We start from the raw sequence: 60,948 nt of genomic DNA, 5'->3' as shown, positions 1-60,948 counted from the left end.
TGGCGCATGCGTCTGGAGTTCATTTGCAGTGGCTGAAGACCCTGGTGTGCTCTTCTCACTCTCAAATAACTTTTTTTTTTTTTAAATGTGTCTTTTGGGGGGGGTTAGAGGTAGGGTCTCACTCTGGTCCAGGCTGAATTCACTATGTAGTCTCAAACTCACAGCCATCCACCTACCTCTGCCTCCCCAGTGCTGGGATTAAAGGCGTGTGTCACCACGCCCGGCTGAAAGGTGCCTTAAAAAAAGGAGTCAACACAAACTATGAAAAAGCCTTTGAGAAGGGGGAGGGGAATAAAACAACCCCCAAAACAAAGGTGCATTAATTAGCGTTGAAAACCGAGGACAGAAACGGTGTTCTACGCTCCGCTTCCGTCCGTGCATTTGTGCAGCAAACTTTAAATCGGAAAAGAGTGTTGTTTTCACCGATGAGATAATGCCTTTAGAAGTGCTTAGCCTAGTGTCTGGCCTGGATAGTAAGCCCTCAACAAATTACGGTTATTACTTTGACCTCAGACTTCCCTCAACCTCCTGGGACTCAGGTTTCTCATATTCAAGGGAAGAAGCAGACCACAGATGGGTCTCTGGGGCTCCCGCCAGCTCGGAGCATCTCGCATTTCAAGTAGGAAGCATTACTCGGAAGGTAATCTGCTCTACAGATGAAGTCAACTCTTCCTTCTCGGAGGCCCGGCTGAGCCGCCCAAACGCGGCCAGCGCTCCGCCAGCGGCGTCGTGGGCCTGGAGGGGTGGGAAGAGTGAAGAACACACCCCGGCGCCCCTCATCCCCAACCCACAGCAGGGCCACAGGATTCCGGCGAGCTTCGGCACTCTCCGCCCCCTCGCAGGGTACCTGCCCTCCTTCTCCTCCTCCTCCTCAGTGGGCGGCGCCGGCATCCCGAGCGCCTCTCCACCACCAGCTTGGCCGGTACCACCTCCTCCACCGCCCTTTCCGGTGCTAGCCACACCCCCTAGGCCTCAGCCCCCGCCCCGCCGGGTACCAGCCCATCTTCTCCTCCCTGGGAGACGCCAGCATCCACAGCGGTCTTCGCCGCCAAGCCCCTTCCGGCTCTGGCCACGCCCCCAGCCTCCTTCCCGGGCGGGGCCGGCAAACACAGCGGCTCTTCATCGCCACGCCCCTTCCGGTCCCCTCGCGCAACCTCATTGGTCGCCGAAGCCACGCCCCCGCCCCCTCCGCCCCTCCGCGAGTTGCGCGCCCGCGGGCGTCCACGTCCTCCCTCCGTCCCTCCCTCCCTCCCTCGACGCTCTGAGGTCACCGACGGGGTTGGCCGGCAGGGGGCGGAGGGACGGAGGGAAGATGGCGGCCGAGGCCGGATATTGGCGCCGCCTCCCCCAATCGCGGAGCCGGCGCAGATGAGGCGGCTGGGCCGGAGGCCAGCGGCGCTTCGGAACCGGAGCTGGGGTGGCGGCGGCGGCGGCGGTGGTGGTGGCGGCGGCGGTGGTGAGGGAGACCCCGGCGGTGGAGCCCGGCCCTCGCTCTATGCCGGCGCCTCGGCTAGAGTGAGCGGAGGCGGAGGTAACGCCTCTTCGGCTCTTCGGCTCTTTCCGTGTGGGTTGTTGAGACCGGGCCGAAGCCGGGCGACGGGGCCGGGATGGAGGACGTGAACTCCAACGTGAACGCCGACCAGGAGGTGCGGAAGCTGCAGGAGCTGGTGAAGAAGCTGGAGAAGCAGAACGAGCAGCTGCGGAGCCGCTCGGGAGCCGTGCAGAGCAGCGCCGCCGCCGCCGCCGCCTCCCTCGCCTCCCTGGGGCCCGGCAGCCCGCTGAGGACCGCTGGGTCCACTCCGTGCGCCTCGGGCGCGGCGTCCCCTCGGGGCCTCCCCTTGGGCCTCGGCGTCAAGGCGTGCGCGGGGGTCGGCGGTGGCGGCGGAGCGGGCCCGCGGAGGACCAGTAGCGACGACCTACGGGACGCCGCCTCCTTGCTGGCGGCGGGCGAGGGCGGCTTGCTGGACGAGGTGGAGCCGCTGCGGCCCGACGAGCTGGAGCGACTGTCAGGCTGGGAGGAGGAGGAGGAGAGCTGGTGAGCCCGGGCTCTCTGGGGGGAGTGGGGTGATGGTGGTGGTCTTGGGGGTGGGGTCCCTCCTTGCAAGGACGAGGCGCTTTGTATATGTAGCGGAGTGGCCATCTGGCGTTTGGGGGACGACTCCTGCTTGGGGTTGCTCTGGCTGCGGGGAGGTGAGCTTGGAGTGGGTGTTGCAAGGAGACCGACGTGTGCCTAGTTCTCGTGGGTGGTGCACTCTCCGGGTGCTGGACCCGATTGTGTGTGGGGGGTGGGAAGGTGGTGCACAGCCTTGGAGAAGAGGGTCTGCTCGCTCGGAGCAGTCGGGAGATGCAAAGCTGCTTTGTAGGAAGGACTCTTTTTTTTTTTTTTTTTTTGCGCTTTTGTGCGAGATGCCAGCTTCCCGATGGTAGTGGCCTGGGCAGTTTTGGATGTCGGGAGGGTGTTGATGGAGGTGCGGGGAGGACGCGCCTACCTACCTGCCTCTGCGGAGGTCAGGGACCTGGACCAGAGTGACATGGATGGGTATGTGTCTGGTTGGGAAGGGGCAGGCCGCCGTGGGCACTGAGCACTCCCCGTTGGGTATGGTGGGGGGGGGGAGCTTGCTTTGTGTGAAGAGGGCAGAGGATGGTGTCGCTTTGTGTTAAGAGTCGACGTGCAACGGGAGCCTTGAATCTTAACTTATTTTTTTTAAGGCAAGAATTGGGTCTTGGCATTTTTTTAGAGCCGTGAAAGGACAGTTAGCACACCTGTATATCATTTCCGTGTCGTCTTGGGGTGGGTGTGGTGGGGGGGCCGCCGAGAAAGTCCTATTTAAATCTCCGAACTAAAGCCATCAGGATGAACTTCTGACCCCCGCAGCAGAAAATTGCACTTTAATTAATAGAAACGACAGGAGAAGCTTTGTCCTTTTTATGCTATTGCAACTTAATAAAAAATACCTGTGGGAAATGGTCCTCTTCTCTTGGCTAAAAACTTTCAGCTAAAATGTTTCTAGTCTGTTGACATTGAAACTTCAGAAATCCTTCGTGGTGTCGCAGGCCTGGAAATTGGAAGTGTTCTCTTTGCTTTGCCTGATTCAGGCCCTTGGTTTGCCACTTACAGCTGGTGACCTTGGGCAAATTACTCCGAGCTTCATTTTTCTCCCGTTATTCGATGAGGGAAATGATAGTTCTCCTCTGAAGTTGTGAAAATTAAGTCTGGTACCTCATGTACAGTTCCCACAATGAACTTGGCATAAATTCTGTAGAACTAACTAACCCTATCCTTAACCCTAGTTACATAAATGAAGAATGTCTGAGTTCCTTTGTGGTGCTTCGGGAGATTTTAAAGATTCTTGAGTGTCGTGCCTGTTCATAAGTGTTTCCAGTAAGGTGGAGAGCGAGGTTTTATGCAATTAAACAAGGTAGAACGCATTCATAGACTGGCTGCATGGAACAGAAACTTTGTACAAGTGCTCAGAAGCTGGGAAGAACGTATTGGGCCAAATAGTGGGTTTGGAGTCCTGGGGCGGGGAACTGCGGACTGCATTTTATGCTCTTGATAACTCCAAAGAGGTATTTATAACTCCTACTTCGGAAGATATGAATGAGAGGTGCTCTTCAGTAACCGATGCCAGTACTTTCTGTTATTAACAAATGATACCAAGTATTCTTAGGACTGACTGGCAGTTACAGTTTTTCATATAAGTGTGAAATCACGTCCTCCCAAAGGAATCCTGGGGGGGTGTGCACTTTTAAAGCCCTCAGAATCATCTAGTGTCATCCTGTCTCTTCTGAGCAACCATGGCCTCCCTGCTCGTAATAATGAGGATTAGCCGCGCTCACCAGCCCATTTTAGATTATGTATTATTAGAACACATTGACTCCACTTAGAGAGGCTGGTGAAGTAAGACCTTGGCTTCTTTGGTTTCTAAACGTAGGATTTGTTCAGATAAAGCAGCCAGTATTTTTAGATATGTCAGAAGTTGCTTTTGGCCACCTGATTCCTGCTTACTGCTTTCATCTGGTTTTATGTCTTGGTGCTGTAGATACCTTAATGCTTTTCCTGAAAAGATTTGTATGAATTAGAAGTTGAAGGGTAGGTAGTGGGTGTGGGTCAGTGGTGAGCCACCTTGTGTGAAGTCCGGGTTAGATCCCTATAGGGTGTGAGGAGTTGGGGGAGGGGTGGAATTGGAGAAGTCATAGTTAAGCTGCCTTGAGATGTGTTAGGATGTGTGTTTGTGGTGCAAACTGGAGGGTGTGGCTGTCAGTAGCAGTAAGATTGATAGTTTTCTTTCTTAGCAAGTCAAAAGTCCACTTTCCATAGCGTATACACGTCACATTTCTTCCTTTTCTTTGTTGCAGTGCCTAGGATTATAGTTTTAAATTTTTTATTGCATATATATGTGGAGTGTGTATGCATGTGGTGCGTGTGTATGCAGGTGCACATGTGTGTGAGTGCACATGGAGGTCAGAGGACAGCCTCAGGAGGTGCCTTAACCACTGAGCCATCTCTCCAGCCCTGAGGACTGTCTTGTCTTCCTCAGGAACGATGTCCACCTCCTCACATGGCATTTCTTTTTTTAGAAAAATTTTATTTATTTATTTATTTGAGAGCGACAGACACAGAGAGAAAGACAGATAGAGGAAGAGAGAGAGAATGGGCGCGCCACGGCTTCCAGCCTCTGCTAACGAGCTCCAGATGCTTGCGCCCCCTTGTGCATCTGGCTAACGTGGGACCTGGGGAACCGAGCCTCGAACCGGGGTCCTTAGGCTTCACAGGCAAGCGCTTAACCGCTAAGCCATCTCTCCAGCCCGCACATGGCATTTCTTTAAAGGAATGTTTTGCTTCAACCATTTGTACCACAAAACGCTTAAAGCTATCTGGAGGAATAATTGTAGTTTGTGGGAAAGATGAATGTAAGGGAATTTGGGGTCAACAAAAATAAACAGCTTTCTTTAATTCTGGACATGCTTGAGATACAAATGTGCACTAAAGTCAATAGGGGCTAGGGTTGCTCTCAGGGAAGTAGTTCTGTGGGAACACACTTCACAGCCCTGCTGACAGCCGCGCCTCTCTCGGGCTCCTGTGGTGGAGAGGAGGCCAGCTCTGCGATAAACGCATTTACTTCATAACCTCGAACGCGCATGTATGTGAATAACTGAAGCCCAGGTTGTACAGAACTCTGGGTACTTTTTCTATGAGTGGTGCATGCTAATGTTTCCTATTCTGTTCCTATTCAGGAGGGCACATGTTAGTGAGTACGTCCTGGAGCCAACTTCAAGATCCACTCAGGGGTTGAAACTTTAAGCTTGAAAAAAACTGTTCTAGAATAATTCAAAGACTTTGGAAGAGAATTAACATTATTGCCTATCACAGTGTGTTAGGCAGTGCCGGAAACTTACAAACATTTTTGCATTTAATTATGTTTTGTTTATTTATTTTTTTTTTTATTGTCTCTGCCCCTAGTAGGGCCTCCCTCTAGCCCATGCTAATCTGGAACTCGTTCTGTAGCCCCAGGCTGGCCTCAAACTCTTGGTGTTCCTTGACCTTGGCGTCCTGAGTGGCGAGATTGCAGACCTGCACACCTAGCACTTCATTAGTTTGTACGCAGAAAGGGAGAACGAGAGTGAACATGAACAGGCGCACCAGCACCTTTAGCCACTGCCGACAAACTCCAGAGGCACGCGCCACCTTACGGGTATTGAGGGATTGAATAACCTGGTTTGTTAGGCTTTGCAGGGAAGTTCCTTAACTGCTAAGCCACCTTTCCAGTCCAGCATTTAATTTCTACACATTTATATATATATATTATATACATATGTATGCATATATGTATAATGTATGTGTACATATTATATATATATGTACGTTAATAAGGTAGGTGTCAGTTTCTTCATAAAGAAACTTACTCTGTCTCAGCCTCTGCTTAACACACAGTAAATAATGGAATGAAGATTAGAAGTCAGCTCTTTATCAAAGTTTATGGCATTCCCACTATATTTTGCATTTTCCAAATAGAATGTTACCTTTTCCACATGAATGGCTCTTTTGTTTTTACTCATTTATTTGCAAACAGAGAGAGAGATAGAAGAAAGACACAGAGAATGGGCGTGCCAGGCTTCCAGCTGCTGCAAACGAACTTCAGATACATGTGCCATTTTGTGCATCTGGCTTTACATGGATACTGGGGAATCAAACTCAGGTTGTTAGGCTTTGCGGTAAGCACCTTACCCACTAAAACATCTTTCCAGCCTTAAATGGCCCTTTTAAATATTTGAGGGATACTTTCATGTCCCTAGTGACCTCTTCTGCCCACCATACATTCTGCACATTCTTTTTTACTAAATCTTAGTGTACTTAATAGTTTCAGTATTTTATTTTTATTTGAAAGAGAGGGAATATGGGTGCACCAGGGCATCTAGCTACTGCACGTGAACTCCAGATGCATGCATCTGGCTTACGTGGGTACTAGGGAATTGAACCTGGGTCCTTTGCCTTAACTGCTAAGCCATCCCTCTAGCCCCCCAACCTTATTTTTGTGAGGTAAACTTTAAAAAAAAATTATTTACGTAGAAAGAGGCAGATGGAGAAAGGGAGAGAATGGGTGCACCAGGGCCTCCAGTCACCGCAAACGAACTCCAGATGCATGCACCACCTTGTGCCTCTGGCTTACATAAATACTGGGGAATTGAACCTGGGTCCTTAGGTTTTGCAGGCAAATGCCTTGAGTGCTAAGCCATCTCTGTGTGATAAATTTTTTGAGCTTAGGTACAAGGCATTTAAGTTATACTTTTTAGTCTTTATGTAGGCACTTAATACTGTCTTTCTGATTTTTTTTTTTTGTATATTCATATTTGGTAGGTATGTCTGCTGTTCATTCATTTCATTCAGTTGTGCACACAAATATTTAAGTGACAGAATAAATTACCCTGAGGTATGCAACTCACTTTGACACCCTGTCCAGAGCACCCATCTGTTAACAGACATTATGGTCCTTTAGTGGCTGTTCATTCCCCCTATTGTTGTCACAACCATGTGACATTTTTGTTTGTGTGACTATTCTGAAAGATTTTGTCAAATGCTGTAATGTGATTAAGCTATAATGTGCCTGCAGGTTTTTTACCTGCAACAACATAATCTGTTAAAGTAGAAATTGCAGTAAATTTGGTTTGACTTGTTCATGATGAATCTTCTGACTTTCATGGAATCACTTTTTGTTGTTGCTTTGTTTTTCCAAGGTAGGGTCTCACTTTAGCCCAGGCTGACCTGGAATTCACTTTCAATCTCTGGCTGATTTCTAACTCACAGTGATCCTCCTACCTCTGCCTCCTGAGTGCTGGGATTTAAGGTGCACATCACTGCACACAGCTGCACTTTCTTCTTTCTTTAAAATACTTTTATTGGTTAGAGGGGGAGTGTGTGTGAATATGGCCACCCCAGGGTCTCTTGTCACTGCACACGGAGTCTGGATAATGTGCCGCTTTGTACCTCTGGCTTTACATGGGTACTGGGGAATCACACCTAACTAGAGACCGTCAGGCTTTGCAAGCAAGTGCCTATAACTAATGAGCCATCTCTCCAGTCCCGCTTTTTCATTAGTTTTTTTATTATTATATATTTTTGAGAGAGAAAACAAGAAAGAGGTAGACAGAATGGGCACACCAGGGCCTTTCAGCCACTGTGGACGAACTCCTGACGCATGCGCCCTCTTGTGTGCATGTGTGACATTGCACGTTTGCATCAGTGTGTGTCTGGGTATGTGGGATCTGGTGATTGGAACATGTTCTTAGGCTTCACAGGCAAGCGTCTTAACCACCAAGCCCTCTTTCTAGTCCCCACTTTTTCCTTTCTTAATTCACAGACATTCTGTTTATTTTGAATTTTGTAACGGAATTGGATTGTTATGAAATTTCTAGACATTGGTTATCTTTCTCTTTAAAAATAAAATTTCAGGTTCTGGAGAGATGACTCAGTGGTTGAAGATGCTTGCTTGAAAAGCCTGCTGGCCCAGATTCAGTTTCTTGGTATCCACATAAAGCCAAAGTGAAGCATGTGTGAATGTGTCTGGAGTTTCCTATGGCAAGAGGTTGTTTTCTCTCAAGTTAAAAAAAAAAAGTTTATTTTTGTCTCTTTTTTTGTTTATTTCTTTATTTGAAAGTGACAGAGAAAGAGGGTGATTGAGAGAGAAAGAATGGGCAGGGCTTTCAGCCAGTGCAAACCAACTCTAGACGCATGCACCCCCTTGTGCATCTGGCTAACGTGGGTCCTGGGGTGAGCGTGAAAGAATTGGTGCATCTGGGCCTCTAGCCACCGCAGTCGAACTCCACAAGCTTGCAGCAGCTTGTGCACATGTGCAGCCTTGTGCTTGCATCACCTTGTGCCTCTGGCTTACATGGAATCTGGAGAGAGATCGAACACAGATTCTTAGGCTTCACAGGCAAGTTTCTTAACTGCTAAGCCATCTCTTTAGCCCTAAAAATATTTTAGTTGTATTTAAGTGTGTGGGTGGGGGGGAGGGAGGGAGAATGGGCACACCATTGCTTGCAGCCACTGCAAAGAAATTCAAGACACATGTGTCACCTTGTGTATCTGGCTTATGTGGGTCTTGGGTAATTGATCCTGGTCCTTTGGCTTTGCAAGCAAGTGCCTTAACTGCTAAGCCATTACTCCAGCCCAGGCTGACCTGGAATTCACTCTGTATTCTCAGAGTGACCTCAAACTCATGGTGATCCTCCTACCTCTGCTTCCTGAGGGTTGGGATTAAAGGTGTGCGCCACCACGCCCAGCTTCCTCCACAGTATTTCTGATGCACAGTGATTTTTATGATAATTTTTTTTCAGTTGTTTAAAGACTTAATATCTAACTTTTTGTTTTGTTTTGTTTTTGTTTTCGAGGTAGGGTTTCACTGTAGCTCAGGCTGACCTGGAATTCACTATGTAGTTTCAAGGTGGCCCCGAACTCATGGTGATCCTACCTCTGCCTCCCCGAGTGCTGGGATTAAAGGCGTGCGCCACCACACCCAGCATAATTTTCTTTAATTTGAACATTAATTTCCTTTGAAGAATGTTCTTTCCTGTCTCTGAGCAAGCTAGTGTCAAGAAATTCACAGAAACCCTAGGAGATGTTTTGTTTCTTCCTGGTCATTAAGCATCCTTGCGTTTCATCAGTATTGTACTGAAACTATTTTTTTTTTAAATTATTTATTTATTTATTTGAGAGCGACAGACACAGACAGATAGAGGAAGAGAGAGAGAATGGGCGCACCAGGGCTTCCAGCCTCTGCAAACGAACTCCAGACGCGTGCGCCCCCTTGTGCATCTGGCTAACGTGGGACCTGGAGAACCGAGCCTCCAACCGGGGTCCTTAGGCTTCACAGGCAAGCGCTTAACTGCTACGCCATCTCTCCAGCCCTTGTACTGAAACTATTGATGTGGTTTTTCTATTGTAAGTTTTTCGTAACTGAGATACAACTTCATACCATTTCAAACATATAACGCTGTAACTTCGGACATTCACAGAGTTATCCAGTTGCCGCCTCTATGTAATTCCAGAACGTTCTCATCATTGGTAAAGGAAGCTCTAATCTCTTAGCAGCTACTCTGTTTTCCCATCTTCCTCTCCTTTGTCTACTTTGTGTCATTCAAATTGCCTGTTCTGGTCACTTTATGTATGTGAAGTTACAGTGTGTGACTCACATGTTTTCAAGGACTATGTTGTAGCATGTATGAGAATATTACCTTATCTTTTCATTCCTTTGTGTGTGAACAATATCCCATTGTGTGGGTTTTCCACATTTGTCTATTCATTCATCAGTCGGTTTCCTTTGAAGAATGTTCTTCCTGGTCCATCTGAACAAACTAGTATCAGGAGACCACAGAAACTGAAAGGGATGTTTTTGTCTTCTTTGGTCAGTGCATTTTCAGTATTGACGGGCATTTAGATTGTTCTTGTGTTGTGACTATTAGGAATAATGCTTCCATGAACATTATTTACAAGTGTTTGGATGCACATGTGTTTTCATTTTTTCTTGGATATATGCCTAGGAGTGGAATTACTCCAGATGGTATTGATGCAGGATTTGGGGGCTCAGGAGTTGTCTCCCAGAATTTCTGAACCTTGTTGTTGGTTCTTTCCTATCTTAATAAGGTGGGCTAAAGCAAGACAAGTTATGAATTATTAAATTTATTTAGGGAGAAATCACAACTTATGGGGTTTATTTAAGAGCTCAGGAGTCATAAACACATGGGAAGTAGGAAACATGGAAACTGCATAATTTATAAGGTTCATTTAAGAGAAACTGAGGTTTGGGGGAAACTGGAGTAGAGGCAGAAGCACATGAAAGGGGAATCTACTAGGTAGAGAGACTTAGGCACTGCCCTGGCATTCATCATGTTTCTCCTTGTAGGGTAGTTAATAGGGCAAATGGTGAGGCTAAGGGAAAATGAGAGGGCAGATAGCAAAGCAGACACCGGGAGATTCAGAGGAGAAATTAATAATGAAGAAAATGACACACTATTAGTTACCTAAAGTTAGTGAAAACACCCACGTGGTAGATCTGGGCTGTAAGGGAAATAATGTACCTGGTAGATTAGGAGACAGGGAAATCATGCATGTAATCAAAGTGAGAAGTTACCTCAAACCATAAAGCAGAGGCAAGCAGAAGAGTTCTCCCAGGCCAGGAAACAGTTTTATGTTCTTCCTCTCCCACCCCCAGCCAGGCTTGGTGAGGAGGAAGCTGGACTCACTCCTATCCCTGTGGTTGGTAGGTTTGGAGGGCAGATTCCAGAGCCAGCGCACCTGGGCAGTCTACTGTCTGGGTAGTGCTAGACTGTGGGCAGCAGAGGGCGCTGTAGATGAGTGTTGATCAGATTCGAGTTCCAGTTCTGCCAAGAGTCCTTTGTTGTTGTTGTTGTTGTTTTGAGGTAATTTGGTCTCTAGCCCAGGCTAGTCTGGAATTCACTATGTACTTTCAGCTTGGCCTTGAACTCAAGGCGGTTCTCCTACCTCTGCCTCCTGAGTGCTGGGATTAAAGGTGTGCGCCATCACACCCAGCTAGGAGTTCTCACTTTGGGGTGAGATGGCATGTGAGGTAGCATCTTCTGGTTCACTCTTTGGGCCTCAATCTCTAATTAACATTGCCTTTAAAAAAAAAAAAAAGCTTGGTGGCGCGCGCGATTTAATCCCAGCACTCGGGAGGCAGAGGTAGGAGGATCGCAGTGAGTTCAAGGCCACCCTGAGACTACAGAGTTAATTCCAGGTCAGCCTGGACCAGAGTGAGACCCTACCTCGAAAAACCAAAAAAAAAAAAAAAAAAAGCCAACTTTCTCCTATCTTCCTTCAGTATCACCAGGTTTAACTTTTTGGGAAACTACTAGATTGTTTTTCATCGTGACTGTACTGTTTTTTATTTCTATAAGCAATGTATGAGGAGGATTCTAATTTTCCCCCATTTTTGGCACTACTTGCTTGTCTTTTTTATTATAACCATTTGTTGGTATCTCATTTTGGTTCTCATTCCCTTTTCTCTAAGGACTGATGATGTTTGGCATCTTTATTTTGTATTTCTGCATGTGTTTGGCCATGTTTGTATCCGTTTTAGAGAAATCTCTTCACCCCTTGGCACATCTCCCTCTCTCATTAAACTCAGTGCCTTGTGCATGCTAGGCAAGTGGTTTGCCTCTGAGCTTTGTCCCCTCCCCTCTTCTACTTCCTAATGAGGCCATTGGCCTTCATATTGTAGTTGTCAGTTCTTTGTAGATTCTAGATACAAGTTCTGTTTTTTCTTGGGGGGGGGGGCTCGAGGTAGAGTTCCACTCTAGTCCAGGCTGACCTGGAACTCACTGTGTAGTCTCAGGGTGGCCTCAAACTCATGGTGATCCACCTACCTCTGCCTCCTGAGTGCTGGGGTTAAAGGCGTGCGCGGCTCTAGATACACATTCTATATGACGTGATTTACAAGTGTTGCCAGGTGTGGTGGTGCACATGCTTAATCTTAACCCCAGCACTTGGTAGGCAGAGTTAAGTGAATCTCTCAGTTAGAGGTCAGCCTGGGGGGCTACAGAGTGAGCTCCAGGTCAGCCTGGTCTAGACCCTGCCTTGAAAAAAACCTAAATAAATAAATAAACAGTAAAATTAAAAAATGTTCTCCATACTGTGTTGTATTTTAATTTTCTTTTTTTAAATTTATTTTTACATTTTAGAGGGAAAGATACAGAATTGGCATATCAGGGCCTCAGCCACTGCAGTCCAACTCCAGGTCCTTGTGGCACCTAGTGGGCCTGTGCAACATTTGTGCCTCTGGCTAACATGGGATCTGGAGAGTAAAACATGGGTCCTTAGCCTTTGCAGGCAAGCACCTTGACCGCTAAGCCATGTCTTCAACCCTAAAACTTATTTATTTGAAAGAGAAAGAAAGAGGGAGATAATGAGAGAAAGCAAATGGACAGGTCAGGGCCTTTAGCCACTGCAGACAAACTCTGTAAGCATGTGCCACCTGTGCATCTGGCTTACATGGGTCCTGTGGAATATTGCCCATAATGTTATTTGAGAAGGCCAAGCAATAAAGCTATCTAATTTGTATAATTATCACTGCTTATTTGAATAGTCTAATAGTCATTCACTGATTATGTCTTTGGAAGATTTGTTTTCTAAATGGAGATGCTAAAATAATAAGGAAGCAGGGTGTGGTGGAACATTCTTGTAGTCCCATGTACTTAGAAAGTTGAGCTGGGTGGATTACTTAGTGAGCTCAGGAGACCAGTCTCAAAAAAAGTAAATAAATACAAATTAAAAACTCAGCCAAGAAGGGCGCCAGACCTGGTAAAATACTACAAGTCACTGTTGTTCAGGCATGTTTTATATACTAAGGCGTTTAGTCATTTATTTTGAGTAATTTTGAGTTAGTATTACGTCTATTTTGTTATTATGGTAAAATATATGTAACAAAGTCCTGTGTTGTTTAAACTTTTTTTTTTCATTTTACTTTATTTACATATATGTGTAACCTAGGGTCTCTTGTCACTGCAAATGAATACCTGGTTAGCTTTGTGGGTGACTTGGGAATTGAACCCAGGTTGGCAAACTTGGCAGTCAAGCAACTGTAAGACTGAGCTATCTCCCTAGTCCTCAGTGCTAGTCATTTTTACAAGTATAGCTCGTTAGCATTAAGTATACTCAAATTGTGTGGATATTGCCACCATTCACCTTGAGCAGTTGCTCTCCAGCTGGGGGACTGTGGGGGGGGGGGCTTCAGGAGGTGCCGCCTCGCTGGCCCAAGTAGGTCTGCTGCCTATGAACAGCTGCTCACGCACGCTCCTGCTGCCGGGAACCGTGCTGCTCTCTCTTGTCTGCCTTCTGTGTGGGGATGGACTGAGACCCTTGAACCTGTGAGCCAAAATGATTCTTTCCTCCCGGAAATTACTGCTGCCAGATAGTTCATCAGTGAAAAAGTAACTGACGTTACTTTTGTATGGATGGGACCATGATATTAGACCTTTTGTGTGGTTTACTTCATTAGCATATGTCTTCAAAGTTTATCCATTTAAAATTACTTATTTAAACATTTTTTTCTTTACTTGAGACAGAAAAGCAGAGAGATTGGGAAGGAGGGAGGGAAGAAAGAGAGAAAGAGAGAATGGACACACCAGGGTCTCCAGCCACTGCATGTGAACTCCAGATGCATGTACCCTCAAGTAAAGGTAGGCAAATTTTGATATAATGTAAGGAAGATTTTTGTTTGTTTGTTTTTCGAAGGTAGGGTCTTGCTCTAGCCCAAGCTGACCTGGAATTCATTATGTATTCTCAAAGTGGTCTCGAACTCATGGCGATCCTACCTTAGCCTTGAGTGCTGGGACTAAAGGCATATGCCACCATGCCCAGTTTAAGGAAAAAATTTTTTTGTTTTGTTTTGTTTTGTTTTTTGAGGTAGGGTCTCACTCTAGCCCAGGCTGACCTGGAATTCATTATGTAGTCTCAGGGTGGCCTCTAACTCAGGGCAGCTTCCTACTCTGAGATTTAAGGTGTGTGCCACCATGCCTGGCTATTTTTTTAATTTTATATTTTATTTATTTGAGGGGGTAGGGAGGGAGGGAGGGAGGGAGAGAATGGGTGTGCCAGGGCCTTTAGCCACTGCAAGCAAACTCCACAGCCATGTGCCATCTTGTGCATCTGTCTTACATGAGTCCTAGAGAATCAAGCCTGGGTCCTTAGGCTTCACAGGCAAGTACCTTAACCACTAAGCTATTAATCCATCTCTCCAGCCCATCTTTGAGTTTTTTTTTTTTTTTTTGTACTTGGCATGCATTTTATTTTATTTTTAATTAATTAGTTAATTTTTTGGTTTTCGAGGCAGGGTCTCACTCTAGCTCAGGCTGACCTGGAATTCACTATGTAGTCGGAGGGTGGCCTCGATATCATGGCAATTCTCCTGCCTCGGCCTCCTGAGTGCTGGGATTAAAGGCATGCACCACCACGTCCGGCTTAATTTTATTTTTATTTATTTTTTGTTTTTTCTAATTTTATTTTATTTTTTATTGACAACTTCCATCATTGTAGACAGTAACGCATCATAATTACCTCCCTCTCCCCACTTTCCCCTTTGAAACTCCACACTCCATCATACCTCTTCCCCCTCTCAATCAGTCTCTTTTGTTTTGATGTTATGATCTTTTCCTCCTGTTATGATGGTCTTATGTAGGTAGTGTCAGGCACTGTGAGGTCATGGATGTCCAGGCTATTTTGTGTCTGGAGGAGCACTCTGTAAGGAGTCCTACCCTTCCTTTGGCTCTTACATTCTTTCTGCCACCTCTTCCGCAATGGACCCTGAGCCTTGGAAGGTGCGATAGAGATATTGCAGTGCTGAGCACTCCTCTGTCACAGTAATGTATGTAGTCTCAGGCTGGCCTTGCATTCACAGTGATCCTTTGACCTCTGCCTCCCAAATGCCAGGATTAAAGGCGTGTACCTGATATCATTTTTCTTTTGGCCCTCCACCATCCATGGTAAATGTTGTGTGGGTAATAATAGCCTCTGTAAGGTCATGAATGTACTGACCATTTAATGTCCAGAAGACAGCATTCCAAAGCACTCCTCCCCATCCTCTGGCTCTAAGGTTCTTTCTGCCACTTCTGCAATGGTCCTGAGCCTCAGAGGGTGTGATGGAGATGTCTCATTTATTGTTAAACACTCTGTCACTTCTTTTCAGCACAATGATGAGCTTTGAGTCTCCCTAGTAAGTAGTCACTACTATCTGAAAAGAGAATCTTCTCTAACCAGAAGTTAAGAGCACCACTATGGGCATTTTGGCGTGCATATTTTAAGATTCAGGGGGAAGTAAAAAAAAGGTTTCTTTGGAGTTGGGGCCACATGGAAGGCTATTGCTATCTATCTCTATCAGTCAAAAGACACAGGAAAAAGAGCAAGTAGGTTAGCAGAAAGGCGTGTGAACAAACTGGAATGAAGGTTGTTAGAGAACTGTGAAATAGAGTTGAAAATGTTTTTATATTTAAATTTTTTGTTTGTTTTTCAATGTAGGGTTTTACTCTAGCTCAGGCTGACGTGGAATTCACTATGTAGTCTCTGGGTGGCCTCAAACTCAAGGTGATCCTCCTACCGCTACCTCCTGACTGCTGGGATTAAAGGCGTGCACCGCCACACCTGGCTTCATATTTTAATTTTAAACTGTAAAAAAATTGCAAGCAGAGAGAGAATGAGAATATATGTGGGTGCACCAGAGCCTCTAGGCACTGCAGACAAAACTCCAGATTCGTGCGCTACTTCATCAGCTGCCTTTATCTGGGTCCCAGGACTTGGACCCAGGCTTTGCACTGAGTCATCACTCCAGCCCAACTTTTTTTTTTTTTTCAGCCCAACTTTTTAACTTTTGTTTTTTGAGGTAGGGTTTCACTCTAGCTCAGGCTGACCAGGAACTCACTCTGTAGTCTCAGGGTGGCCACGAACACACAGCGGTCCACCTACCTCTGCCTCCCAAGTGCTGGGATTAAATGCATGTGCCACCACGCCTGGCTGGCCCAGCCCAATTTTGAGACTTTTTCTTGACCATTTTCAAGCATGCACATGGTGTATTTTCACGACAGTCCCTTCTTCCTATTACCATAGTCTTGTTTCCCTTTCCTCTGTCCTCCTTCCACTGAACTTCTTTCAAGTTGTCCCCCGTCTATTTCAGCGTCTTCTTGTTGTCCTCCTCCCTCGTCCTTGGTGGAATGGTGACGGCCTGGTGCCGTCCAGGTCTTGTACAGGTAATAGCAGCCGCTGGGAACCCACAAGTGCAGCAGCCACGTCCTGTCTGAAAGAGGTCTCAGGGCACTCCTCCTGTCTGGCTCTGGCTTTTCTTTTTTTCTTCTTTTTTGTTTTTTCGAGGTAGAATCTCACTCTAGCCCAGGCTGACTTGGAATTCACTCTTTATTTTCAGGGTGGGCAAGCACCTTAACCACTGATCCATCTCTCCAGCCCTTCAGTTTATTCTTAAAGTTCATTCCACAGTATATGTTCAAATAAATAATGCCCTTTAGTCAGGAAGTTGGCCAAATCTAACAGTAAAATGCACTTAATCAGTGCACTAAAAGTTCAGAAAGAAGGCCAGGCATGGTGGCACACACCTTTAATCCCAGCACTTGGGAGGCAGAGGTAGGAGTATCGCCATGAGTCGAGGCCACCCTGAGACTACAGAGTGAGTTCCTGGTCAGCCTGAGCTAGAGTGAAAACCTACCTCGAAAAACCAAAAAAAAAAAAAAGAAAGAAAAAGTTCAGAAAGACTATGTATATATACATATGCTATTATCTTAATTGAATTAGGATTATTTTAAAAATTTTTTTATTTGAGAGACATGTATGTAGTAATAGTTACTGTTGTTATATTGACTAAGAAAGTTTGTTAATTTTTGTTTTGTTTTGTTTTTTGAGGTAGGGTCTCACTCTGGGCAGGCTGAACTGGAATTCACTATGTAGTCTCAGGGTGGCTTTGAACTCACTGTGTTCCTCCTACCTCTGCCTCCTGAGTGATGGGATTAAAGGCATGCACCACCATGCCTGGCTCTGTTAATTATTTTATTTTATTTATTTTTTGGTTTTGTTTGCCTTGTTTTTTTTTTTTTTTTTTTTTCTCAAGGTAGGGTCTCACTCTAGTCCAGGCTGGCCTAGAATTCACTAAACAGTTTCAGGGTGGCCTTGAACTCACTGTTATCCTCCTACCTCTACCTCCCAATTGCTGGGATTAAAGGCATGTACCACCATGCCCAGCTTCTATTAATTCTTTATAAAGCAATATATCCTAACAGTTTAAAGTGTCTTAGGTGTCGGTAAAGCAATAGACACCTTTATTAATGAAGATGTTCTTAACTATAATGTTACAAAGGCTGGAGAGGTGGCTTAGCGGTTAAGGCACTTGCCTTCAAAGCCTCAGGACCTAGGTTCATTCGAACCCCAGGACCCACGTAAACCAAATGCACAAGGTGGCACATGCATCTGAAGTTTGTTTGCAGTGGCTGGAGGCCTTGATGCACCCATTATCTCTCTCTGCCTCTCTAGTAAATAAATAAAATAAATTATAAAAGCATAACTTTGATCTTTGATGTTTCCTTCATACTGCCACTTCAACATTGTCATCCTGTCTTATATTTCGGGCATGCACATATTTGAACACCTGTAAAAGTCGACATAAATCACTCTGTTGTGTTTTTTTTGGTATTATTCTGTGTTTTTATTTGTTTGGCCAGGATGACCTCAAATTCACTATGTAGTCTCAGGGTGGCCTTGAACTCATACTGATCCTCCTGCCTCAGCCTCCCTAGTGCTGGGATTAAAGGTGCATGCGCCACCACAGCAGGCTTACATAAGGTATTCTGCATTGAACTTTGAAGATCAAGGCTGTAGGCCGGATGTGCACACATCTCAGGACAGCTTTTAGGTCAGTTCTTTCTATCTTTCCATGAGCTTCTATTTTTCCTGTCTGATTCCTGTGTCTTGATAGTTAGTGTGTTGGGTTTATAAAAGCTCTCCACAGCTGGCTTTTTACGTAGGGTCTGAGGATCAAACTTGTACTGTGTCTTGAGCAGTGAGCAATTTACCTACTGAGCCATCCCCCAAGCCCAACGCTCTATTCTTTTTTTGTTTGTTCATTTGTTTTGTTTTTGTTTTTTCAAGGTAGGGGTTTCACTCTAGCCCAGTCTGACCTGGAATTCACTCTGTAATCTCAGGGTGGTTTTGCATTTAATATGCCATACTTATTGAACTAGGCAGAAAGCTGTTATGTTGAGATGTTAAAGCGTGATTATTTTTTGGTCTTTAAAAAATTTTCTGGTCTGTCTGGGTGTGGTGGCACACACCTTTAATCCCAGCACTTGGGAGGCAGAGGTAGGAGGATCACTGTGAGTTTGAGGCCACCCTGAGAATACATAGTGAATTCCAGGTCAGTCTGGGCTAGAGTGAAAACCCCTACCTTGGAAAACCAAAAAAACAAAAACAACAAAAAAATTTTGGGCCTGGGGAGATGGCTCATTGGTAAATTTGTTTGCTTACAAAGCTTGCCAGCCTGAGTTCGGTTTCCCAGTACCCATGTAAAGCCAGATGCAATACATCTGGAGTTGTTTCCAGTGGCAAGAGGCCCTGACAAGCCTATTCTTTCTCTGTTCTCTCTCTGATTATAAACAAATAAAAATAATTTTTAAGTTTGTAACCATCTCAAGACATTTATTTCAATAACAGTTTTAGTAGTTTTTATTATTTCTGAGAGAGAGAGAGAGAGAGAGAGGCAGGTGGAGATATCTCTTAGCAGTTAAGGTACTTGCCTGTGAAGCCTAACGACCCATGTTCGACTATCCAGGTCCCACGTAAGTCAGACGCACAAGGTGGCCCACACATCTGGAGTTTGATTGCAGTGGCTGGAGGCCTTGGTGCATCAATTCTCTCCCTCCCTCTCTGTCTCTGATTAAAATTAAGAGACAGAGAGAGGGAGAGAATAGTCATGTCAGGGCCTCCAACTACTACAAACATATTCCATGTGCATCCATCACCTTGTGGTCTGATGTTACATGGGTACTGGGGAATCAAACTTGGGTCCTTGGGCTTTGCGTGCAAGGGCTTTAACTGCTGAGCCAGATATCTCTCCAATCACCCTAGTTGTTATTTTACCATAAATGAAGCTTCTTATTTTTTCTTTAGTAGCTTCAGTAGCATGTTCTTAGCTGACTACGTTGTGAGACGTGATTACTGTAGTTACCAAAAATTCAGCCAAGTAACTACAATCTTCTTTCCTGTTTCTGCTAACTGATAACGTGCCTGCATATGTATAGAACACTCAGGAGACACAGTACGTAACTAGGGACTTGTTTCAGCAAAGGGAGAGGTTGCTATTACCTTTTATATTTGTTAACATCTGTTACTAAGAGTTACAACACTTAAAATAGTTATATTCTTAATTATTTCTATCCTTACTATACATGTGGCATGATCCAAAATGTGACTTATATTGTTGACTTCATATCGTCCCTGTTCTCTGGTGTGTCAGTGGGAACTGCATATGCGTTCCAGGATTCGTGTGCCACAGTGCCATGTGGAGGTCAGAGGACAGCCTCAGGGTATTGGGCCTCCTACCGCACCATAGCTTTTTTATTTGAGAGAATAGAAGGAAGCAGAGAGAGGAAAAGAGAGGAGAGAGAGGAAATGAGCATGCCAGGACCTCCAGCCACTGCAAATGAACTCCAGAAACATGCGCCCCCTTGTGCTTGTGCATCTGTCTTTCATGGGTCCTGGCGAATTGAACCTGGGTCCTTAGGTTTTGCAGGCAAGCTCCTTAACCACTAAGCCACTTCTTCAGCCCCACACTCCAGATTTGAGATAGGGTCTCTTGTTGTATTGCTGCTGGAAAGGTGAGACTAGCCAGCCCACAAGCTTCAGGATTCTCCCCAATTCACCTCCCATTGCCATAGGCCGTTGGGATTGCAGTCATGTGTGTCAATTTGTGGATGGTGGGGATAGAAGTTTGGTGTCCAGGCTTCTGGAGCAAACGCCTTTTACCACCGAGCCATTTTCCTGTAAGAAATGGAATATTACTATTATTATTATTAATACTATTATTTTGGTTTTTCAAGGTAGAGTCTCACTGTTGCCCAAGCTGACCTGGAATTTACTATGTAGTCTCAGGGTGGCCTCTAAGTCACAGTGATCCTCCTACCTCTGTCTCCCTAGTGTTTGGATTTTAAAGGCATATACAACCACGCCTGGCCTAGAAATGGAATGTTCTTAATTACATTTCTAGTAGTTCTTTCCATATTTAACCATGTGTATAAGTTATATTTGGAAGTATTTGATTCCTTTGTAACATTCTAAGGGAAATAATGATATCTATAAGAACCAATTTATTTTATACAGTTTTAATGAGATATAATTTATATACCATGTTAGTGTTCATTGATTACCAGTATCATTTATACAATTGTTAAACCATTACTATGACATAGTTTTAGGACATTCCCAACACTCAAGGGAAACCTGGTGCTCATAAGTAGTCACCCATTTTTGTTCTCTCCCTCTCTTCTCCCATCACTAGGCAACACTAATCTTTGTTTTTTTTTTTTAATAGATTTGCTATTCCAGACTTTCCATATAAATGGTATTATACAGCATGTGGTGTTTTGTTACTGACTTCTTTTACTTAGCATAATGTTTCTGAGGTTCACCCATGTTGTAGCAATTTTTTTTTTTTTTTTCCTTTGGTTTTTCAAGGTAGGATCTCACTCTAGCCCAGGTTGTGTTGTAGCATTTTTATTCTCTTAACACATTTTTTAAATGATCTCTTTTTGAATTATAACTACCAACTTGAAAAAATCAAACAGATAAAAATGAATAGTGAGAATGGGGATTAGGAATGACATTTCCTTTTTTATAAGCTGTGATGAATCTAAACATTTATAAAAGTACTTGTTTAAATACCTCACTTCAGAATGTTAACCTAATTGGGCACCTAATGTATTGTTTTGTTAAAGACATTCAATGTTTTCCTGAAGAATTGGTGTTTTTAAGCTGACACCCATGAGAAAGTAGGAATGCCCTGAATGAAATTGGGCAGGTGTCTCAGTTACCTTGCTGCTAGGACAAAGTTCCACAGAGCAGCTTATGGAAGAAAAGGGTTGATGTGGGTTCAGTTTCCAGGGGAAGTCTGCCATGCAGAGAAAGTACGGCAGGAGCAGACAGCCGTGTTCATACTTTCACATCAGCATAGAGGAAGTAGAGTGTAAAAGCACCAGCTGGGACTGGACCGTAATACCCCGGGGCCTGCCCTCAGTAGCACACACCTCCATCAAGGCTGTGCCTCATAAAGGCTCCACAAACTTGCCAAACATGGCCTCCAGCTGGAGCTGATGTGTTCATACAGATGAGTCTGAGGGACATTTCATATTCCCACCACCCAGCTGTGGGGCCGAGGTGAATAAGGGAACCACGCTTGTTCTAGGTAAGGGTAATGACATGACCCAAGAACAAATGTGTGAGGCTTGGGTTGTAGAGCAAGGAGAGGGGTGACACCAAGAATGTGCCGCAGCAGTTCTCACCAGTCAGTTCTCCAGGGCCATGGGGACCATTTTTGGCAGGAATTATCCTAAGAGCAAAAGGAAACTGACAGAGGACTGTGCTGCACCATCATATTTGTGTTGTAACAAACATTTTGGGCTGCACCAGTGTCAGTGACTTGTCTGTATCACATGTTAGATCTACCAAGGGTATTGGAGTCACAGTCCAACTGTAAGTAACTTTGGGAGTTAGTTTCAGCAAGGGGGGAAGATTGCTATCATTTCTTACATTTGTACACTTTTATGTTAATAAAACTTGATACACTTAAAAAGGTACTTATAAGCCAGGTGTGATTGTGCACTCCTTTAATCCCAGTACTTGGGAGGCAGAGGTAGAGGATCACCATGAGTTTGAGGCCACCCTGGGACTACCTAGTGAATTCCAGGTCTGCCTAGGCTAGAGTGAGACCCTTTCTTGAAATAAGAGTTTGTTCACAGCAGCTGGAGGCCCTGGCACGCCCATTCCTCTCTACCTCTTTCCCACAAATAAATAAAAATTTTTAAAAAATTTTAAAGAAAAGATAATCAAGACTGCACAGGTTAAGGGCTGTGAACAAACTCTAGACACCTGCACCACTCTGTGCATCTGGCTTATGTGGGTACTGGGGAATTGAACCTGGGTCCTTTGGCTTTGCAGTCAAGTTCCTTAATCTCTCAGCCATCTCTCCAGCCCAGTCTTGATTATCTTGATCAAAGCAAAATGCAAATGGAAGGCTTAAGTTCTTAGACAGGAGAGAGAGGGTGGAAAGGCTCACACTACTTATGGAAGTATTGGTTTAATCTGAAATTATGGAAATATAATTATTTATGTATTACTAGAGCAAGACCCTATCTTGTAAAACCAATAAATAAGTATTTACACTAAAACAGAACTTCATATTTTTGTCTTAACTTGATTAAAGTAAAATGTGAAAAATGTTATATGCTTCTTGAGACATCTGTAAATACATAAATTTGTTTTTGAGCCGGATATGGTGGCACACGCCTTTAATCCCAGCACTCAGAAGGCAGAGGCAGGATGATCACTGTGAGTTCGAGGCTACCCTGAGACTACATAGGGAATTCCTGGTCAGCCTGGGCTGTAGTGAGACTCTAGCTCGAAAAAACAACAGGGCTGGAAAGATGGCTTAGCAGTTAAGTGCTTGCCTATGAAGCCTTAGGACCCCGGTTCAAGGTTCGACTCCCCAGGACCCACATTAGCCAGATGCACAAGGGGGCGCACACGTCTGGAGTTCGTTTGCAGTGGCTGGAGGCCCTGGCATGCCCATTCTCTCTGTCTCTCTCCTCTCTCTGTCTGTCTCTCTCTGCTTGCAAATAAATAAATTAAAAAAATAAAACAACAACAAAAAATACCTTTCTTTCTTTTTTTTTTTTTTTTTGGTTTTTTTCGAGATAGAGTCTCACTCTAGCCCAGGCTGACCTGGAATTCCATATGTAGTCTCAGGGTGGCCTCGAACTCATGGCGATCCTCCTACCTCTGCCTCCAGAGTGCTGGGGTTAAAGGTGTGCACCACCATGCCCGGCATTCTTTCATCTTTATAAATTCCACTTTTAAATGTTATAATTTGCAAACTGTATTTGTTAGATATCAGTTACTCACATTTTTCATATGGAGTCAATCAAGATAATTATCAGGAGCTCACATAGTCTGGATTAATCTGAGAAAAAACTACAACATGAAAATTTAAGTCTATCTCATTACTTCTGCTTTTCCCTTATGTATACCTTCTCCAAAAGCTTATAGAATTCCGTCCTTTTTTTCTGTCTAAAACCAGAGTAATTTCCTAAGTAGTTGGTACTAAGGATTTGAAATATGGCTTTTCTTAGACGTATCAGTACTGGGTCTGGTAGGTTGTAGGGTCAGGAGGGTGGGTAGAGGAACGGGAGGGGGTCTCTTCAGCTTTCTGGGTTAGATTTAACAGTAGGGCTGCATGACACAGTAAACAGTTGCAACTTGAACTATGGTGAACCATCTTTCTTTACAAGAGTAAAGCGGAAAAGAAGACACGTTTTAGGCATTTCTTATTTGGATTCATTTAGTGCTTGATATTTGGGTTTATGTTTATTATGGTATCATTTTCTTGTACAGTAAGTAAATATGGTGACTTTAAGCATACCCCGTTACTTTTACTACCTGTCTTAATTTAAATCTATACCTTAAAGATCCCTGCTATAAAATCCGCTACTTAATAATCACTGTTACCTTTGCTTTTTCTTCTAGGCTGTATTCATCACCAAAGAAAAAACTTACACCGATGCAGAAATCCGTTAGTCCGTTGGTTTGGTGCAGGCAAGTTTTGGATTACCCAAGTCCTGATGTTGAGTGTGCTAAAAAGTCTCTTATCCACAAACTTGATCAAACTATGTCAGGTATGTCTGTGATTTTATTTGTAAATACATCCTCTGTTTTCTTGAATCACAAAACATCAACACTGAACAGTATGTGTTTAGAAAGACAGTCTCACTATGCATACTACCCCATCACTTAATAGCTTTTTTTTTTTTTTTTTTTTTTTTTTTTTTTTGTAGTATGAAGGGGATATATTGGATTAATTTACAGGATACAGACTGGGCAGGCAATCCAACAGTGGTTGTCTGCAGGCCAGAAAGCCAGAGAACTGGGTAGCAGCTCCCTCCATGAGGCTGGATGCCTTAGCAGTCCCAATCTGGCACTAACGGCCGGGAGGACTCCTGGAGAGCTGATGGTCCATCAGTCCACATTGGAGGGCTGACCAAGCTGGGTTCAGTGTATTCTTTCTGCAGTCCGTAATGGTCACTTAATAGTATTTTTTTTTTCAATTTTTTTTTTCTTTTCACATTTAAAAAAAATTTTTATTAGCATTTTCCATGATTATAAAAAAATGTCCCATGGTAAAACCCTCCCCCCCCCCCGCACTTTCCCCTTTGAAATTTCATTCTCCATCATATTACCTCCCCATCTCAGTCATTGTTTTTACATATATACAATACCAACCTACTTAATAGTATTTTTAAAGTCTCATTTTTATTTGGTCTCACTCTAAGAAATGGTATCTGTGAAATTATGAATTATATATATTTCTAATGCAACTATTAAAAAATATTTTTTTAATGCTTAAGCCAGGCATGGTGGCACATGCCTTTAACCCTAGCACTCGGGAGGCAGAAGTAAGAGGATCACCAAGAGTTCAAGGCCAACCTGAGATTACTTAGTGATTAGAGATTACTTAGGTCAGCCTGGGCTAGAGCTAGACCATACCTCGGAAAAAGAGAAGTTTGTCTTATGTCATCTGAAGTCATCTATGATTTAAAAAATGGATTGTTCAGAAAGACACAAGCAGGGCTGGAGAGATGGCTCAGAGGTTAAAGGTTCTTGCTTTCAAAGCCTGGTTGCCTGGGTTCAATTCATCAGTACCCGCATAAATCCATCTGCACAAAGTGGTGCATGCAACTGGGGTTTGTTTGTAGTGGCAGGTGGGCTGGGTGCACCCATACTCACTCTTTATCTACCTCTTCATTTCTGTTTGTCTGTCTGTCTCAAATACATACATAAAAGTACTTTTATAGAAAGATACAGGCGGGCTGGAGAGATGGCTTAGCGGTTAAGCACTTGCCTGTGAAGCCTGAGGACCCCGGTTCGAGGCTCGGTTCCCCAGGTCCCACGTTAGCCAGATGCACAAGGGGGCGCACGCGTCTGGAGTTCATTTGCAGAGGCTGGAAGCCCTGGCGCACCCACTCTCTCTCTCCCTCTATCTGTCATTTTCTCTGTGTCTGTTGCTCTCAAATAAATAAATAAATAAATAAATAAAAATATTTAAAAAAAAGATACAGGCATATAATCAGGTATGGTGGCACATGCGGATAATCATAGTACTTGGGAGGTAGAGGCAAGAGGTCACTCAGGATTTCCAGGCCAGCCAGGGCTACATGATGAGATCTTGTGAGAGACAAAAGGGAAGAGGGAGATAAGATACAGGTGGAGAACCAGAGACCTTCTCACTCACGCACTTGTGGCTTTTCACATTATTTAGTTCTGTAGGTTCAGTTTCTTCACAAGAATGATGGGATGACTGGTGAGGAGATGGCTCGGTAGTTAAGGGTGTTTGGTCTGACCCCAGTTCAATCCCCAGCACCCAAGTAAAGCCATGCACGAAGGGAGGGGAGGCACCTGTCCGCAGTCCCGGTGCATGCGGTGCGCTCACGGCAGTGGAGCTGAAGCTTGTGAGCCAGCTAGACTGAACTTCCTACCAGCCAAACAAGAGAGTCCCTGTCTGGAGGAAGGTGGAAGAAGAGAATTGACTCCCTGAGGTCCTCCTCTAAACTCTTCATGTGCATCATGGCACACGTGCCCCTGTACACACACACGCTGCATAAAGCACAGTGATGTAGTCACTTGCCATTCCTGGTAGATTTTTCCTTTTCTTACTTGCCATCTTAAAATGCTTATGTATTTGTTTTTTTTATTCTTTTGTTTAGTAGCATTCACCAAGCTGACAGAAGGTGTCTGTGGCTGTTTGTGACATTCAGTATAGCATGCCAGTTTGGGTAGAAATGCAGGAGAAACATTACTGCTTTTTTCTTAGTGTTTTACTCAGTCCATCTCTTAAGACTGACTCACTGTTTCCTAAATGTTTGTATAATAAAGGACTGATGCACTACTAGCAATCTTGAGTATGTTTTTTTCTTGTTTTGATACTTTGTATTTGCTTAGTAGGCATATGCTTAAACCTGCCTGCTTTCGTTAGAGTTTATGAAGACAATGGCCCGGGAGCAGGGGCCAGGTTAGGGACACAGCTAAGCTGGTCATGCAGTACAGAGAGGTCTGTTAGGATGTAAGGAGCAATGGTTGTTATGTACTGGTAACTTATAGGAAGTAATTGCAGAGCTGCTGAATCTGAATCTGTTTGACAGTCCAGGTTTTCCTTCTTTGTAAAGAAGCCCTTTCAAAAAAGCCTTTATGTGGTTAAGTGCTTGGCATGTAAACCCTAAGGATCCTGATTCAAGGCTCCATTCCCCAGGACCCACATAAGCCAAATGCACAAGGGGGCTCAAACATCTGGAGTTCATTTGCAGTGGCTGGATGCTGGATGCCCTGGTGCTCCCATTCTCTCTATCTAGCGTTTCTTTCTCTCTGTCTGTTGCTCTTAAATAAATAAAAATAAACAAAATATTTTTTTACATAATAATGTTTATATGTATAACACATGAATATACAAATATAAGCTTCACACATGCAAATATGTCCATAAATACCCATACATCATGCACACCTCCCAGGGATTCAGTTTTTCTACTTAATGTCTGATTTGAAGCCATCTTTGTCAATTATTTGCATATGACCATGCCTTGTCCTTTGTCCAAACAAAAAATAACTTCTTATTCTTTCTCTCTTCTTCCCTAGAGATTATTTCTATTCTAAGGCTCAAGAATATATTACATACAATAATCCTCACCATTTTTGACATATCAAAGCTGTAAATTCAAAAGTGTTTCCTGATATTGCTGTAGATAGAATTCAACATGAACTAAAAGCAGATGTACTCTTCTACCCGTGCACAACATGTGGTGACAGCCATGATCAAGGAGACACGACCTTCAGAAAACACAAATGACATCAAAATGCATTTTCCCCAGTAACTTGAAGTTCACAGCATCTTATACATGCAATTACGCAAAGTGAGAAAAAGCAGGACTATAATGTGCTGAGGCATTTTAAACAAAATAATTTAAACATACACAATAATTTTTCTAAGAAAGCCTTCATGCAGTTTTCAAAATGAATTGTTTTTAGAGTTGTACTCTGAAGCTATCTCTATCTCTTATTAGAAAAAAAAACAACAACAACAAAAAGCCGGGCTTGATGGCGCGTGCCTTTAATCTCAGTACTTGGGAGGCACAGGTAGGAGGATCACCAAGAGTTCAGGGCCACCCTGAGACATAGTAAATTCCAGGTCAGCCTGAGCTAGAGTGAGACCCTACCTTGGAAAACTAAAAAAAGAAAAAAGTAGTATCATGGTCAGAGGAAAGAAAGAAAAAAGAGGTTGATTTTCAAGTCTGAGGAAATGGCTCAGGATATAAAGGCACTTGCCACACAAGCATGTGGGCCTGAGATGGACTGAGACAGCCCAAGTTCTATCCTTAACAGCCAGGCCTGGCCATGTGCCTGTAACCCCAGCCCTGTGAGTGGCAGAGATTTAAAAAAAAACAAAACACAACTCTGGGGCTTATTGATCAGCCAGTCAGACAGAAGACCTGGCAGCTCCAGGTTATGGAGAGACTCCATCTCAAGGAAACCACCTGCAAGAGCTATGGGGATCATCCAGTGTTCTCCTTTGTCCTCTCCACATGTGTGCACAAGATGCCTGCAAACACAGAGAAGGTTTTCTGTCAGGAAGTGATGTTGACCTGAGTCCTCAAGATACAGAACCAAAGAGCTCACATGTACTAAGGGGGAAGGAAAAAGTAGGGAGGACATGGGCTTTCCAGAGAGAACAGGCAGCATATGCAAAGGTTCTGCAGCTAAGTGGACAAGCCAGGGTGGCTGGAGAATGGAGGGGTAGAAAAGGAGAGAGGTGAGAAAAGGCCAGAAAGATCTGGAGGACCCAGGCTTTGCTCAGTTCTGTAAGTCATACTAAAATTTTCAGGTTGTATTCCAAGGGTATTTGGGAAATAACTGAAATTGCATATAAAAGTGTGGTGTGGTATATAATTGGGAAGACAGCTGGATTTGCATTTTGGAAAGACTTTGCTTGCATTTGTTTGGAGTGTGGGTTGATAGGTCCAAAAGTGAATGTAGGATCCCCTTTGGGGGCAGATGTTGGTGATATAGTTGGACTGTGAGAATTTTGGAGGTATGGGAAAAAACAACTTTCCTCTATTCTCATCCCACGATAATCAACACAGAAGACTTCAATGACCTCAAAGTGTGGGGAAGCCCCCCCCCCATAAGCCAGCAAAGAATTCTATATCCAATATCAACTGAGTGAGTATTCTCTAATTCATTTCATTTCACGTTGGGCATTGTCTCCCTGGGTATAATGACAGTTTTCACAGTTAAGAGTTAAGCCTCACAAGACTGTCCCACACCTACTATTTCTAGCCAAGTCCCAGGCTGTGATCTATAAACTGACCAGCTATAATCCTGGTTCCCACAATCCCTTACTGGGGTTAGTTACTTTTTTAGAGCAGCTCACAGAACTTAGGGAACAAGTTTATCAGTGTCTCATGAGGATGACGTGGTTCAGAGGAGAGCAGCAGGAGCATGCCCGCTGCAAGCACCCGCCTTCCAGAAACCTCCATGTGTTTAGCCAACTGGAAAGTTGTAACCCTGTGGCTTTGTGGTTTTGTGGAGACTTCATTGCATAGGCATGACTGGAGCCATGGACAGCTGTGTCAGAATGTAATTGGGGCTGGAGAGAGACGGCTGAACAATTAAAAGCACTTGCTTACCAAGCTTGCCAGCCTGAGTTTGATTTCCTAGTACACCCATGTAAAGCCAGATAAACAAAATGACTCATGCATTTGGAGTCGATTTGCAGTAGCAAGAGGCCTTGGTATGCCCATTCCTTCACTCCCTTCTTCCCTCCATCTCCACCCACTGCTTTTTGGTTTCTCGAGGTAAGGTCTTGTTCTAGCCCAGGCTGGTCTGGAATTCACTATGTAATGTCAGGGTGGCCTCGAACTCATGATGATCCTCCTACCTTTGCCTCCCAAGTGGTGAGATTAAAGGTGTGTGCCACCATGCTTGGCCCCTGCTGTCAAATAATAAAAATTTTTACAAAAATGTACTTAGACAGAAGAGTATGATAGACTGAGAAAGGAAGCCTATTAAGCCTTGTCTGTTCACATTCTTCAAAGTTCATTGAACCTCATGAGTATAGAGCAAGACCTTTTCTGAAATAGGAGCTTAACATATAAAGTAGGTCAGGAAATTTCTTTATGAGCCGGGCACGGTGGTGCACGCCTTTAATCCCAGCACTCGGGAGGCAGAGGTAGGAGGATCACCGTGAATTCAAGGCCACCCTGAGACTACATAGTGAATTCCAGGTCAGCCTGGGCTAGAGTGAGACTCTACCTTGAAAAAACAAAAAATTTCTTTATGGGCAGCTCCAAGGCAGAAAGGCCTTGATATTTCTATGACTGGCCTTGAGGAAAGGAAATTCTAGTTTCTTTGGCCCATCTGCTCTGTGCTGTGCGGTTCCTGTCTGTTCTGTACCGTACTAGACTGCCTCAGCCTTGCTCCCTGGCCGTGTGCCACGCCTTCCTTCAGGACCCCGCTTCGGTTCACCTTGTTCGCGTAGATGAGCACTTCTCCACTTTTAGTGGTCTGTGCAATCCCCGCTCTGTCTCTCAGGACTGCTCCAGTGCCTCAGTTATCATTAAATGCCCCTGACTCTTCCTCCCTATAGCTCTTCACAGCTTTATGGCAGTGTTTTAAAAAATAATTTATTTATTTATTTTATTTGAGGGAGAGAGAGAGAATAGGCATGCCAGGGCCTCCAGCCACTGTAAACAAACTCTAGCTATATGCACTACCGTGTGCATCTGGCGTATGTGGGTTCTGGGGAATCAAACCTAGGTCATTTGGCTTTGCAGGCAAGCGCCTTAACTGCTAAGCCATTTTTTCCAGCGCTTGTTTTTGTCTTTGTCTTTTTGTTTTTTTGAGACAGGGTATCACTGAAGACCGGGTTGGCAATCCTCCACCTCACTCAACCTGTCTAGTACTGTGATTATAGGTGTGAGCCACCATGCCCAGCTTGTTAATATTGAATAAGATGTGGCTACTAAAATATAATGGGAGAAAGAAATACTAGTTTCAGGATTGAGTTTTCTTATACATAATTTCTTTTGCATTCTTAGCCTGTTATACTATTTATGCAATTTTGTATATGTAGGACAGTTTTTAGATGTAACTATTTTAGTGGGGGGAGCTTTGTGCCTATGCATATATAAAAGGGAATTTCCCCATGTTTTGACCTTAACCTGACTGAAGTAGCCACTACTGCTTTATTTTTCAAAATTCCAAGCAGTGGGCAAGGAGAGATGACTTAGCAGTTAAGGCACTTGCCTGTGAAGGCCTGAGGACCCAGGGCCGATTCCCCAGGACCTACGTAAAGTAGACGCACAAGGTGGTGCATGCATCTGGAGTTCGTTTGCAATGGCTGAGGGCCCTGGAACACACCCATCCTCCCCCCCCCCCCGCCCTTGTGTGTAACAAATAAATTAAAAATAAAATATTCTTTAAAAATCTAAACATTGGAATGCTTATGCTGAAATTTGTTATTTCATAGGTTTTTTTTCTTTTTTTTAAAAAATTTTAATTCAATTTATTTATTTGAGAACGACAGAGAAAGAGGCAGAGAGAAAATGGGTACACCAGGGCTTCCAGCCACTGCAGACAAACTCCAGATGCATGCACCACCTTATGCATCTGGCTTACGTGGATACTTGGGTATTGAGCTTTGAACCAGGGTCCTTAGGCTTCATAACCGCTAAGTTATCTCTCCAGCCCCATAGGTTGTTTTTTCTAAGTAATATATTTGTTACCAAAAATAAGACACAATTATATCATTTGCTTTCTTTTTAAAGATCACTCATTGATACAATAGTTATTAAAGAATAAACTTAGGGGCTGGGCTGGAGGGATGGCTTAGCGGTTAAGGCATTTTGTCTGCAAAGCCAAAAGACTCAGGTCCAATTCCCCAGGACCCACGTTAACCAGATGCACAAAGGGGTGCATGAGTCTGGAGTTCGTTTTGTAGTGGCTGGAAGCTCTGGCTCGCTCGCTCGCTCATGCGCTCTCTCAAATAAATAAAATTTAAAAAAAAATTAAAGCATAACCTTTACAATAAGATGCAAGTGAATTAATTTAATGATCAATTGCTTTTAAAAAATGTTTTATTTATTTATTTGAGAGAGAGAGAGGCAGGGACAGAAAGAGAAAATGGGCACGCCAGGCCTTCCAGCCACTGCAGACGAACTCCAGACACATGCACCCCCTTGTGCATCAGGCTTACAAGGGTCCTGAGGAATTGAACCGGGGTCCATTTCCCCAGCCCTTAATGATCAATTCTTAAAGGGATAGACTTCTATATTATATAGTTTCCTATGAGTACTATTTTAATTGCTTGACACAGTTTAGGATAACGGAAACAAAGCCGGGTATGGTGGTGCATGCCTTTAATCTCATCATTTGAGAAGCAGAGATAGGTGGAGCACTGTGAATTTGAGGCCAGCCTGGGCTGGAAGGAGACCCTACCTCAAGAAAACAAAAAAACAATGGAAGTATTTTGTTGGTATTATTAATGTAGTTTTTTCACTAAACCATGTTTCTTTTCTTTTTTTTTTTTTTTTTTCTTTTGGTGGTTTTTTTGAGGTAAGGTCTCTCTAGTCTAGGCAGACCTGGAATTCACTGTGTAGTCTCAGGATGGCCCTGAACTCATGGCAGTCCTACCTCTGCCTCCCGAGTGCTGGGATTAAAGGTGTACGCCACCATGCCTGGCTCCATGTTTCTTTAAACTGAAATAGATGACTTAATGAAGCAATAATGGGAATACCTTTATTAAGTTTGGTTCCCCTTTCTCATTAATACAGCTCTCAAGAGGCAGAACTTATACAATAATCCTTTCAACTCTATGAGTTACACAAGTCCTTACAGCCCAAATGCCAGTAGCCCTTACAGCAGTGGATTCAACTCTCCATCCTCCACACCAGTGAGACCTCCTATAGTCAAACAGCTTATACTTCCTGGGAATTCAGGTAAGGAGTGCTTTCCATTCTGGCCCTATCTTTGGAAATAGCTCACTCATTAATAGTTTAGGCACATTTTATTTATGAAACTTGGAACCAACCAGCCAGAGAAAAATCTCACTGTGATGCTACTTTGTACTGATGCTATTCTGGCCATATGGGTACAAAAGTAGGTCAGTGTGCTGCTCCATACGGTTTTCATGGTGTATGTATAAGCTTGCATTTGTTTGTTTTTGTTTTTTTTCAAGGTAGAGTCTTGGTCTAGCCCAAGCTTCTAGGCTGTACTGAAAATCACTATGCAGTCTTAGGCTGGCCTTGAACTCACAGCGATCCTCCTACCTCTAGCTCCCGAGTGCTAGGATTAAAGGCATGCACCCCCACACCTGGCTTAAACCTGTTTATTTTTAATAGTTTAGTTTTATTTCTTTGAGAGAGAGAGGGAGGGAGGGAGGGAGGGAGAAAGTGTGTGTGGGAGCACTGCAGGACCTCCAGCCACTGCAAATGAACTCCAGATGTACATGCCACCTTGTGCATCTGGTTTATGTGGGTCCTGGGCATTCAAACCTGGGTCCTTTGGCTTTGCAGGCAAGCACCTTAACCACTAAGCCATCTCTCCAGCCCAAACCTGTTTTTCTAAACGACAAGCTTTTAAAATCTAATTTAGTTGTATGGGGCCACAAGCTTGATTCCTTAAATGAGTAATCCTTAACCTTCAGCCTGTTTGGCTTGGGAAAGGTGCAAAGGTAACTCTTTCTAAGAGCTTTCCTGAGCTTTGTTGACTGCAGTCATGGGACGCATGAGGCTCGATGTTCACATGCTGAGAGACATAGGTATAGTGACTGATGTGGAGGAACAGATTGCCATGAACTGGGGAGTGTGTTTTGCTCTGGGTTTGTGACTGACACTGTCCCTGGGGTGCTTGCTCTTTATAACTCGTGTAGTTGCTGCTGCCTTTCTATATATAACTCACGCCTATGACTTCCTTAGAAGTTAGAGTATTGTTAACCACCTCAAGTTGGTAACCTGTGCACTCCCTATTCCTAGGGCTTTATTGGCCCTGCTTTTTGTAAATTGGTTATCTGCTACTCATTTCCCCTATGACAATATCATATTTAAAAGGCTTTTTTTTTTTTTTTTTTTTTTTTTTGGTTTTTCAAGGTAGGGTCTCACTCTAGCCCAGGCTGACCTGGAATTCACTATGTAATCTCAGGGAGGCCTCGAACTCACAGTGATCCTCCTACCTGTCTCCTGAATACTGGCATTAAAGGTGTGCGCCACCATGCCCAGTAGGTTTTGTTTTTTGCATGTGTGTGATGTACATGTTTGTGTGTATGTATGTTTGCATCTGTTGGCACACTTAAGTTGTGTACACATGTGGAGGCCAGATGCTAACTTGTGCTGTTTTCCTCAATTTCTGTCCCCTTTATTTACTGAGAGGTTTCTGGTCTTTCTTGAACTCAGAGTTTGCTGATTCAGCTAGTCTAGCTAGCCAGCCTACCCAAGCATCCCAAGTCTCTGCCTCTTGACTGCTCCCCAGGCAGTTCTGTGGGTGCTAGGGACCCAAACTGAACCATCTCCTCAGCCCCTCACTTTAAAAAGTGTAAAGTAAGTAACTGAATCCAGGCTTGATTTGAGCCTGACCTTGCAGGATTTTTCCCGTTGCATACACTGTGCTCTTACATTGATGGCGTACATACGAAATGTTTGTGTTCTTCCTACTCTCCTTGTATGCCTTCATGTTGGAGCTGACTTTTTATGAAAAAAGTCCGGAAAACTAGCCAGCAAGGTAGCACTTGCTTATTATTCCAGCACTTGGGAGACAAGTTTGAGGTCAGCCTTGGCTACATGAGTTCAAGGCCAGTCTGCACTAGAAAGTGAAACTCTGTCTCAAGCCAACAAAAAACAAACAAACAAACAAAAACCTCAGGGAAACAGGTATTTCAAATAAAGCTGCGTTGGGAATACTGAGAGTGCTTGGGCTTTATTTTTCTTCAATAGAAACTGTGACAAAGCATTTCCTTAGCAACATGCTGGCTGATTTCAGCGCCAGTGTATTCTTTCTCCTCTGTCCTCCTTTTAGTTTAGAAAGATAAAGTACTTTTTTTGTGGAGGGGTTGGTCTTCTGAGGTAGGGTCTCACTTTGGTTCAGGCTGACCTGGAATTCTCTGTAGTCTCAGGGTGGCCTTGAACTCGGTGATCCTCCTACCTCTGCCTCCTGAGTGCTGGAATTGAAGACGTGCGCCACCACGCCCAACTACTTTTTTTTTTTTTTTTAACAAAATCCAATTACTTTCTTCTGTTTTGTGGCTTCATTATGAAACATCAGAACATATTGGATCCCCGTTAATAACTTGGCAAAGGAATTTTTAGTAAACATGACATCATGTAAGAGAAACTAGCACCATGCTTTTTTTTTTTTTGGTTTCTTTTATATGTTAAGTCTACTTTTCTCAAATTAGTTTTGTTGTTAAGACTAGATGCTTTTCTTCAGTGAAAACTGTGGTATGTGTTAATGGCTGCACTTGGGAGAGAAAACCCTGCATCCTAAACTCATCTACCTGCCGAACAGTCTCACTGACTATCATGTGGAAAGGTGAAATCCTCTAACATAGTTCCTGAATGTTGACCACTTTCCAGGCACTGTGTTGAAAGATGAGTTGCTTTCTAAGAGGTGAGGTGAGCTATACTTGACATTCAGTATTTGAGGCACAGTACATAGAGGAGTGAGACAGTTTATATTTTCAGTGTTTGGTTGGGACTTCTGCAAAGAGAAATGGCTGAGTAATTGAATCAAAGGATGTGATGTCTAGTTAATTGCAAGAGATGTTTACCTTGTTTTTTTCTGACCAAGGTGTGGTTTTTTTCCCCCCCTCTTTTTAAGGTAACTTCAAAAATTCATCAGATAGAAATCCCCCACTCAGTCCTCAGTCCTCTATAGATAGTGAGTTAAGTGCTTCAGAATTAGATGAAGATTCAATCGGATCTAATTACAAGCTGAATGATGTAACTGACGTGCAGATTCTAGCCCGGATGCAGGAAGAAAGTAAGTATTTCAGTTGTCAAAAGTTGTGATTTTTCACTTTCTTTTAAATATTAACTGAATCTTCAATGTTGTGAAAACAGTAATATAGTAGAAAGGAAAATGTTGAAACAGACTTCATAGTACTTTTTGGTTCACTTACGTGTTTTCATAGTATTTTGCCTAAGGCAATATTGCTGTATGAAGGACTGAGAGCCGTATGCTGTGGTCAGCTTGTGCTTGCATGGATACGCACTATTGCCATTGCTGTATTACACTCTGTATTGTTTAGGATAAACTAGTGTTTCTCATCATTTTTAATTGTCCCCTAGGGAGCCTTTTTTTGTTTTTTCTATCCCTACCTATATGAACTTGTAATATCAGTTACATTCTATATCTACTTACTATGAAGGCCCCAAACTATTAATGGTGTTAGTCTTTTCACAAACAAAGAACCAGTTTTTGCCTTCTTGGTGACAAATATCACCACTCTTAGAATGCAAAAATGAAAGATTTTTTTTTTTTTTTTTTTTTTTTTTGGTTTTTCAAGGTAGGGTCTCAATCTAGCTCACGCTGACCTGGAATTCATTATGCAGTCTCAGGGTGGCCTCGAACTCCCGGTGATCCTCCTACCTCTGCCTCCCGAGTGCTGGGATTAAAGGCATGCGCCACCACACCCAGCAAAAATGAAAGATTTTATGAGAAAACTAGAATTGTGACATTAAATTAAATGAAACACATGATGGTGCTGTGCACTATAGGGTCTAGAGCTCTGAAAGTCACACACACCTTCGAGGCTGACCTGAAATTCACTATGTAGTCTCAGGGTGACCTTAAACTCATGGCGATCCTCCTACCTCTATCTGGGATTAAAAGCGTGTGTCACCATACCTGGCCACTCATTTCTTTTTTGAAATTTGACTTTGAGGTCTTGATATTTTTTGAAAAATTCAGTCAGCTATTTTTACTGTAGCTTTTATACTGTGTTTTGACAAGAGATTATAGACATTTTAGCCTCATTATACTTTAATAATCCTTTCTACGCCATTCCTATTGAACTAGAGGGCAGTGGTAACACCCTGCCCTTTTCTTAAAGATGGGATGTTAGTTTTTCAGTATGGTTCTTCCAGCACTTCTCTAACAATAAAAAGAAAAAAAAGCAAAATTAACCGGGCGCGCGGTGGCGCACACCTTTAATCCCAGCACTTGGGAGACAGAGGTAAGAGGATCGCCATGAGTTCAAGGCCACCCTGAGATTACAGAGTGAAGTGGAACTCATTGGTCAGCCTGAGCTACAGCGAGACCCTACCTCAAAAAAAAAAAAAAAAAAAGAAAGAAAGCAAAGTTACAGATGTGCGCTAGTCAGACTCCTATTGTTACAATTGGAAGCACAGGTCCTCTGGTGGCTGTGGCTTGAGCAAGCTGCTCCCCTGTTGGTAGAGGGGCCGCCTCGCACTGTGGTTTTCTTTCCTAGAACACTGCTATTTGATATGAGTGCCCTTTGCTGTAAGCACACAGCAAGTGACCCCAAGAATCTGTGGAATTTGGGGGACGATATTTTGTGGTGAGTGAGGACCTGCTATATGCATAGGTAAATACACCATCCACTTGAATTTGTAGTTTTAAAGATACTTGTGTGATACTAATTTGCTAATTTGGAGAATTTATTAACTTGTTGATAGTAGTTTCTGTGCATAAATACATGGTTCAGAGGTTTGAATACTTCTTTATAATATTCCTTTTTACTAGATGCCAGGAGTTATCAGAAATTGCTGGAAATATCACATGGATACCGTTTTTCGCATTAGAATTTTTTTGTTTGTTTTTCAAGGTAGGGTCTTGCTGTAGCCCATGATGACCTGGGTCTCACTATGCAGTCTCAGGCTGGCCTTGAACTTAGTGATCTTCCTATCTGTCTCCCCAGTGCTGGAATTAAAGGCATGCACCACCAAGCCCAACTACATTAGAATTTTACTAGCTTACTCATATATTGTGGTCACTGATTGGATAATAATTATTTTCCCTCAGTATTCCTTTAATTAAACATTGCATTAGAGCTGGGCGTGGTGGCGCACACCTTTAATTACAGAACTCAGTAGGCAAAGGTAGGAAGATTCCTTGAGTTCAAGGCCAGCCTGAGACTACATAATGAATTCCAGATCAGTGCCACCACGCTCCATGCATTTAATTTTACAAAAACTTTCACATGTGGTTTATGCATCTTTTATTTTCGGGGGAGAGAAAGAGAGAGGCAGAAAGTGAGAGAGAAGCAGAAAGTGAGAGAGAACGGGTGTGCCAGAGTCTCTGAGCTGCTGTGAACAAGCTCCACACACGTGCACCCCTCGCGCCATGTGTGCGGCATTGCATGCTTGCGCATCTGACTGTGGACCTGGAGATTCTAGCGTGCATTCTTAGGCTTTACAGACAGTGCCTTAAGTACTAAGTCATCTCTCCAGCAGGCATCTTTTTTTTTTTTAAATACTTATTTGCAAGCAGAGAGTGAGAGAGCACGCATGTAGCAGGACCTTGAGCCACTGCAAAAGAACCCTGGGTGAACATGCCACTTTTGCGCATCTGGCCTTATGTGGGCACTGGGGAATTAGGCTTTTCAGGCAAGTGCCTTAACTGCTGAGCCATTTCCCCAGCCCCATTATGTATGTATGTATGTGTGTGTGGGCTGGGTGAGGAAGCATACCAGGGCCTCTTGCCCTACAAACAAACCCCAGATGCTTGTGCCTTTTTTTTTTTTGTTTTTTGTTTTTTTTTTGAGATAGGCTCTTACTTTAGCCCAGCCTGACCTGGAATTAACTATGCATTCTCAGGGTAGATTCGAATTCATGGTGATCCTCCTATCTCTGCCTCCTGTGTGGTGGGATTAAAGGTGTGTGCCACCATGCCCGGCTGCTTGTAATTTTTCTTTGCCTCTAGTTTACATGGATGACTTGGGAACTGAACCTGGGCAGACAGGCTTTGCAAGTAGGTGTTCTGAACTGTTGAGCCATCTTCCAGTCCCCCTGGCCTATGCACCTTCATATGCAAGGTTTAAAATATCATGTAGATCCTGTTTTTTTCACATTAGAATTTTAATCCAAGAAGCTTACTAGTTTACTCATATATTCTATTCATTGGTTGGATAGTAATTAGTTTCCCTCAGTATTCCTTGAATTAAAATTTGAGGCCGGGTATGGTGGTACACGCCTTTAATCCCAGCACTTGGGAGGCAGAGGTAGGAGGATTGCTGTGAGTTTGAAGCCACCTTGACCTAGAGTGAGACCCTATCTTAAAAAAATTGGATTAGAGCTTCAGAGATTACTCAGTGGTTAAGGTGCTTGCACAATAGGACCCATGTAAGCCAGATACACAAGGGGACTCATGTATCTGGAGTTCATTTGCAGTGGCTGGAGACCCTAACATGCCCATTCTCTTCCTCCCTCCCTCTATGTCTCTGCCTCTTTCTCTCTCAAATAAATTAATTTAATTAAATGTATTTTTAAATAAAGAAAGTTTTCTATGTGCTTTAAACCCTAATTGATTTTCTCAGTTATAATCTTGTACATTTTAAAAATATTTAAATGTTTAAAGTAAGTAACGCATTCGCTGTTGCCAGGTCTCCGACAAGAATATGCAGCCACCACCTCCCGGCGCAGTTCCGGCTCGTCCTGCAATTCCACACGGCGGGGCACTTTCAGTGATCAGGAACTTGATGCCCAGAGTCTAGACGATGACGATGACAACACGCACCACGCAGTGTACCCTGCCGTTAGCAGATTCTCACCATCACCACGCAGCTCACCCCGCCCATCCCCTAAGCAGTCACCCAGAAACTCACCACGCTCTCGCTCTCCTGCTCGGGGAATAGAATACAGTAGAGTGTCCCCCCAGCCCATGATCAGCCGCTTACAGCAACCTCGCCTTTCACTGCAAGGCCATCCCACAGACTTACAGACAAGCAGCGTGAAAAATGAAGGTAATGGAGGGTGAGAGGGGAAAGACACGAGAGGAGGAGAGGAACTAGCGGGACAGAGGGAGTGTTCAGTGGAAGGAAAGGGGGACAGAGGAAGGGGATGGAAAGATTATGATCAAATGCATAATGTACATTCTTGAAATTTTCCAGTGCAAAGAAAAAGGAAAGAAAAAGATTCTGTAATTAAAATGTTTCTGGAAAAAAAAAACATATTTCATTGTAAAGGACAGTTTGTCTCCCCCAAAGTTTTATATTTCATATAAATAAAAAGCTTAGTTAATTTCACCATTTTCCTAATGCAACCATAAAGAGAAAATGAATTTAACTTCCTGTGGCTGTGTTACTGTTGATTTTCAGGGTGGCCTTTGTGTAGATTTAGATTTGAATATGTATTTTATGATTTTTATGATTCTCTTGTCCATTTACAATCTCTGGGTTTGGTGGGGTTTTTAATTTTTTTTTAAATTTATTTATTTGCAAGCAGAGAGAGATGGAGAGAGAAAAAGACAGAATGGGTGTGGCCAGGGACTAACCACTGCAAACAAGCATGTGCCACTTTCTGTATCTGGTTTTATGTGGGTTCTAGGGGATCAAATCTGGGTCAGTAGGCTTTGCGGGCAAGCACCTTAACCACTGAGCCATCTCTAGCCCTCTTTTTATTTTATTTTATTTTTTTGAGAGAGAGAGAGCATTGGTTGTGCCAAGGCCTCCAGCCACTGCAGTCAAACTCCAGACATGTGTGCCACCTTGTGCGCATGTGTGGCCTTGCATGCTTGTGTCGCCTTATGTATCTGGCTTACGTGGGACCTGGAGGATTGATTGAACATGGTTCCTTAGGCTTCACAGACAAGAGCCTTAACTGCTAAGCCATCTTTTTAGCCCCAGCCCTCTCCTTTAAAAAATATTTTTTTTCTGTTATATCTGTGGTATGCAAAATGTATAAGTAAAATTTATTTTTGAATTATACTTAATAATTCTCCACCTGAAATAAGGTTTGATTTTTTTAATTGATTTATTTGCATGCACATGTATGTATGCACATGCATGCTAGGGTTTTTTGCCCCTGCACCCAAACAGCATGTGTTCGTGCCAGATTTGTGCACTTAGCTTTACATGAGTGATGGGGAATTCAGCCCAGTCCAGCAAGCTTTGCAAGTCAATCAACCACTGAGCCATGTCCTCAGCCCTCAGGTTTGAATTTTTTTTTTAATTAAAATTCTTGCTGGGTGTGGTAGTGCACGCCTTTAATCCTGGCACTGGGGAGGCAGAGGTAGGAGGATTGCCATGAGTTTGAGGCCACCCTGAGACTGCATAGTGAATTCCAGGTCTGCCTGAGAAACAAAACACCACCAAACAAACAAAAAAATCTTGTAAGTAGGGCATGCTGGCACAACACCTTTAATCCCAGCACTCAGGTGGCAGAGGCAGGAGGATCACTGAGTTTGAGGCCACCCTGAGACTACATATTCCAGGTCAGCCTGGAGTAGAGTGAGACCTTGCCTCAAAAAAAAAAAGTTTTGTTGTGACTGGGTGTGGTGGCACATGCCTTAATTCCAACACTCAGGAGGTAAGATATGAAGTTCCAAGACCAGCCTGAAACTACAGAGTGAGATCCAGGTCAGCCTAGCTCGAGTGAGGCCTTACCTTGAAAACAAACAAACAAAAATTTTTGTTGTAGAAAAACTAAGGCGCAGTCTTCCAAATCTGTCCCGAACATCTACGACGCAAGTTGACTCAGTGAAAAGCAGCAGAAGTGATTCAAATTTTCAAGTGCCAAATGGAGGAATACCTCGCATGCAGCCTCAGGCTTCAGCCAGTAAGTACTGTGTATCCTCAGGTGCTGTTTAACAACAAAACTTGAAAGTGATCCTTTGTGCTGGGTAATTGTATTAAGTCATTGCTATAAAATAGTGAAACTATAATAAAGTTTTTAAAATGTATCTCTATAAAATACCCAATGCTTATGTTGATGTCTGCATGATATGCTGGTTTCTGCAGAATTTTGAAGTTAGGATAGATTCAACTTTTGCTTCTAGAAATATACTGTGTATCACACTACCCAGATATATATTCCTGAGTAAAGAATTCCCTTAATCTCTTTTAGAATATGGAGAAAATATGGTAGAGTATTTCCCTAACACCCGTGAAGCCCTGAATTTTGTCCCCAGTATTGCAGATGTTAAATGAAACATTTAAAAGTTTAAGCCAGGCGTAGTGGCACACTCCTTTAATCTCAGTACTCAGGAGGCAGAGATTGGAGGATCGCCATGAGTTTGAGGCCACCTTGAGACTACATAGTGAGTTCCAGGTCAGCCTGGACTAGAGTGAGACCCCACCTCCAAAAGAAAAAAACCCACAAAGAAATCCAATGCTAAATCACAAAGGAGACGGAGGGAAAGTTCTGAGATACGTGAGGAGCCATGCTCTCACAGCTCTCACAGCATGTGCGCAGACAGTTTGAAACAACACTGGCCTGTGCAGGGTGCTTATATACTTAGTTTTAATTGATAAGAGCTGGATTGTTTTCAAAAGTTTACATGATAAATCTCCAAACAGCTTCCGTTTGATGATCAAACCTGCCGTGTCTGAACCCTCTTTATCTCCTTACACTGCTGCTAGGATCACCTCTACTTAAGGCTGATCCTCATACCCCTCATGGACACGTATGGCCAGAACTCTTCCAGCATCTCAAAGCTTTATGACAATGAAAATAGTTTCTCACAAAAAGAGAGAAAATTGGTAATCTAGGTTTAAAATAAAGTTTGTACTCACAAATATTAATAGCAAGAATGTATTATGTATAATTCATACATTTGTAGAACTTGTTTGAAAAGGAAAAAAGTATGTATGCAGTTCATTTATATTTAATAACTGAAGATATAAAATTGTAAATAAAACCTGTAAATCTAAAGTAAAAAAAAAAGAATTTATTATGTATATATTAAGTTTTAGGTAATTTACATGCCTTCCCTAAAGAATAGCCATTATATAGTCACATGTTCTTTTCTTAGAATTATCTTTCCTTTCTCCCTCATAATTGATAATTAAGGAAAATATATAGGGAAAACATAATGATAGTTCAGTTATTAATTACTGCTGTGTGGAAAATACACGTGCAGTTTCATAAGGCTGTATTTCAGCATGTGATACTCGTTCATATTTACATTTCCAAGCATAATAAAGTGTATTGGTAATAAAAAACATCCAAAAACTTTTATTTTGGGGTAGCTACTCCTCTATTCACAAAAATGTATTTGAAAAGTAGAAAATCAAGAATTAGCAAGCGTAAAACAATCTTAAGCTTAAAAGGTATTTTTATTTGAAGTTCACAAAATGTTACTGGGTTCTGAAATTTTATGTAATATGTTATTTTTCTTTTAATGTATAGTTTTCATAACATAAGTTTGTAAAGTGTAGTGGTGACAAGTTTTATGCATTTTATACAATGAATTGATATTTTGCATTTTTGTTAGCCTTTAGTTATTGGTGTAATAGATGCTGCATTTTGTTTTAAGTACTTTTTTTTAGCTACAAGTGATAAAGCTTTGGTTCTTCCTGCTGGTCTGCATGAAGCTAACTTTACAAGGTTGCTCATTTCTCTCTCTGGCACTACTTCTGCTTGTTACTATGCCAATCACTATTTTTATATGCTTATTTGCTATGGCTGCATTATTGTGGATGCTGGCATTTAAATTTGAGTATTTCAAGAGTCCTAATGTATTTTCAACTTTTATAGCTATTCCCAATTTTCATCTTTTATGTTTGGAAAATGGGAGTGACTTTAAAAGTTAAGAAAACCAGAGCATTGCAGGAGGGTGTGGATGTGTCATTTCTGTTTCTCGAGTTAAAGGAAGAAGTGTTTGCCAGACCCATAGTTTATCAAGGCTAATATTTGTTTTCTAACATTATTTGAAAGTGGGTTTAGCAGAAAGTTTAGTTTTCATAAAAATACGAAACAATCTAATGAATTTTAAATTTGGTTAGTGTCTTATGAGGCTTAAAGTACTTTCACAGGATTCTCTCATTTGAGCTTCACAAATAGCCGTTTCTTACCCTTATAGAAAGAGAGCAGAGATCCATATAAATCATTGAATTACACAGGAACACTAACCAGACTGGCTTCTCCTTCCTGTGCTCCCAGAAACTCCTGCCGTGTGCCTCCCGCCACCTCAGATCGCATGAATGACATCTTGACAGACACCCCTGGGTGACTAGTGGGCATGACTTGAGATTGAACTATAAATAGTTTGTGAATTAGTACAAAAGAATAAAATAACTCAGAGCATTTGCTGGAATAACATGCCTTTAAATATTAATTTTGAAAGAAACTAGTCTACAAAGAGGGAAAATCTTTACCATAAGGATATAATTTCCAGGCCTTGGTTTTAGGAAGGATTCGGGTCTGATGAGTTAAATACAAGCTCAGGGTCAGAGATAATGACAGAAGCAAGGTAACACATACTCTCTTTCGTGGACATGGGTGTTTGCCTATAGAGCACCACAGGAGGCACAGTCTGCTACAGCTAGCTTGGAGGCCTTCACATTGCCATGAACCTGCTGGCGAAACAAACTTACAGCTGAAGCCAAACGTTTATAGAGAATTCTCTGAATTAAGCTTCATCATACTATAAAATGCACTCGTCTAAAGGTTATATAATGTTACTTGAATTCAGCTGTAATTGCATCTGTTACAATTCAAAAATAATGAAGTATAGTTTTCTGAGATCATCTGTTACAATTCAAAAATAATGAACTATAGTTTTCCAAGATCATCTTTTGACTCTTTACTGGTGGTGGTGGTGGTGATTGCTGTAGCATGATCATAGAATACAGAAGTAGCTACACGTACTGGTTTCTGTGTTCCTTATATGTAGTACAGCCATGCCTGCCTGCCTGCCCATGGTGGGGTGGGTAGCCTCCCCCCCCCCCTTCCTTTGATGTTCATCAGTGGAACAGAGATTTAGGAAGGTCCTAAGGAAGCTGTTCTGGATGTGATATGAAGACAGTAGGAATGAAGTATAAGAGGTGGATCTAAGGAATAGCAGAAGATTAGTAAGCAGAACTTAAAGTAAGGAAGCTATACTAGATTGACTTGGGGGCTGGAGAGATGGCTTAGCAGTTAAGCACTTGCCTGTGAAGCCTGAGAACCCTGGTTTGAGGCTCAATTCTCCAGGACCCATGTAAGCCAGAGGTACAAGGTGGCAAGTGTATCTGGAGTTCATTTGCAGCAGTTGGGGGCCCTGGTGCGCCCATTCTCTCCCTCACTTCTCTCCCTCACTCCCTTCCCCCTCCACCCTCCCTTCTCCTTCTCTGTCACTCAAATAAATAAGTAAGTAAAAATAAACATTAAAAACATAGACTGACTTGGAAGATGGTGGTATATGTTTGCCAGAAATACAGAAGCTTGTAGAGGACACGCCAGGTGATGGAGCACCAGTGAGTGAGTGCTTTGCGGTAGCATTCCTGCTTCTCCCAGTGCGGTTTTGCTTATTGCAATTAGATAAATATTCAAAGAGAAATCAATGAGAATTTAAACGATGAATATTTTTAAATAGCTAGCATTAAATTTCACTTTTGTAAGATTTGGCAAGTTTCACTTAAAATAGTACCACTTTGACATTTAAAAAATATTTGCTTGTTTTTTATCTGGCTATGGTGGTGCACACCTTTAACCATAGCACTTGGGAGGCAGAGGTAGGAGGATTGCCATGAATTCAAAGCAACCTGAGACTACAGACTGAATTCCATGTCAACCTGGGCTAGAGTGAGACCCTACCTCGAAAAAGTAAAAATAAAAAGTTAATTAAAATTGATTCTTGGATGGGCATAGTATTGCAGCCCTGTGACCTCGGCACTTGAGAAGGAGAGGCAGGAGTATCACATTTCACAGAGCTCAGAGTCAGTCACTGTGTCAGCTTTGTCCAACAAGTCGAGAGTCTACTATCTGATTGTGTATGTGGTCAGTTCTTCCAGGTTCTAGTGGACAGTTTTCTTTTGTCTATAGGTGATATTGTCATAATTTGAAAGATAATCTGGCATTACATGTTGTGGATTTCAGAGAATTTTTCCAAAAAAGTTTATTAGAGATGGCATATGATAACATACCCTTGTTTAAAAAGTTAATGGCTACTTTATACTGTAGATCGCCAGCACGCAGCCAGTTTCCTTTTGCACTCGTGCAGTTGAACCCACTTTCTGTCCTTCACACAGCATCCATGGCCCGGCCCAGCATCCTTTCTTGTTGCTCTTTCCTCCGCCTGTGATGCTTTCTGCAGGGACTGTGTGATCCCCCCCTCAGGTCTCTGTGCAGAGCGGGAGCTCATCTTCAGGAACGGTTTTCTGGCCTTCCCTGTGCGTAGAGTAACTGTAACCTCTGACTTCCTGACCCCTTTCCTGCTTACTGTTTCTCCTTAGTAGCCATTACTACCTGGAAGGCTACAAATTTTTGTTTTCTGACTCCCCTTTCCTAAATACTAGTTTCGTATGAATAAGAATTATGCCCATCTAGTTGGCTACAGAGTTCATTTTACCCAAACAGAATGCCTATAGTAAAGCAGAAACTTGACTGTTTGAAAAAATGAAAACGAGGACGAGTGAATGGTTGACAATATGAACGATGGAAAGCATGACTAAACACATAAGAACATGTGGTGACAGTGGCATCTTGTATCCTGTGTTCTGTGTAAAGGTGTCAGGTAACCCAGGAGAAGGGTGATTTTTTTTTTTTTTCCATTCTGCTAGTCTGCCTGACCATATTTGAGTTAAGTCAGCATTAGCTGTTATTTAGCTAGAGTAAGGGTAGGTGTTCTGTAAAGCTGCAAGGCAGACACCTTCCTTCTTGAAGAGGTGGTAGCTGTGAGGAGTGAATGGTTCTCAGTCGATGGAGCTGAGTCATTGTTCCTCTTTTCCTCTGTGACAATGCATGAGACATCCCTTTTTCACTTCACCCTAGTGACTGCTCATGCCCTGGGTACTTGTAGGAAAAGAATCTTATTTTTATTGTTTCTTTTTGGTTTAATTTTTTTATACACAAATCCTAGAAGTGTATGAAGTCTTAGTTTTCTGGTCAGTAGAATGGCATTTTGGAGCTGACTGGATGGTGTTGGCAGGAATTTGAGGCCAGTGTAGTTAACTGTGCCCTGGAGTCACTAGAGTGGAAGCTTGAGAGTAACCTTAGCATTCTTTATTGATCTTTCAAAGGGATGTCCTGACTCATTGAAACTCCTTAGCCCATACCAGCACTCACCTATGTGCATATGTACACAGACCAGATGTATGTGGTGCTGCCCAAAGTCTGAGGCACAAACTAGTTCCATTCCACAGCAAGGTCATGTTGAAGATTAAAGCCACCAGGCTGACCAGAAGACTTCCTGGCTCTGAGTTTTCTTCTCCTTTTTTGGTTTTGGTTTTTCAAGGTAGGGTCTCACTCTAGCCCAGGCTGGCCTTGACCTCTTGATGATCCTCCTACCTCTGCCTCCCAAGTTTTGGGAGTAAAGGCGTGTGCTACCACGTTGGGCTTCTACTTTATGAGCCTGAGTTCCCCAGTTTATTTTAGGGCAGCTCGTCTCGTCTCCCAATAACTGCTTTGCCGAAACGCGCTTGTCTGCACTGAGCCAGCCCTGCGTCTGTTCTCCTGTCCTCTGTGCTGTGGTCTTCGCCTCCATCGCTCTGCCTGTTGTCTTGGCGTCTGCAGCATGTTTGCTGGTGGCTGGTTTTCTCCTGGTGTTTAAGCCCATTGACAGAGTAGAGGTTGCTTCACCTATAAGAAACAGTTCCTTTCTACTTAATACACTAAGCATCACTTGAAAACTCTTCTGCTTATAGAAATCTTGTGATTTCTGTCCCTTGCTAAGCATTAAAGTTTATATTAAAATATTCAAGTTTGCAGAAACTATAGCCTTTATCTTGTACTTTCAGGCAAATATTACAGTTCCTTATTTTTCAACAGCTTCGCAAAGGCTGAAAAATTTGCCTCGTACTTCCCTCAAAGCCAAACAGTTGCTTCAAACTTCATCAACCAAAAGAGGTAACTACAGCCTCTTACTGAGTTTAAGATTTCAGCACATGGTGTAGCCAATTCTTACACCTTCTGGAATTTTAAGTCAGTGGTGTCTGTAAGGCACGTTTCTGGGTGTTTGGGTTCTTTTAATTACTGATAAAATAATATGGATTTATTCTGTGTTTTGTGGATAATTCCAGAAGAAACATATTTTCCTCAGAGGTATGTATCGGATTGTTCTTGTGGAAGGAGTAAATGATAATATGTCATTTTCTTATTCTAAAATCAAAGGTTACTGTTTTAATGACTGTTGGACTGGTAGGTACTTTAAAGTGCACCAAGTGTCAGGTATTTTGTATGCTGGTGTTTTGTTTTTTTTTTTCCTCAAGGATTGATTTGAGGTTTACTTACCTATAGAATATAACGAGAGCATTTTTGAATTTCAATCTGATTGAAGTTAAAACACAATTGTGGCTAACTGCTGTTTGGTTTATTTACTAAAGAGTGGTAGTTTTTGTAAGAACTGAGTGTTGAAATATAGACAAACTGGGTAACAAAACTACAATATTTGTTCTAAGAGATTGAGTAGGTGGAAGAGGCTGGCTGTATGGGTAGGTGGAAGAAAGCAGCACTGAGAGAGGACGGTGGCTTCGGGTGGACTAGCGGCCAGCAGCAGCCTTAGAGAAGATGCGGCAGGACAAATGGAGGCAGCGAGGAACAGCGTTTCCCTTCACAGTGCGCGTGCGCTTCCTCGTGGCTTCAAGCAAGCACTAGGGACATTCATGAGGGAAGGCTGAGATTTGGTGACTTAAGTTTACAAAAGTAATAGATATTTTAGCAAACATACTAAGTGTTAGTAGTGATTTAGTGGACTAAGTGTAAAGAATTAGTTTTTGGCAAAAGAATCTGATTGTAAGAGAAGAGTTAAATAGAAACAGACGTGTGCTTATGTACTCAACATCAGTAGTTGACCACAGGCCTCCAACTCCAGTATTGTTGGTACCATAGCCAGAAATAATACACTGGGGTGAGATTTCTAGTGGGTCATGCAAGAACAAGGTTCAAGTTTATAAATGTATTTGTATAAATCAAGGCAGGCTTAAAGATTTAATGCTGTATTCATAAACTTCTTACCAAATTTTGAAAACGTACCTGTAGAGGTTACATCATTGTTGAGTCTGAGCTAACCAAACTGCCAAGCAGCCTGCCCTCAAAGACAGCCCAGGTCCTGTGAATGTAGTTTCAGCATCGCCATTTATCTTCACTCAGTGATGAGAGGAAGAGCTGGTTGTACTCTTACGCTGGACTTAGTTTATTCACTAAGCCAGGCTTTTGTGGTGTTGTGCATTGAGGATGATAATACTAGTTTCTCTGAACCAAGTAGGAATGGAGACAGTATATGCTGGATTTCCAATATTAGCTTAAACTTGTATAGTGGAGTGTACCTGTAATTGCACTCGGGAGACAGATTTGTAAATTCAAGAATAGCTAGGACTATTTAACAAATTTAAGACCAGCCTGAACTACATAATGAGACCCTGTCTCAAAAAAATAAAGACTGGAGATGCAGCTTGTGGTAGATTGCTTGCCTAGTATGCCCAAGGCTATGAGTTCAATCCCCACCACTACAAAATAAAATATTAACTTAGCTACTAATGGGGTTAAATTGAAGAATGCCTCTTGGATCCAAAGCCAAAACCCACTATACAAAAGTAGACACTTTGAAATTTATATCAATCACTACCTTATTTTTCTGTTATGTTTTTGCATCCCAAGTAATGAACCTGTAGTTTTACCTGTGGCGGGAGGCGTTGGTTTTTGCGACTGGAGTCCCTGTAGAGCGCAGGCTGGCTTAGCGTTCTTGGCAGTCTTCCCGCCTGAGCTCTGGAGGACTGGGGTTGCCATGCGCCTGCTTTAGGCTTGCCTTTTTTGTTGTTGCTTTTGTTCGAACTTCATGCTGTACAGCCTAGGCTGCTCTTGAACTTGTGATTCCCATGCCTGAACTTTCTGGATGCTATGATTACAGGTTTGTCACCACTCCTGGTATTTGCCAAGTTTTGTTTTTTCTGTTTTTGTTTTTTGAAGTAGAGTTTTCGCTCTAGCTCAGGCTGACCTGGAATTCACTACCTCTGCCTCCCAAGTGCTGGGATGAAAGGTGTGTGCCACCACACCTGGCTTAACAGTTGCCTTTTTTTTTGGTTTTCTGTGGTAGGGTCTCACTCCAGCCCAGGCTGACCTGGAATTCACTATGTAGTCTCAGGGTGGCCTCGAACTCACGGTGATCCTCCTACCTCTGCCTCCTGAGTGCTGGGCTTAACATTTGCCTTTTTTAACATACTCATTTTCTTAGTTTTTTTTCTTGCTTTTTGGTTTTCCTCCCCCCTCCCCTTTTTTTGTTTTTTCTATCTGATAACTTGCTTGCTTGCTTGTTTGTAGAAACCACCAGGTTCTCTGTTCCACAGAGGCTCTTCCTGGCTGGGCTTGAGTGATCGCTTTTCCAGCACATTGCTTAGTAGGTTTGTGTGGATTTTCTGTAAGGTGGCAGTTAACTGTAGTCCATTATCTAGATTAAACTTGGTGTGTGCTTCATTATAAATCAGTATCTACCGTGTGTGTGCGTGTGCATCTAGACCTTTAATTATTAGGTGTATTGGTTTACTCGTTGCTTGGATACAACACCTGAGCAAAGCAGCTTAAGGAAGGAAGGCTTGTCTGGCTCACAGTTTGTGAGCGTGTAGTCCCTCCTGCTGGTCACAGTGAATCCACACTCAGGAAGCAGGGGCAGCGCTGTCATGAGCTTGCTTTCTCCTTTCTCCTCTACTGGGTCTGGGACCCCAACCCTTTGGATTGGTGTGACATGCACTCGAGTCTTAGCTTCAGCTCAATCTCTAGAAACACATAAGCTCAGAAGTGCGTTTCCTAGGTAATTCTGAATTCAGTCCCTCACATTACAGGTATTACGGAATGAGCTCTTTGTTTCATTGATTTTTTTTTTTTTTTCTGGTTTTCAGTTTCATTGACTTCTGTTCTTCATTATTTCCTTCTTCTTAGTGGTATATAAGTGTTGAGTTTCCTTTTGTCTCTGTTAGTGTCTGCTTTGGCTAGTGTGATCAAAGAATGTGCTCTGTAGTCTTATCTTTTCAAGTTGTTGGGATTTGCTTTAGGAAAGTCTTCTAAGAGTATCTGCCTGCCTTAGTTCCGGGATGACTCTGCTGGGACAGAGTGAAGGTGTGGAGATACAGGCTGACGTCAGGGGCCAGAAGATGTGAAAGTCCCAACTCCTTTCATGGTTTTGATTCCTTCCTTACTGGAAAAGGGATTCAGGTGCTTTTCTAAAGTCTCTTAAAGTCTACACTTCTTACTGGGCATGGGTAAGAATGGGCCACATTTTTTTCTGTGATGTTTGATTGCAATAACGCAATTATCAGTGAAAGGGTTCCCTTTGGGGAGGGGTGTGAATTTGGGCACATACATGCCTCAGTCCATGTGTGGAGGCAAGGCCAGTTTTTACCTTCTTCCTTACTTGAGGCACAGGGTCTCTTCACCACTTCATTTGACAGGCTGCCTGGTCCACCTCCTATTCCTTGCTGGGATTACAGAAGCCCGTCCTTGGGTCTGAACTCTAGTACTCATGCTTTTATATAAAAGCACATGCTTCATCCACTGAGCCATCTCCCCAACCCAGTAAGTTTTCTTTCAAAATCTTGAGGGCTGGAGAGATGGCATAGTGGTTAAGATACTTGCTTGCAAAGCCTAAGAATGCTTGTTCAAATCTCCAGGTCCCATGTAGCCAGATGAAAAAAGTGATGCAAGCATGCAGTGTTGCACATGTACACAAGGGGGCGCACACATCTGCAGTTCATTCACAGCTGCTGAAAGGCCCTGGCATGCCCATTTTCTCTCTCTCTCTCAAAAATAAAAATAAATAAATGAAAGAAAGAAAAAAATAAAATCTTGAGAAATTTTGAGTCATCTTTTGGGTTCTAAGTTCCATCTGTGTTTTTATATATAATGCCAAGAGTCAAGTGGGGAAATGTATGTTTTACTCAATGCATAAGTCTGTGATTACTAATTTAAAAAAAAATCTTAAAAGCCAGGTGTGGTGGCACATGCCTTTAATCCCAGCACTCGGGATGCAGAGGTAGGAGGATTGCCGTGAGTTCAAGGCCACCCTGAGAATACAGAGTGAATTCCAGGTTAGGCTAGGGTAGGGTGAAACCCTACCTCGAAAAACCAAAAATATATATCTTTAGGAGTCAGCTATTTCCTGAACATAATTATTTATATATCTTTATGTTCCTTCCTTCTAAGCCTTATTTCTTCCTTCCTTCTTCGTTTCTCCTACAATTATTTAGAGGCAGCTGATTCTGCCCACAACCAAACTGGACTAAAGAACAGTAGTAGAAGACAGACTCATTCTCCAATCAAATGATATCTATGTCCTTTTGTTAAAAATATTTACTTGCAGGGGCTGGAGAGATGGCTTAGCCGTTCTTGAAAACCAGGATATGGTTAAGAGGCATCATTCTCAATGACACAGCTCTACTTGATACCTTTAAATTAGCTTTGTTCATGTAAAATCTTAATTTAAAAAATATGTATTTACTTACTCATTTATTTTATTGGAGAGAATGGGCATTCAGGGCCTCTACCCAGTGCAAACAAACTCCAGACACATGCACTACCTTGTGCGTCTGGCTTACATGGGTCCTTAGGCTTCATAGGCAAACGCCTTAACTGCTGAGCCATCTCTACAGCCCCCCATGTAGAATCTTAGGTGTAGGATTTGAATTTCAACAGTAGTCTCTATGCTCATCCCTAGAAGCACAGTGAAGGTGTATAGCATTTGCAGAATCCCAAAATGATCCTTCATACCCCTTCCCAGCCATTCATCCCAGTCTCCTGCAAATATCTCATCTGCTTTGTCACCATAAGTTCAACTTGCCCTTTCTGGAATTCTTTTTTTAATTTGTGCGTGTTCATGTGGGTAACTGCAGTCATGTGTGTCCCACATCATACATGTGGAAGTCAGAGAACAAGTTTCAGGGTTTGTTCTTTGCCTTCCACCTCATTTGAGCAGTGTCAGCTCATGATCGTCTGGAAAGTTCTATTTCAGCCTCCCATCTTTCTGTCAGCATGTGGGATTATAGACACACACCTTGGATTGCAGCTTTACTTGGAGTCTGAGAATCTGAATTCGGGTTCTCAGGCTTGAGCAGCAAGTACTTTTTCTCTGAGCCATCTCTCCAGTCCCCTTTCTGGAATGTTTTATTTTTTGACACTGCGCCTCACTTTGCAGCCCAGGCTGACCTAGAACTGAACACCCTGCCTCAGCCTCCTGAGTTCTGGGATTACAACTGTGCCACCATACCCACCTCGTTGCTAGATTTTGATGTAGATAGAATGCTACACTGTTACCGTTTTGTGTCTGGCACTTACTTTACTCGGCATAATTGCCAAGATTGCTCCTTGAGCATGTAAGTAGTTCATTCCTTTTTATTGCTTAATGGTACTTTGTTGTAAGGCTCTGTTAGCCATTCATCTGCCAGTGGACGTTTGGTCACCGTAAATGAAGTTGTGTACAAGCCCCCTTGTGTGCGCACACTTTCACTGGGCACATTCATGTTTCCATTTCTGTGCAGTATTAAAGTGCGTCTTGGTGTCTCGTTTTTGCTTGGAAATTACTGCAGATTTTGCATTTTGTTTCATGTATCCAGTGTTTGTTGTAATATAAAAATATCTCCCTTAGTGGAATTAGCATAGCCAGGAATGTAGTATCTGCATCCTGTGACCACCTGCCTTGTGATGTGCCCTGCATGTCGTGACCCCCTGCTTTGTGCAGAGCCACAAGGGGCCCGGCAGTTAACTGAGGCTGCACCTGTCGTCACCAGACATCGTTCACACGGGGCTCCTTTGTGGAGAAATGCATTGCGGATCCGAAGCCACGGCCTGGTAGTCAGCCTTCACTTTCACCTTGCACACATTCTTGTGCTGCCCAAGTTACGTGGGGCTTCTTAGGTAGTCTGGCTAATATGTGGGGTTTTTTTAGTTTTGTTTTTTTTTTTTTCTGTTTATTTATTTGAGAGGGATAGACAGAGAAAGAGGCCGATAGAAAGAGAGAGAGGGAGAATGGGCACGCCAGGGCTTCCAGACACTGCAAACGAACTCCAGACGCGTGCTCCCCATTGTGCATCTGGCTAACGTGGGTCCTGGGGAATCGAGCCTCGAACCGGCATCCTTAGGCTTCACAGGCAAGTGCTTAACCGCTAAGCCATCTCTCCAGCCCTAATACGTGTTTTTAAGGACCATTGTAACCCTCTGAGCAAGGGTTTGGTTATTTCAAACTATCATGATTTTTTATTTTTTGGTTAGCTCAAAAATATCCTTTATCCCTAGCTTTTTTTTTAATTATTATTATTATTTTTTTTTTTTTTTTGAGGCAAGGTCTCTCTCTCTAGCCCAGACTGACCTAAAGCTGACTCAAAAGCCCAGGTTGACTGGAACTCATGGCAGTGGTCGTCCCGAGTGCTAGGATTGCAAGCACGCGACTGACGTTTCTTTAGAGTGAGGCTTCATGCAGGCAGATGTGCTCACGCCCCATCGTCAAGTGTACGTAAGCCGTGGTCTCACTCACACTTGGTTCCCACTCACACCCTGGTTCTCTCTACCATCCCACAGTACCTTCTCCTGGCAAGTTCCGCTCCCCTGCAGCACCGTCTCCCTTGGCTCTCCGGCAGCCAGTGAAGGCATTCAGTAACCACGGCTCCAGCTCTCCTGGCAGCCAAGAAACTACCCAGTGCACACAAGCCACCTCCTCACCTGGGCCTCCCATGGTTCCAAACGCAGTTCCCGCAAATCCTTCCAGCAGCATCAACAGCACTACGCTAACCAGACCGGCAGGGACAACCGCAATGAGGAGTGGCTTGCCCAGACCCAGTGCCCCTTCTGCTGGGGGTATTCCAGTGCCTCGCAGCAAACTTGCACAGCCTGTCCGCAGGTAAGTGGTAGGTGCCCTGCTCAGTATTCTTGAACATATGGAAATAGGTGGACTGGAGTCAGCCCTGTCTCGACATTCCTTGAGCATAGAGAACCATGGCGGGACCTACTAGAGCCTCAGTCCAGTTTGAATAAAACATGATTTTATTGTTTCAGAGAAAACATTTGGGACACTATACCTGTTTGGTTCGGATTAAACTAGTCCGAAGCCTAATGATTAAGCATCTCAGAAGACACCTAGGGGAAAAAATATATATATAATGTTGGCCTTAAATCTAGGGACCTAAATTCTACCCCAGGAAAGTAATTTAGGTGATCTGAATGAGCCCCTTAGTCTGTGTGTGCTCTCTCCCCATTATGCGTTGCATCCTGAGGTGATCATAATTCCAGAGAGGTTGTGAGCCATGTGATTGCTGCCGTCTGTAAAGTCAGACGTCATTTGTAATTAAGGTTTATATATTTGCTTGGAAAAAAAATGGTGTTAGGAGGTCATGAGTGTTTAAACTGAATTACCTGGGCTTCCTTAGTCCTGATATGAACATCTTGGATTTCCAGATCCAGTGGCAAAAAAAAAAAAAAAAAAAAAAAAAAAGCAGTGGCTTAGTGGTCCGTGCTGTGCTAAGTACTTAACACTGACTTTGTTTAACGTCCACAGTTAGGTACTGCTGGGTCGTAGAGGAGTAAATTGAACTCCTTCCCTTAAGGACACACAACTGCTGGGAAATCCTTTCCCCCACTTCCTTACAGTGTCCGACTCAGTTGTCTTAGTCATCACTTTGCCACACAAACACAAAATGTTTGGGAAAAGGAACTTCTTTTCCTCCTATTTTAATCTAGAAGCTATGTTAAAAGGGACTAGAAAAATGATCTGATGTGTAGGAAAACTTGGCAGTTGTTAAGATGTTGAGGGAAGGAAATCTGTTTGAACAGCATTTTGAGGCTGTGTCTTAGTCCCTGAAACAGCCCTCAGGGGATGAGTGTCACCTGAAAGTAAGTAACCATGCACGAGATGCAGTGTCTTGTAATGACTTGCTCGTCATCATGAAATTGCTTATTTCAGATCCTTGCCAGCTCCTAAAACCTATGGTAGCATGAAAGATGACAGTTGGAAAGATGGCTGTTACTGACAAGCAAAGACAGGAACGCAGAGGTGTGCAGCTTCACGGACGCCCCTCGCCAGGCTGTAAGACCCCTTCTATATGCAGATTCTTCAGGACTTCCCTGGCCCAGCCCTCTCTGTCCTGATGAGCACAACCGACAGAGACTGTCCAGCAGCACTTGAATAACACTTAACACCAGATGTGTTTGGTGATCACACAGTCACGGTCCATGGAGTCACTCAGTTACGTTTCATAGAAACACGGTTATTTTTTTTCTAATTACTATTTGACAGAGGCCAATATCTGGGCAAATACCTAACAAATGCCAAAGAGAAATGCTCACGTGTAAATGAGAGTCCACAAGAAGATGGTGAATCCAGGCTGTCCAGAACTTCACGTATAACCTACTTACTGTACAAATAGTGTCAATAAATATTTGTGTTCATGAGAACTAATATTCTGACTAATTAAGGTGTTTCACTAGTACTCCAAAATACTGTAGATTAAGATTGGGAGGGGGGAGGAGGAAGCCTGGGCTGGATTGTTAAAACATGCTACCTACATTTAGGAGAGTTCTTAAAATCATTTTTTTCAGACTCATTGGAAAAACAATCTGTGTTCAGTCTTAAGTTTAAGTCATAGCCCAACTATCACCACCACCAGACTGTGTCACCGTGTGTACCCGTTGTTGCATCAACACATCACACTTACATGTGTTTGTTTTGATTGCCAAAAGGGCTTAATATCATGTACAATCTTTCTAAACTTTACTGGCTCAGGAAAGATGGCCTTTGCTGTTGAAGCCAACTTCACATGCTGTTTTATGTCACAGAACTAAAAGATCTTGTTTCCATGAGCTGGTCCCGTGATGGAAAGGAGCACACAGCATGTCTTTATTCTTGATACCACACACCTCAGTGCTTACAACCTGAAGCCGACCCATGCAGAGAGGGAGAAGGGGGAAATCTATGCACTTAACGTACAAACTCTGGTGACGACAATTGTATTGTTGCTATTAAGTGGCATATCTGTCTGTTACATGGTAGGAAAGTCTAGCCTGCTAAATCCTACATAAGTCGATCTGCTTTAAACCAAGTACCTATATAAAGGACCTTTAAAAAAAATTCTGTCCCTTTTGACTTGGATTCTGCCTTATATCAATTTTTGCATCTTTGATAATAGACCATCTGACTCTAAAGTGTTAAATACTTGCTCTCTAACAGTTCATACATACATATATATATCCTTGAGATCACCTATTTTGGTTTTACCAGATTATTACCAAACCAAGACATCTTTGATACCAGGCTTCTCATTTTTGATAGTGAAGTCTGTTTTTCAAATATTTAATTTGAACAGCTCTAAAATATTGGCAGTTGGGTCACGTAAAGACTTTAGGGATTTAAACATTATTTCCTATTAAAGGATTCTGCAAGTTGGCAAAAGAAATTGGGAAGAAATGGAAGGCTTCCTGTTCAGGGCGGCGCTGAGGTTGGTAGGATGGGAGACTGGGAATGCTGCAGCGTGGCAGACCCCATTCCGGCCGGACCCTCCGGGAGGCTCTCGGTGAGCGGCCTCCACGGACCGCAGCTGCCGGCGCTGCAGTGCGAGGGAAAGCGGCTCTGAGGTGGGAAGGTGGTGAGGTGGGGCTGGAAAGGGCGGTGCCAGACTTCTGCATAAAGATGAGTTGTAAACGATGCTCTTCAGAGGAAGAGGAAGCATCTGTTTTGGTGGGGCGTACCTCATGTCCATGTCAGTGAGGAGCAAAAAGAAGTAGCCACTGTCTCTTCAACACCAGTGCACCCCAACAAGCAGGTCTCAGCTTCAGTGTGCTATTTCGGGAGATAAATGCTGCATTATGATAATTAAAAGGAATTTTAATGAACCATCTACTACATTTTTTAAGTTAGATAATCAGTTTCAGAAGGAGTATTCAGGTTATTTTAACTTTGTTTTTGAAAATGGCTGCATCAGAAAAAATATCTATTTTTTTTAATTAAACTGTTTCATCACTTGTTAAAAATGTATTTTGGATTTGCTGAGTTTGGTAACATTGTTTTACCTACTGTTGTACTGCCACAGCTTATAGACTTTTAGTTTCCTAAAGAGAAAAATTACCTTTTTACTACAAAGCCTTTGTGTATGGCCAGTTTTTCTGTTTGGGAAAACTTAAAGATTTACTGTGGTTAGTCCTACAGAAGAAATGTGGATTTGATAAACTAGTGCCTATGATTTTAACTTATGTTTGATATTTAGTAGTAGGTTTATGAATGTTGATTATTTTATGCCAACAGCCCAGAATTGTCACTTATATGTAAGCAGAAAGCTATAACTCTGCTTCCAAAGTTATTTAATTTTTTCAGTGTTTGAATGTTATTTTTTGTAAGTGTGTTAATAAAAGTGTAAAGAGTTGGAAAAATATAAATATTCTTAACTCAAGCATTTGCTGAATCATTTTTCTACAGAACTTGTTTGTATAATATAAACTACTCTCTGAAGGGTTGGCTTTTTTTCAGTTTTCATACCCTGGAAATCACATTTTGTAAAACTGGGGACCATTCATAATTGTCAGATACTTTTTTAAATTATCTCAATACATCACTTTTATAAGAAAAAGTTTTTTTGAAAGAAAATTGAATACATATGTGGCCCCGGGTGTTTGTATAACTCTAGAATGATCTAGACATTGTGTGTTTTGATTGACTTTTCATTCACTGTACAGGTGTCCATTTTGGCAGGATGCATGGTCTTTTAGATCACATGAAGTTGGATTTGCAAACATTTCTATAGCCAAACTTGTATATGTGGTTGCCTCCTTAATAAACAGCCTGACCATAATGTTTATTATTAAATTTATATTCATTTTTCAAGTGTTTTATTAATTTCTGGATATGGCAAGATTGCTTTTCTCCCCTCCCACCACCCACAATTGGTTTTAATAAATTTCTCAGGTTTTTCTTTTTAAACACACAAGCTCAAATCTCACTACCCAGATCCTAACTAGAAGTCTGGGTTGCTTAGACACCTCGCACGCAGAATTCTCTGTCCTGGTGGTTTCACACTTGTGTCCTTGGGAGTGACAAGTAATGTGTGCTTCACACTGCTTGTTCTTGAAACACTAAACCATGCAGCTGTGTCTGGCTAGCAAGGGCATATCTAAAGCAAGTAAAGGCAGGCCCGAGGGTGCCCAACAGAACCAGCACATTCCAAGCCATAAGAACATCTGGAGGGGAGCCCTGAGATTGTACACTGTTAAATGGCTTCTGTGTGGTCCTCTAGGAGGCACTTACTACACCTGCATCACAACTTGTCTCACTAATGACACATAGAAAATGACACCCTCAGGCTGGGGAGGTGGCTTAGTGTTTAAGGTGCTTGCGAAGCCTAAGGACCCATATTCAACTCTCCAGATCCCACGTAAGCCAGACCCGCAAAGGTGAGGCAAGCGCAAAGTCGCACATGCCCACAAGGTGGTGCAAGGGTCTGGAGTCTGAGTGCAATGGCTGAGGCCCTGGCACACCAATGCTCTCCCCACACCCTCATGCTCATTCTGAAAAATTAAATTAGAAAAAATAAAGACACCCTCATGTTTGAATTTTTCTCCTAAACCTCTGAAATGAGCATTTAATATTAAATGTCATTATGCTTATTTCAGTGAATGAGAATTTATCTAGGTTTAATGTATATCCAACTCAACAGGAAAACCCTGTGCGGTTCTTTTGAAATATTTACTGTGTCAAAGCTTACTGGGAAGCCTAGCATATGGCACTCACCTATACTCCCAGAACTAAAGAGGCTGAGGCAGGATTGTATCATGAGTTCAAGGCCAGCCTGGGCTACCTTCCAGCCCGACGGCTTTTTTTTTTTTTTTAACTGAGATATAAAAGCAGAATAAGTGTTAGGGAAAATGACGTGGTGGGAGGGATACATACTGGGTTGTCAGCCTTTTGAAACTGTGACGTGATATGTTGGGCCTCATTCACAGTAATCCTGGGATCCATGTGGCCTATAAGCCACACATTGAACATGTCTGCCTATATTTTGAATGGTCCTAAATAGAAGTGTGGGTTGGCCAAATACCCTCTGAAGATGGAACTGATTGTACTCCTAAGCCCTGTTCACCAGAAGTCAGTTAAAACTGTTAACTGCAGGCTGGGAAGATAGTTTAGTTGCTAAAGTGCTTGTCTTACAAGGATGAAGATGAGTTCAATCCCACATAAAAATGCCAGGTCTGGTGGCATGCACCTGTAATCTCAGTGCCAAACAAGAGGCTCCCAGGCCAACGGGGAGCCCCATCTCAAAGGAGGTTGACCATTGCCCCTGAGGAGAATGCCCCAGGGTGTCCTGCCTCCACATGCATGCATTGGGCTCACACATACACACGCTATAGAAACACAGCCATGCTAACTGCTTGTTCAAACCAAGCCTGATCTAAATGAGGCCACCTTGGGCTGGGGAGATGGCTTAGCAGTTAAAAGCATTTGCCTGTGACGCCAAAGGACCCAGGTTTGATTCCCCAGGACCCACATAAGCCAGGTGCACAAGGTGGTTCCTGCATCTGAACTTCGTTTACAGTGGCTGAAGATTTTGGTGTGCCCATTCTCTCTAAACTGCTTTCTCTCTCTCAAATAAAATAATAATAATAAAAAAAAAACTTAAATGAGGTCATCTTGATGTTTGCTATCTAAAACTTAAGTATGGGCCAACAGCCAAGTATAGTGAAGTGTAAGTTCTAGTGTCCTGTTGCAAAGCACAGTGGATATCATAGTAAATAACAGTGTGGTTCAGAATAAGAAGAGCCACTTTGAATAGTCTCACCACAGAAATGACAAACGTTTTGAGGTGATGGGTTTGCTAAATAACCTGATGGGATTATTATACATTGCATATACATGTGTCAAAACGTGCCTTGCTAGGTGTGGTGTCTCCTGTCTTTAATCCCAGCACTCTGGAGGCAGAGGTTGGAGAATCGCCATGCGTTCAAGGCCACCCTGAGACTACATAGTGAATTCCAGGTCAGCCTGGGCTAGAGTGAGACCTTACTGGGGCGTGGGGGTGGGGAGTGCCTTATGACCTCATAAGTATGTTCAATTATGTCAGCTAAAAAAAAGATCACAAGCTGGGTGTAGTGGTGCATGCCTTTAGTCCCAGCACACAGGAGAAAGGATTACTGTGAGTTCAAGGCCACCCTGAGACAACAGAGTGAATTCCAGGGCAGCCTGGGCTAGAGTGAGATTCTACCTTGAAAACCCAAAATAATAACGTTAAAGATCGCAATAACGAGCCGGGCGTGGTGGCACACGCCTTTAATCCCAGCCCTCGGGAGGCAGAGGTAGGAGGATTGCCATGAGTTCAAGGCCACTCTGAGACTACAGAGTTAATTCCAGGTCAGCCTGGACCAGAGTGAGACCCTACCTCAAAAACCAAAAAAACAAAACAAGATCGCAATAACAAGAAAAGAAAAAAAAAAAAAATATATATATATATATATATATATATGTATATGTATATTTGAAGGTAATACACACTTGTTGCTTTAATAACTAAATTGAAAATGTCAAGG

The 60,948-nt window shown here is 43.0% G+C and overlaps 1 protein-coding gene across 3 annotated transcripts; it reads left to right on the top strand.

Moving 5' to 3' along the window:
• The first annotated feature begins 1,440 nt into the window (after positions 1 to 1,440).
• On the top strand, positions 1,441 to 58,223 carry Slain2 (SLAIN motif family member 2). Of its 3 annotated transcripts, none has more exons than XM_004658687.2 (9): positions 1,441 to 2,035; positions 23,801 to 23,949; positions 32,152 to 32,316; positions 35,189 to 35,350; positions 38,934 to 39,293; positions 40,969 to 41,106; positions 47,239 to 47,316; positions 53,968 to 54,286; positions 55,346 to 58,223. In XM_004658687.2, exons 1-9 carry the CDS (start codon positions 1,608 to 1,610, stop codon positions 55,410 to 55,412), a joined length of 1,866 nt encoding a protein of 621 aa, XP_004658744.1. In that variant the 5' UTR covers positions 1,441 to 1,607; the 3' UTR covers positions 55,413 to 58,223. The 3 variants fall into 3 exon arrangements, with proteins under 3 accessions (XP_004658744.1, XP_004658745.1, XP_045017663.1); XM_045161728.1 differs by lacking the exon at positions 1,441 to 2,035 and adding an exon at positions 2,415 to 2,539; XM_004658688.2 differs by lacking the exon at positions 47,239 to 47,316.
• The last annotated feature ends 2,725 nt before the right edge of the window (positions 58,224 to 60,948 follow it).

The sequence above is a fragment of the Jaculus jaculus genome, chromosome 11 (assembly GCF_020740685.1).
Source record: "Jaculus jaculus isolate mJacJac1 chromosome 11, mJacJac1.mat.Y.cur, whole genome shotgun sequence".
Classification (NCBI taxonomy): domain Eukaryota; kingdom Metazoa; phylum Chordata; class Mammalia; order Rodentia; family Dipodidae; genus Jaculus; species Jaculus jaculus.
Note: the sequence above shows the minus strand (reverse complement) of the source record. Positions and strands in the feature narration are given on the sequence as shown.

Excerpts from the sequence above, each read along its gene's own strand:
- Slain2 (XM_004658687.2), top strand. The coding sequence starts at position 1,608 with ATGGAGGACGTGAACTCCAACGTGAACGCCGACCAGGAGGTGCGGAAG. Across the intron at positions 2,036-23,800 it reads GAGGAGGAGGAGGAGAGCTG|GCTGTATTCATCACCAAAGA; the intron begins GTGAGCCCGGGC and ends TTTTTCTTCTAG. Across the intron at positions 47,317-53,967 it reads AACTTCATCAACCAAAAGAG|TACCTTCTCCTGGCAAGTTC; the intron begins GTAACTACAGCC and ends ACCATCCCACAG.